At 38.5% G+C, this 72,089-nt stretch overlaps 1 long non-coding RNA gene across 2 annotated transcripts; it reads right to left on the bottom strand.

Annotated features, from left to right (window-relative positions):
• Positions 1-17,457: 17,457 nt before the first annotated feature.
• LOC117672397 (uncharacterized) lies at positions 17,458-40,071 on the bottom strand. Of its 2 annotated transcripts, none has more exons than XR_004593228.3 (5): positions 39,960-40,071; positions 36,249-36,421; positions 35,748-35,807; positions 35,274-35,377; positions 17,458-17,531 (listed from the first exon to the last, which is right to left on the bottom strand). It is a non-coding gene; the product is annotated as an uncharacterized LOC117672397 (long non-coding RNA). The 2 variants fall into 2 exon arrangements; XR_004593227.3 differs by lacking the exon at positions 17,458-17,531 and adding an exon at positions 34,287-34,601.
• Between the last annotated feature and the right edge of the window lie 32,018 nt (positions 40,072-72,089).

The following is a 72,089-nucleotide window of genomic DNA, read 5'->3' as shown; positions in this document are numbered from 1 at the left end:
GGCGAAGCAAACATAAATTTAGACATATCCGAGCCTAACTATAACAACTTTCCCAAAACAGCTAACTCAAGCCCGGGTTCGCGAGAATACTTAGCTGACAAGCCCTGGTTCCAGCGCCGCCCCAGCGAGTCGCCACTCCCAACCGGGGATAACCACGCCCCGGACAAAATCCAGGAGGTTCCATTGGCGGAGCCGGGAGAGACAGAAAGTCCCTCCGACCAGCTCGACGCCCCACCAAACACTGAACTGCGCAGGTCAACTAGGATGAGAACTCGCCCTGGGCACCTGCGAGATTTTGTGTGTACTTATGTAAATTTTTGAATGTCAGTGCCTTCTGGGAAGGGAGGGGTGTTATGTATTGATACTTTTGAGCGGGAGTTTCAAACCTGCCTACGTTTCTGATTGGCTGACAGTCCCTCCAGGATTGTATATAAGGAGGACTGCAGCCTCTGAGTTTTTGCTGAAGTCTCACTGTAAATTAAAGAGCTGTTGTCACTTGCTTGGTTGTGCCTCTCGTTATTCCCGAACCACTTCACTAACCTTTTCTGGACCGAGTGCCTCCCCCCCGCATGCACCTCTTACGCATGTGTGTGTGGCTGCCCTGCATATGTGCCCCTGCACATGCACGGAAGAGACCCAAAGACCAGCTGGCTGGCGGGAGGAGTGTGCACATGCGCAATGGAGCTGAACTGGAGCAATGGCTCGCCTGCCATAGATTTGCCATATATTTGCATGGGTGGCAAACTCATGGCATCACGTTGCCTGATGTTTTTTCTATTCACAGTGCTGGGGTGGGCGTGGCCTGCATTTGACGCATTTGGCACAGGGGCCGCCAGGTTGACACCCTGCTGTATAGTATAACTATTAGTATTACAGCATTTCCTCTTCATTATTACTATACTACATAGTATTACTAGCAATGTTTTCTCCTTACAAACCCTAAACTATTTGCACCAATAGAAAAATGGTCATGCAATCTGTGAATTAAATAATACAAATGTAAATTTTGTTAAGAATAGAATTTCCCCCAGAATCTAATAATTTTTAATCTGTGCTCTGGGTTGTCTACATGATTGGGGTGATGGCCTTGGTTAGAAACAGAATTTACAGTCACTTTTCCCTAATGGGTTCATGTAATGCTCAGGCATTCTGTGATTATAGCTACATTAACAAAGCATTAAAATTGAATTGTAAAATTAAATGAACAATGTTCCAAATTGACCACTATATCCCTATTCCCTTCAATATATCATCTAGATTTTAGATATGTTTATAATGCATGATTCTGCCTATTTTTCACTCTATTCTGAATATACTATAGACCAAGACTGCATCAATGAAAACAATGAACTGTGACGATTATTATGCATTTTCTATTCTAGCCTCATGGTGGCACAGTAGGCTAAGAAATCATTTTATGTTATCCATTCTTGAATGGAATATCATATAAGTCACATGAGGAGATAGATAGTAGGAAGTATTAGATTGGCAGTTCCTTTGTCTGCATCCAGTTTTTCTGTTTTATTTAGAATATTTTAAATTTCCTGACATTATAGAAAACATTGGAGGAATTTAGAAATCTGTTATTGCAACAATTGGAAAAGCAGCATCAAATAGAAAAAAAAATTGACACAATTGTTTTAATGTTCATATTCCAAGCTTTTTATGTGGAAAAAGATATCTTTTTTGTTACAAATGCCGCCTGTTTTAGAAGAAAAGTCTAGTATGATTGTCCCCATGTCAGAGTGAGAGATGAAACCAGCAGTATAGTGTGGAAATTATATGGGGTGATGAGCAGATATGATATATGTGACGCTGCATTGTTCTCAGATGCTATTATTCTCATATGGCAGATTTCACAGAGTTTTATCTGACAGACTTAAAGATAACTATACCACACGATATAGCTTATTGTTAACATCTCTACATTTTACTCTATGTTCTTGAGCTGAGTAGGTAGCTGCACAGTTGCAGAGTTACAATCACTCCAAATTATGTCCTTGTATTATGCTCCTTGCATTTCAGATGAAAGTCAAGTCCAGTGGATGGTAGTTTATAGCAATCCTCTAATACAAGCTTTAAGAACTGACAGCCGTTCAGTCTTCATGGGTGAAATGCAGCAACACTTGCATATTGTTTAAAAGTCAAAGATAAATATCATTTATCTTTAACTACATATGTCTCAATGTGTACATGTATTCCAAGCAATCACGTGTTAGGATCTTTAAACAAAGCCACTCTGTGTTCATGGATATAATTGGGACACTCAGGTGGGAAAGAGTCTAAGCACAATAAGCCAAAGGTTGAGTACTCAATTTATGTGATTTATTATAAAAACAGAAGCATGTTTCAGGAACTGACATTTGGCGGAATCTGCAAATCTTAATGGTTAAATCTAATAAAAGGAAAATAGAAGAAGAAAAGTAAAGAAGAGTCACACCGAAGGATGGAGGAGGAGAATGGACACTGGCCAAAGAGATATGAGGAAGAAGATAACAAGATACAAATGTGAGTAGCCAAATTAGTTGTATTATGGATGTACAGGCAGTTATTGAAAGGCCAAAAAATATGTGCAGACCAAGAGTAAGAAAAAATTGGAATGCTGCTCTTATTAATTGCCAAGTGAACTGGGGGAGGCACTATTTATGCTATTTGCGGGGAATATGGAGGATGGGGGAGACAAAATATGTGATGCAAACAAATTCAGCCCCTCATTATGTGGAATGCAAGCATGCAAGAGAAGGTTGGGTTGTGATGCCATGACGCATGTTTCATCATCTTGACTCACTGTGGATATCTATATATATATATATGAAGGTGGCCCACTTGGGAGGGTTGTTCTTTGGGTCCAGCGAACCAGGATTGCTCCATGACAGTTACTGAAGGTCTGATCTTCCAGCCCTCTTAAAGAAATATTTCCTAAAGAAAATATTCTGCAGATGGATCTAAGCTGTGTGTTTTAGAGCAGGGTCCCCAACCCCCAGGCCATGGCCTATTTGCAACCGGATTGCACGGGCACTGGGCCAGTGTGCATGCATGTGCAGCTCAACTCGTACGAGCGGTAGGCCGGCGCCCACATGTATGCGTGTGCAGCTCAACTAGTTGAACTGCATGTGCAGGCACGCGTGTATTAGCCTGCCGCTTGGTGAGTTGAGCTGCACGCATGTGCGTGCTGGCCTGCTATTCAGGCTGCCCAGTCCCCCTCTCCCCCCACCACCCAGCCAAACCACCAAGCCACAAAGGTTGGGAACTGTTGTCTTAGAGTGCTCTTCAGATTTATAAAGCAAAAACATTGTTCTTCTTAAAATCTCTAATTAATACATCTCTAGCATAATTAATAAATTTAATGTATACCAAACAGGAAAAGGTGAAAAAAGATGTGAGCTTTTTTGTGGAACAAGGAGAAATAAAATTTAAGGATAAACTGAGAAACTCACTTTTACCGGTTAAAACTTTGGTTTGGGAAAAGGATTTTTCTTTTAAAAAAGAGGAAATGGTAAATCATACAGATAAATGTATGCTTATCCCCCCACCCCCTTTATAGGCAATTAATTAAATATTTTCTAAGTTTCATGGATGGCTAAAACTCTTACCACCATTTACCAATGTTTTTCTAGAGTTTTAAATAAAGTGCTGTCTCTCACTTTAGGAGCAGAGGGAACGTAATCACTGGCTATACCTGGATGAACTTGAATGCATTAGAAACCAACCATATAACTACAAATTTTAGAGAGTGGAAACCACTCTCACGTTGCATGCAAATGAAGATGTATTTCAATATCACCATTTTGTACCATGTTGGGATTGGCAAGACTGATCTCTCAAGGCTGTCAGCTTAATGGACTAATGGAGGAAGGGATGTCCATTAAAGCTGAATATCCATTAACTATTGAATGGAATTTTTTGAGCCCCAAAATATACTCATAGATGAGAAAAAATGGAATTAAAACTGCAGCTGAAACGCATGGGGCAGCCTAGGCCATGGCTGTTCTAGGATTAATGCTGTGTTCAAAGGTGATTTTGTCAATTCTGCTCTGGCTCATTGGAAACCGCAATATGCTGCCATTTTCCTTTGAACAGCTGTGGTTTGCACCTTCCAATCACTGAGAATGTTTACCTTATGCTGCGCAATGGCCCTGTGCTGAAACCCATCCATTATCCTCTTTTGTCTTTCCCCTTCAGAGGTTCAGCATCTGAACTTGCCACTTCCTGTATCCCTTTTGTTAGAATTTATCTTAAAAAAAATTCTATCCTCAATCAGCCTCAGTTCTGGTCAAAGCTATTGGGAAAAGTGACTGGATGCGAAATTGCCAAAATGTTATCATATCTTCTTCATAAACAACGGGCCTTTAGAAATCACAGAAAAATAGAGGCTAGGAAGGTCTGAGGGAGATTTCAGTGCTTTTGTTGACATTGTTTATAGCTGACCTTCACACACATAGCTTCCCTCCATAGAAACACTCTGGATATTTTTGCTACCACCAGACAAATGCACACAAAAACCTGCACTGAAAATTATGGTTTGGAGCAAGGTGTATGCTAGCAATTTACTTCATTTCTTTTTTATGCATTGAGGGGATCAGATAGGATTTTTTTCTTTTATTGGTTAGCTAGAGAGGGAACAAAGGAGTACCGCTGGTTGATAGCATTTTCTGGATTTCAAGTTTATCAGAAACTCAGGTGTTTTCAAACTTCTTTGAGGAAGATGGGGAGAGCTGTAAACTGTAATAGTGTGGAGTTGTCTAAGAACTGTTATTATTTACTTTCCTGTCTTATAGTTTGACTAAGCCATGGCTTGGTTTATTATAGCCTCTGTTGGAGAAAGTGGAGTTTTCAAAGCCGAGATGGTAGAAAAATGAAGAGCTGAGGACATTTCTGTCTCTGTTCTAGTCAGTTTATTCTACCCTGAATGCACACAATGCACAGAACGCTTAGGATAGGTTTGGGCCGAAAGTATTTTCATATTGCCTCAAAATAAAACCATGGTTCTAATAATTGTTACAATATACTGATTGAAGTTCAGGTTTGTAGATGGTAATGCAACAAACTGAGATTTTGAAAAAAGAAAGGTTAAAAACAATTACTTATTTTTGTCTCAGCTTTTGTCAGTCAGTTGCAGCTAGTCAGAAATTCCCAAATGTGTGAGTGGAAACTTGAATGGGCTGATTAGGTAGATATGTGTGTTTGTGAGTGGATGTGCGCATGCGGGCATGCACACACACACAGAGCAGTGGTGGTGCAGTGGTTAGAATGCAGTATTGCAGACTAATTCTGTCGATCCCGATTGGCTCAAGGTTGATTCAGCCATCCATCCTCCTGCGGTTTGTAAAATGAGGACTCAGATTGTTGGGGGCAATATGCTGACTCTGTAAACCACTTAGAAAAGGCTGTAAAGCACTGTGAAGCAGTGTATAAGTCCAAGTGCTATTGATATTGTGATGTGATATGTATATGTACAGGTAGTCCTCAACTTACAACCACAATTGAGCCCAAAATTTATGTTGTTAAGTGAGAAATTTGTTAAGTGAGTTTTGCCTCATTTTATGACTTTACTTTCCACATTTGTTAAATGAGTCACTGCAGTTGTTAAATTAGTAATATGGTTGTTAAGTGGATCTGGTTTCCCCATAGACTTTGCTTGTCAAACGGTCACAAAAGGAGATCACATGACTCCGGGACACTACAACTGTCAAAAAAGTGATTCAGTTGTCAAGCATCCAAATATAAATCATGTGATGTGTTAAGGAATTCGCAGAGCAACCCTCGAGTAGCAAGGGTGTGCACATGAAAGTGATTGAGAGTAGCTATGAATTAAACACAGCCAACACACAGATACACTAAGTTGTGTTTACTTTCAGGAAATAGTAAGGCACAGTCCAATAAACAGTCTAGGTCATACACATATAAAGCAGTAGATAGTAAAACAATAGTCCAGGGATAATCCAATAACAAAGTCTTCTTACCAGTCGTTGTAGTCATACACAATAAACAGTTCTTCTGGATTTGCAAACAGTAGCAAACAGAGATATCCGAGAGCAAAACAGCAAAAAGCAGTAAAGAGTAGTAAAGAGAAACAAACCAGGTTTCTAGCTTCCTCTTAAGGACATTGGCTATAGAGCTAACCAATCAGGACACAGTATGATGCAATACAGCAGTCTTAAAGCTATATTGAGGATTTATATATTGCCAACCCAACAAGTTAGGTAAAATCATTTCCTAACAGGATGCTACAATGGTCATAAGTGTGAAAAATGGTCATAAGTCAACTATTACAAGTAGAGGACTACCTGTATATGTATACATATATGTTGGGTAGACTAGGTGTCTTGATAGAAAAACGCTTAATCTCTCTCCTGGCTCAAGCTGATGAAGGGAAGAGAACTTGTGGCTCAGAGGTTAATACAACTGCCTAATATGTAGGCAGCCCAAGTTCAAATCCGAGTAAGGGTATGGCTAGCTGATGAGAGCTAAATAGCTTGAAATAGATCTCCCAAAAATTTATACCAAATTTTATAAATTTGGTATAAAAATGGTTTGTCGTGAATGCGACTGCTTGAGGACTCCTGGATTGGAGCTGAAAGGTGAAAGGGAAGTAGTATGCTCCCTCATGTGGGGTAGACCAGGTGTCTTGATAGAAAAATACATATACATATACATATACATATACATATACATATACATATATATATATATATGTGTGTATAGTTAATATTTCGGGTTTCTTCCCGTGTAATTGTGGATATATCCCTAAAAGGGTAGAAGCGACGTTTCGGCAGAATCCCATCTGCCATCATCAGGCTTATGCCAGTAGTCATTTTGCACTAACTGACGTTGGAATTTCAAATCTGGTACTGGTATTCTGGGATGGCTCCACCTTTTCATTCTGATTGGTTGGGAGTCCCAGTATGTGTTTATTGGCTTGGCTTCGGGTGTATGGTCGGTTTTTCTCCACTAGGTGGCAGGGCTTTATCTTTGTGGCTGGTTTGAATATGATTTGGTTGGGAATTTTTTGTGCAATGTTTGGTCCATGTTCCACATACGGTGTCAAGATTCGTCTATCTATGAGAGCAGGTTTCCAAATAGTAGGCAGACGTGAAGTGTCATCCCGTTTATTCATGTCGCTTCTACCCTTTTAGGGATATATCCACAATTACACGGGAAGAAACCCGAAATATTAACTATACACACATACATACCCGTGAAAACTTACATAAACATATATATATATATACACATATACATATACATATACATATACATATACATATATACATACATACACACACACACACACACACACACACACACACACACACACACACACACATATATATATATATATATATATATATATATATATATATATATATTTATGTAGGTCTTTGGTTATTCGGGTTTTCTCCCGCGTAAAATTGGAGGTTTCTTGCCAACGTTTCGACGAAGTCTCATTCGTCATCTTCAGGCTGGTGTATTCGGTTTCGTGCTTCTAGGAGCAATGTGTGTGATCGCAGCTGTTTCTTCCTTTTAACTGCCAGTAGGGGTGTGAACTGATTGGGTGGGAGCTTGGCTGTGTTCTGATTGGGTGGAGGTGTGTTCTGATTGGTTGGGGATTTGGCTGTGCTCTGATTGGATAAGGGGTTGGCTGTGCTTTGATTGGCTGGGTGTGTGTTCTGTTTAGGTGGGGGCTTGGTTGTGCTCGGGTTAGTCTGAGTAGCGGGGATTTGAGCTGGTGAGCTGTGTTGCTGTTGTTTGGCTTCGTGTTCGTGGCCGTGCTACCTCTTCATGGCGGGTGTCAGTCTGCTTCATGTATGGATTGGAGGGGTTTAAAGGGGCTAATGATGCAGCTGTGGTCTGGCTTCTGGTCCGCAGTCGTGCCTCATCCTCAGTGTGGGTTTGAGTCTGCTTTCTGCGTGGATGTGTGGTGGTTACATCCTGTGTGGCTCTCGTAAGTGTGGGTCTGGTGTCATTCTTTGTGTTAGGGACTCGTTTGTCAATAAGGGCGGGTTTCCAAATGGCTGGTAGGCGGGAGGTATCATCTCATTTATTCATGCTGTGTGGACGTTTTTCTATCTCGATGGCTTCTCTGATTATCCTGTTGTTAAAGTGTTCAGTTTTGGCGATAGTACTGGTCTTTTTAAAGTCAATATCATGTCCTGTGGCTTTGAGGTGTTGGACCAGGGAAGAAGTTGGTTCCTCTTTTTTGACTGAGTTCTTGTGTTCTTCAATGCGTGCACTTATTCTTCTGTTGGTTTGTCCGATGTATGTGGTGGGGCAGGCGGTGCATGGGATTTCATATACTCCTTGATTTTCTAACTCAATTTTGTCTTTGGGGTTTCTTAGGATGGTGGATATTTTTCGGTTTGTGCAGAATGTTGTCTTGATGTTGAATTTGTGGAGGATCTTGCTGATTTTGTCTGTGGTGCCTTTTATGTATGGGAGGAGGGCTTTGCCATTTTCGTGTTCTCTGTCTTGGATTTTAGTGGGGGTTTCTTTTTGGATTAGGTTGGTAATCTTATTTCTTTGGAATCCATTGGCTATTAGTACGTTAGTGAGAGTGTGTAGTTCGGTTTTTAGGTGTTGTTCGTCAGCTAAGCATTTTGTTCTGGAGATGAGTGTTTTGGCTACGGAGTTGATCTGTGCTGGGTTGTGGTGTGAGAGTGCGTGCAGATAGCGGTTTGTGTGTGTTTTCTTCTGGTAGATGGTGTGTCCTAGGGAGCCATTGGATTTCCTGTAGACTAAGACATCCAGGAAGGGAAGTTGGTTGTTCGCTTCTGTTTCCATGGTAAACTGTATTTTGGGGTGTAGGCTGTTGAGATGTGTGAGGAAGTTGTCCAGTTTTTCTTTCCCATGTGGCCAGATTATGAAGGTGTCGTCTACGTATCTGAGCCAGAGTTTGGGTTTGTGATGAGATTTTTCTAGAGCTTGGGTTTCAAAGTGTTCCATGTAGAGGTTAGCAATGACAGGTGAGAGGGGTGATCCCATGGATGCTCCTTCTATTTGTTTGTATTTTTGTCCATTATAGATGAAGTATGTGTTGGATAGGCAGTGGTTGGTCAGATCTAGAATGTGCTTGGTGGGTGTTATATTTGTTTTGGATAGCTGTCAGGGCTTCTTTGATTGGCACTTGGGTGAAGCTCGAAGCTCACGAGTAGGTCACTGGGCTGTAAGTTTTGTTTCTTTATGATCTCTATGAACTGGAATGAGTTTTTACATATGAGTTGATGGATTCTGCATAGGGCTGTAGTTGTTTGGCGAAAAATTTGGCTAGGTTTTGTAGAGGTGACCCTATGGAGCTGACTATAGGTCTAAGTGGGGTTCCTTCTTTGTTATCTTGGGGAGACCATAGAGCTTAGGGCATCTGGATGATTTCTCTCTGGGAATGATTCTTTGCTGGATCTCTTCGCTGATGGGGGAGGCTTTTATTTTGGATCTAGTGGTTTTGAAGAACACAAGAACTCAGTCAAAAAAGAGGAACCAACTTCTTCCCTGGTCCAACACCTCAAAGCCACAGGACATGATATTGACTTTAAAAAGACCAGAACTATCGCCAAAACCGAACACTTTAACAACAGAATAATCAGAGAAGCCATCGAGATAGAAAAATGTCCACACAGCATGAATAAACGAGATGATACCTCCCGCCTACCAGCCATTTGGAAACCCGCCCTTATTGACAAACGAGTCCCTAACACAAAGAATGACACCAGACCCACACTCACGAGAGCCACACAGGATGTAACCACCACAAATCCATGCAGAAAGCAGACTCAAACCCACACTGAGGATGAGGCACGACCGTGGACCAGAAGCCAGACCACAGCTGCATCGTTAACCCCTTTAAACCCCTCCAATCCATACATGAAGGAGACTGACACCCACCATGAAGAGGTAGCACGGCCACGAACACAAAGCCAAACAACAGCAACACAGCTCACCAACTCAAATCCCCCTGCTACTCAGACTAACCCGAGCACAACCAAGCCCCCACCTAAACAGAACACACACCCAGCCAATCAGAGCACAGCCAACCCCCCATCCAATCAGAGCACAGCCAAACCCCCAACCAGTCAGAACACACCTCCACCCAATCAGAACACAGCCAAGCTCCCACCCAATCAGTTCACACCCCCACTGGCAGTTAAAAGGAAGAAACAGCTGCGATCACACACATTGCTCCTAGAAGCACGAAGCCGAATACACCAGCCTGAAGATGACGAATGAGACTTCATCAAAACGTTGCCAAAAAACCTCCAATTTTACGCGGGAGAAAACCCGAATAACCAAAGACCTACATACAAACACCCGTGAAAACCTCAGAAAACACACACACACACACACACACACGTGTGTGTGTGTGTGTGTGTGTGTATTGACATGCAGGCAGGGAGATGAGTTGGAGATGACGGCTGATTAGGTAGATATATGTGTATATAAGCAGATGAGTAGGCTGAGAAAATAGGTGAACATATGCTTTGGAAAGCAATCAGGAAAGGAACTACATTAGTGGGGTGAGTCTAACCCTGTGAGCCAGTTGGCCTTAGCAGGCTGGTTGGCTAAGCAAGCAGGGAAACAGCATGAAGTCAAGTGATTTGGGAAGTACTGTGGGAAGAGTGAGCAAGTCGGCAAGAGAGAGTGCCAAGAGACAGGCTTCAGGGAGGTCCTCAAGGCACGTTGTCCAACCCCTCCCACTCAGACTGCTGCTGAATGCAGTACCTTCAAGAAGAATAGCTTTGCGCTTCTCCCAAGTCTAATGTGCTTCTTGCCCACTCAAAGGTTAGTCCTGTGGTGCTAACCAGACAGGCTGATGCTTGCCCACATTAATTGAAGTCTGTTGTAAGCCAAAAGTTTAATTCCCAGTGTCTACACTTCAAAAGAACTAAGAGATATCCTACATGAGGCATACTATATCTGATAATCACAGAAAGACACATTTAATTTGCCATCAACAGAATACAGATATATTGTGTTGTAACAGCTTTAACAGTGCATCCTATACACACATTGAACTGCTCAATAGCCCAAATCGCCACACATTCAATTGCAATGTAGCATGAAATGGAAATCTCAAATAAAACAGGACGGGGGGAAAGTATTATTCTGCTTTTAGTTTTGCCTATTCTTAGCGCTGTCTCGCTCTCTTTGTTTTGCTTATATAAAAATATTCCAGATATTTCTGGTTTTGTTTTGATATCGTTTTACTTTTGTAAAAGAGCAAAATCCCTGACTAAAGAAAAATCACAAGCCCCCTTTGTTAAAAATTTATTTTATTGCAGAGAAGCAGTCACGACAAAGATAATTTATACTTTGGGTGGAGCCCATGGAAGGAAAAGCTAATGTTGAACCAAAATGTAGGGAGCCAAAAACATTTTGCTTCTCCACTCTATAAGAATTTGATTCATGAGCCATGCAAGATGATTGATAAGTTAGCTGCTGCGTCTATAAAGTGTTCCTTTAACTGAAAGCTATTTCATTTGTGCTTGCAAGCTCAACTGTGGGTACATCCCAAAAGAACAATGAATGCATTCTTGTCATACTAAAATCTAAGAAAACCCATGATTAATTTTTTTTGGCTTTCGCATGAAGCTAAGACAGTACCTATGTATATTTAATGGGGAGCAAGTCCCATGGAACTCTGTGTAAACATAAACAAACATGAATTGGATCTGGCTGCAGTCCTAGAAATACTTAGGAATAAATGGGATATTCCTTTGAGAAACATTTTAAAGATCATTTTGTAATCTTATGTTCATGCATAGTAGAATAGGATTGCAGAAGAACGTATGCTTTGAAAATGAATTTTGTTCCATCATTTTATTCAAATGTGCTGTGAAACATGGGAGCACCTTCTTCCTTGGAAGTTGGGATTAAGTACCACCAAATATTCTGATGAGGATTTACTAGTTTCTACCAATTCATTTGGCATTGCTTATATGGGGCAGTTTTTTGGTGCATGCAATTTCATTTCATATCATTTTTTTAAAAGTGCTGGAAGCATGATCACACAATGACTACCAAAGAAATGGGATGAATTGTAAAATAATAGAAATATTACTACCCTTCTTTGACTCATATACCATAAAAAAAAGAATATCCATAAGCAACTTAATGGAAAGATTTCTTTTTCCATTTGCATGAAAAGAGAATGTTCCACTTCTGAAAAATGCAGGATTGATAATGAAATAATTAAACATTTTCCTCCATTCATCTACCAGCTGTAGAGACTTCAGAATGTTCTTTATAAAAAGAACTTAATTTTTAACCTAAGGCCAAGTCTTCTTTTCTCATTAAGCAGGAACAAGATGATAATTTCTTTTCCAGAATTCTTTTCCAGAATTCAATTTCTTTTAACTAATGGCCATTCCTGCATCAATAGTTACAGAAGATCTTCTGCCCTGTGCCATTTGATCCCTCCTCTTCCATTTTCCCAGTGGTACTAGAACCATTGTTCACCTTCCAATTCAGCAGCTACTGATAGTCTTTGACCTTTGACCAGTCACGAGTGATTATTGGAAGTTCTAATGGATCTACCTGGAGGTAATTATGACCTGGATTCAAAGTTCTTACAGCCACTTTTGAATTTGCTGACTGTCACATTATTATTATTTTTCATTCAAACGTGGATTTGGTAAACAAATCAATCACCATATGATATTCCAGGATATATATTGCTTGAAAAAGGTCTGTCTCTCCCTCTCTCTCCCCCCCTCTCTCTTTCTCTCTCTCCTCCCCCTCCCTCCCCCCTCCCTCTCCAATAGCTTCAAGGCTGGTGGCTCTGATGACATGTATAGAACAGGATTCTACAATGAACTACTATATCATCAACAATTTCTAGAAAGTTCAGCTTTCTCTTTTTTAAAAAATTATAATATTCATGCTTTGCACTTTCATGGCAAAAATTTTTCAGAGGCATCTTCTGGCCACATACATTCCCATAATTCCAGTTGCAATCTTCTAGTATCTACTAATTTTTGGTAGTGCCATTTTAGGATATTTGGAGAGAGGGCCAGTTGATGTGTCAAAGAATGACATTCATTCATTCATTCATTCATTCATTCATTCATTCATTCATTCATTCATTCATTCATTCATTCATTTACACACACACACACACACACACACACAAAGTCATAGGACAGGAAGGGACCTCAGAGATCGTCCAACTCCCTGCTCAAGGCAGAAGGTCTTATACCATATCAGTCAAATGGTTGTCCGGTCTATTTTGTAAAACTCTAGTGATAGAGCACCCACAACCTCAGGAGTCAATCTATTCTATTGATTAATTGATCTCACTGTCAGAAAATATTTCCTTCTAGATTGGATCTCTCTTTAACAAGCTTCCACTCATTACTTCTTGTCCTGCCCTCTGGTGTTTTGGAGAATAAGTCAATCCCCTCTTCTCTCTGACAGCTCTCAAGTACTAGAAGACAGTTATCATGTCCTCTCTGAAACCTTCTCTTCAAGGCTAGACATACCTAGTTTCCTCAACCTTCATCATACAAGTTAGCCTCCAGACTCTTTTTCATCTTTCTTGCTCTTCACTGCACACTTTCTAGGGTCTCAGCAACTTTTTGGGTGATGGTGATGTCCAGAATTGAACATAATATCTGAAGTGTGGCTTCACTGGTGGAGTATAAAGTGGCATTATCACTGTGTTCTTCATGCTAGCAGCCCTCTGTTGATGCAGCCCGGGACTGCATTAGCATTTTTGGCAGCTGCAGCACATTGCTGACTCATATTTAAGCGGTGGTCTACCAGGACACCTAATCTCTCTCACAATTATTACTGTTGAGTCAAGTACCACCCACTTGGTACCTATCCATTTGGATTTTCCTGCCTAAGTGTAGGACCTTACTTTTTTCATCACTGAACTGCAGCTTGTTAACTAGGGTACATTGCTCAAGTCCTTCTGAATCTATCTTCCAAGTGTTAGCAAGTCCCCCCAGCGTGGTATGAGGTGTACCTCAGTATATGTTTCCCTCCATTGACACACTATATACTTGGTGCAGTTGGTCAGCCAATTCTGGTCATGGTACTGTCTATCTCACATTTTTCTATCTTATCAAGAAGTAGACTGTGATCTACTTTGTCAAATGCCTTACTGATGTCCAGGTACACTATGTCTATAGCATTTCACTGTTCCACTAATTTAATCACTTTCACAGATGCCTGACTTATCTGCAGGACTGCCTTTCACTGATTGTTTCGCCTGTTTCAGATGCCTCAATAGGATTGACTATTTTAGATCCCTTCCTTGAAGTAATGTCAAGTGATGAGATCTAGGAAGTGCACCTTTTCCATTCTGGGAATTACCTGTGGAATGCCTTTCCTTTGGAATGATCCCAGCATGCAGTTGTCCCTGATGGCATTTAGAAAGCCATTAAAAACTCAGGTGTGGCAGTTAGTACTGTGCAAGCGGTGGGCGAGTACACTAAGTTTCATTTGCACATGCATAGGAGCTACCGGTAGGTTGTGCTCACAAAATCATCCCTTCCCCCACTCTGCTGCCGCCACCACTGCTGCTGGTTCGTGGAGCTGGAAATGTTGGGGATTTCTGCTTTATTATATAAAGCTGTCCTTTACAATAATTTAATTATTTTCTGGATTTTGTTCTTGAATTTTCCCTTGTCACTGGGAATAGTGAATATTGAGGGTTCCTGATTGTCTATTAATTGTTGTACTGTATTTTGATTCTATCTGAAGTTTTGTTTTATATTGATGTACACTGGTAAGAGTCATAGTTGCATGCATATGGAAGATATATATATGTATATGTATATGTATATGTATATGTATATGTATATGTATATGTATATGTATATGTATATGTATATGTATATGTATATGTATATGTATATGTATATGTATATGTATATTTATACCAAGGTGTCTCGGTAAAACACTTAATCTTTCCCCTGGCTCAGGCTGATGAAGGGAGGACAACCTGTGGCTCAGTGGTTAATACAACTGCCTAACATTCAGGCAGCCCAGGTTTGAATCCAAGTAAGGGTAAGGCTGGCTGATGAGAGCTAAGAAGCTTGAAATAGATCTATACAGTCTCCCTTTATTTCTTTATCAGTAAAAAATATATTTGGTATATATATATATATATATTCTTACTTTTTATATATATTATATATATATATACTATATATATAAAATAAATTAATATTAAAGGCAATATCGAAGCAGGGATACAATTCATTTAAACAAGAAAAGTTCAAATTATAAATCTTTGAAAGTAAAAATAAACAGAAGTGTCTTTATAAAAGTACAGCTTCTGCCTCTGATGATAGTTATATTGGAAGGATATAATGATGGCAAGGTAAGCTATACAGGAAAGCTAACACTGATTTTTAGGAACTATCCTGCTGCCAAGTGCATTGTGGGAGAAAGAAGAGCCGAACCTGAGAGTGGAGTAAAATGGGGATCAGCTTAGAACTGTTAAGTAGCCACAAGTGAACTAAGTCCAATTGCTCCTTGAGTGAGGTTCTTATCTAACCAGATGTCTACTGTTAGTTGAGAAGATTCCTGTGCATAGGCTTTAGCAATAAATCAGTTTAATTGAACCTTCAAGTGTGGACCTGGTCTTTCAGGGCTGACATTAATTATGTAATGGACTTCAACTCACCAAGTCTTAGCCAGCTTGACTATGCTGGCTGGACTCCTAGGTGGAATAGCTGTATCATATTATCTGTGTTTAGATTTGCGCCTCAGTAGTGTTCACAACAAATAAAATTAAGCACAAACTCAGATAGGAGAACAGAAAATATTGAATTTTGACAGTAATATCTCAATTTTTCCCCATAGTGAATTCTAAAATAAATCGCTAGTTGTGAGAAGCATCTAATGTTCCATCTGGTTTTGAATTTTTCAGCACCCTGCCTGCTGTAAAATTCAGGTGATGTTGAGAACAAATAAGAGTTAAGTATGCATTATTAAAATTATTACTATGTAGAAGTACTAAAAGGGATGGCACAGTGGTTCAGCGGTTAAGGTGCTAGGCTTGTCAGCAGGAAAGCTGGCAGCCAAGTTCAAGACCCGAGTGCCACATGACAGGGTGAGCTCCCATCCATGCTCCAGCTCTTGCCAACCTAGTAGTTTGAAAGCATGCAAATGCAAATAGATAAATAGGTGCCACTTGGGTGGGAAGTTAAAAGTGCTCCATGACATCGTGCTGACCACATGACCATGGAAATGTCTTCAGAGAGCGCTGGCTCAATGGCATTGAAACAGAGATGAGCACCGCCCCTATAGTCAGCCACAACTAGCGGAGTAAAACCCACAGAAACTCTTTTATCTTTTAAAAATAAGTACTAATAAGTACTAAAAAAGCATATATATATATATATATATATATATATATATATATATATATATATATATATATATATATATACACACATACACACACACACACACATATATACATATACAGAAGTAGCATAAAAGCATTTATAGCATTTTATACAGTTTTGGCCCCAGTTATTATTCCTCTAAGGGATGTGGTGGCTCAGTGGCTAAGATGCTGAGCTTGTTGATCGAAATGTCGGCAGTTCAGCGGTTCGAATCCCTAGTGCCGCGTAATGGGGTGAGCTCCTGTTACTTGTCCCAGCTTCTGCCAACCTAGCAGTTCGAAAGCACGTAAAAAATGCAAGTAGAAAAATAGGGACCACCTTTGGTGGGAAGGTAACAGCGTTCCGTGCGCCTCTGGCATTTAGTCATGCCGGCCACATGACCATGGAGACATCTTCGGACAGTGCTGGCTTTTCGGTTTTGAAACGGAGATAAGCACCGCCCCCTAGAGTTGGGAATGACTAGCACATATGTGCGAGGGGAACCTTTACCTTTATCTTTACCATTCCTCTAGTTCTGTTACCAAATAGTTAGAAATTATAAATTAGTAAAGACTGAGTATTGCTGATATTTATTTTCAAAGCCTATTAGTCAGATTTATAAGAGATGTTCTCATCTAGAAGAATGCAGAAAGTTCTGTGAGAGTAAAATGAATGGTCATTTTAGTCTGTCTCTTTTAATTAATTTGTAATTAATTCTGATTTTAGGATGAGGGGAATGCATTCATGTTCCAACACAATTATGGCAATATTTAATGAGAAGTATAATTCAAACAAGGACTGTTATATTTGAGGAGAATAAAATAAAATAAATCCTTTTGATGTGGGAAATCAAATAATTCAAATCTATTCTACAAAGGCCAGTGTCAGATGTAATATACTAAATAATATTTACTGTATAGTCGCGTCTTATGTTAGATGACCAAAAAGAATCCACTTATTATATTGCAATGTAAATATTTTTATATACAACATATCCATTCTCTTCCATTCATCCCTTAGGCATTGCACATAAATGACAGCAAAGAGCATGACCATCGGTTAATTTTCATAAAAAAACTTGAATTCGCTGATATTCACCCAACTTAAAAACAGGACAGTGAATATAAAATGTGCAGTCAAAACATGCATGAAGTATTTCTCCTAATGACCTCCACAGACATTCCTTCCACGCTGAATCTGAAAAACAGAAAGGAATGTTGTGGAAAATGCATATTTCAGTGTCAGGAACTAAAGAGAAATACAGGTGATACATGCACAATGGGGGCTGAAGGGGGAGGGGGGAAGGGAAGGGCAGGAAGAAATGGAGAGAGCCACACCAATCTGCTTTGAGGAGAGAAACTGTCTTATAATTCCTTCCATTTCAGTTTTACATCCGCGCCTTCCCTTTAACCAAATTAATTTCTTCATGCTATTGCCACGAAATAATGTCACGCTGAAATCCAGGCAGTTCTTCCTTATCAGTCAACAGCTGTCCCCAGACAGAGCATTTTAATTTTGAATGGGGGCAAAGGGAGTGGGTAGGAATGAAGTGGCAATACATTTTCATTGACAGCCAGGCAGAGGAGAGCCTCCATTCTGTAATAACTTTTAGAGGGTTTGATTTGTTTGTTTATAGATGTTCCTATTCTGTCTTATAAAATTATCTTTTTGGAGGCTTGGTATAAAAAGGGATGTGGCTGGCCTCTCTGATCATGTAAAGCTCATTATTTCTCCAGGCCCTTTGTCCTTACAGAGTTGTTCCTTGTTTGCTGGATTCCTGTTGTCCAAGCAGCAGGAATGCAGTTGTAACCAGACTGGGGGAGCTGAGCTTCCCTGCTATTTTCCTCTTTAATTGCCTTTATTATGTTTGTCCCTCAAACTAGAGAACTGTGAGGATGGACTCCAGCTAGAAATTCTGTAACCGTCGTATTTAAATAAAAACTGCATTTACAACATGCAATCATAAACCTCTTTCTCTCTTAGCATCTCACCAGAACTGATTTTTAGTTACAGGTTATCATTCAGAATAAACAGGATTATTCAAAGAATAGCCCTGAAATTACCTCTGGAAAAGACCTTAGTGTAGATTAATGTAAATGGAGTTGGTGTTGCAAAAAGAAATATTCACACATGCATCCAAAATTGCTGTTGTAGAAATTCCACTTTTTAAATCAGAATATGGATTCAGTGATTACTTGATTAATCCCAGGAAGTTAGATCATTGTAATATCTTTCTTATTGGCCACATTTGAATACATGCCCTTAAATAAGTATGATTAAATATTAAAGAATTTAATATTATGCAGAATTTCAAAAGAAAGAAAGAATTATCATATTTTTGACATATTATGACAAGACTCTGTAATATTGTAGAAGGTGGAAAGAAAGAGAAGATGATAATCTCCAGCAAAGTAGATGCTCAATTGCATTGGAGATGGGTGCACCCATTGGAAGACTTAAGGAGCCAAATTGGAAAGAGATAATTCCAGAAAAGGTTTGGGTATATAATTGCTAAAAGTTGATTCAGATTTGATGGCATTTGAATAATCAATCAGGCAGAGATTGCAAAAAACATTAAAACAGGCAACTTGGAAACTAGTTCTTGTTTCATCAGTAACCGTTGTTATTGTTATTATTGGAAATAGTAGTTTTGTGTTCAGAAAACTGATACTATAACATAAATATAGCAAAAGATACAGTATTCAACCCAAAGTATGCATCATAGATTGCAGGCAGAATGAATGCCAGTTTTCTGATACCATTAGGATAGCATAGAATTAAAGAAGTAATGCATATATATTCCATACATTGAACTTTAGCAGTGGCTTTTTAAGCTAAATAAATTTGAAAGAATTAGAAGAAAACCCCCCCACAAAATATTGTATTTAAGAAAGTCTATTCCTGGGCCATGGACCGGTAACGGTCCATTGCCCGATGGGAACCGAGCAGTGTAAGTGTGCAGGCGAGTGTGCAAAGCTTTATTTGTGCATGCACGGGATTAGATTGTGTGCGCAAAATGATCCCCTCCCTCCCTGCCACCTCTGCTGGTTTGTGGAGTCAAAAAGTTTGGGGACCACTATTTTATATAATAAAGAAATTTAATATCATTTTAACGCAGCAGGATTAGCAGCAGACAGGCAACAAACTGAGAACAAAAATGCAGTGGCGTTCATTGTACAAATTTGCCATTGCATGTTTGTATTCAGAGATCTCATGCATGCCTGAGAGATATAGCTTGTGTGTAATGATATTACATACATTATTCTTTGCTTTGCATAGTTACCTATTAAAGTATGTCCAACTTGCTCTCCTTCTCTCATAACTGAATGTAGTGGCAACTATATAGATCTCAATGTAGATTATCTCTAGTTCTGTCATGGTTAGATTAACCTTTTGCAGATGTCATAATATGCTTTATAGGATAATGCAATGGCTTTGGTCAAAGAGGTGTGTTCAATTTTTGAAGGGAAGAAATGGACAGAAAGATTCATTTGGTTCCCATATCCCTTCTATCTCTTCACGTAGGAGTATCCGGGCTGGGAGTGGGGAGTCAAAAAAGTCAAGATGGTGGCTGCACCATGCAATCAAAACTCTACCCTTTTAAAATATGTGTCACGTGTGCAGTGCATGCAAAAAGAGATGTGGTTTTAATCACATTGTTGAAGCAGCTATTTGGACTTTTTTTAAAAAATTGTCTTCAGCCATGAGTTTGGGAACAATTTGTAGGAAAATGGTGTATATATTAAATGTGTCCATCAGCAAAAAATCTGTAAAATTTCAGAAGGACAGGTGCAAGGATTAGTTCATGATAATAAACAATATAAGGCTTTTTAACGTTCTATTTAAGTGGCATCAAAATCACAGAAAGTGCAATAAGCAATTGGATGTACAATAAACAGCAGCAGAGAAAGAACTATTTGAGAATCTATTTCATTTTCTAGGCTAATATGCTAAGTTATATTTTCCTATGTTTTGCCGATTCAACCAGCTTTTCTTTATTTTCTCTCTTTCCTATATATATTGCACTATAAATTATTTGTTTGTTGCAACTGGAGAAACAGCTATATAAGATTTAGTATAAATAGCAAGGAATCATTCCTGCAGTCAATTCTATAATTGTATACATGGACTCCTATATCTGGAATTGTAATTGTATACTTTTCCAGGTATATACCCTCAAAATGGTGATGATCTTCATGTGGTCTTTGGATAAATTTCAAAAAGCTTTCTACAATCAGTCCAGCCATTCAGACTGAAGAGAAAAAAATGAGGAAGAAAAAAGATCACCCCTTTTGGCTTTATCGTTTTATTACCTGAACTTCCACTCATTCATTAGACCCCTTTCAGACAATGCTCAGGAATAATAATTATTTGTCACTACAGAATAAAGAATTCTGGGAATTGAAGGTGCAAAACATTTGGACAACATCAGGCTAGGGAAGACTGTAGATAATATTATAGTAGGTAATACTACAGTTCTAACAATTCTCCAGCAGGTGACAGCAGCCTCAAATATTTCAGTGGTCTCACTATCATTTTCTAACCCTCTTCTTCCTTGATCTGGCAAGAAATGCACACTAGAGGCATAACACTTTTAAGCCTCAGGTACAAAACCAGCTGCAAATGAGCCCCCAAAGCCTCTAACTAAAAATTGGAGGAGGGACTGTACCTGGAAGAAAAGCAGGCTATCAGGGAAATAAAGAAAAATAGTATCACAGAGGAAAGTCGGATTTTGAAGAAAATGGAAGCTCAGTGCACAAACTCTACTCTTTAGAGCCCAGCTGTAGTTAAAGTAATTAATTTGAATGCGATTTATTTAATATTCAGTTCATAAATATTCCTTGAACACCCAAGAGCTAATGTGTGTAACTGTAAAGACATAAAGTTGCCTCTCCTTTCATCATCTATAGCAATTTAAAATCTTCAGTGCCTTTCAAATATCACAATTTATTCATTTACAGATGACTCCTGAGTAATTTACTGAGATTCAGTGTGACTCAGATTCACTCTAGATTTGGAGCAAATGCCATGAGGAATCTTGTTCTAATTTAGGGTGACCTCAGCAGTTTTAGTAGTTTTGCAGAAGAGGAAACTAAGGTGATAAATTACACCCTGCTGACATTCCTCTTTTGCATAACTCTTGAAGTTATAGGACTTTTCTGATTTTTTTTTCAGATGGTATTCAGGATAGTCTTCATCTTTACCAGATTTGATTTTTTATAGGTTTAGAAATGCTTGGCCCTTTTGTAATCACTGGAATTTAAAGAAGGGAGGCAGGTAAAGAGAGAGTGTTTGGTGTAGTGGTTAAGGCAGCAAGTTAGAAACTGGGGCACAGGTGTCAAACTCGGGGTGTCACGGTGGTGTCATGACATACCAAGACTTCCCCCCCTTTGCTAAACTGGGGGTGGGCAGCACATGACACATCTGGCCCGCGGGCCACGAGTTTGACAGCCCTGAACTGGAGGAACCATAAATCAACCGTGACTTGAAGCCACCCTCCCGCCCCCTTGCAACCCCATACAGGTGAAGGTCACAAGAGATTTGCCTAAAATCACAAAGTAAGACCATAGGAAAAGTGAGGTTTGGACAGCACATTTGGTGGGGGGGAAAAGAAAAGCTCTACAGTTTTATCTCAAAAATGTCTGTTGCTAAGATCCTTCAGCCTCCACCAGCCCAGTTGTAACAAAAAAGGAGCTTTGAGATTTTGGTATAATTTTAGGCTTAAAGATATTGCAGATTATTGTAAAATGGTAGGGTTTCCTGTAAGAAATCTGTGATAAGAAATCCTACTTAATCAGGATGGCTGGTATCAAGGAAAGATATTTATCTGCATTACTTAAAGGGCCAATCCAAATTTCACACTCACTCACTTTTCAAACAGTTGAGTGTGCTGGGAGACAGGGCTTGGGTGTGATACATATGTTCCCCTTTTTCATCAGATAAGACATCAGTGAGAATGTCTCTCTTAACAGGAACAGAGTGTTCTCTTCCCTGGCTTATATTTTGGATGTTCACAGTCCAGGTTACTCTTCCAAAATTACTTAGTGGATCGTTCCACCTTCTTTCCAACTTAGATTTGAGTGACAATAGAGTTAGCCTTTCCCCCACACACAAAACATTATATGAAAGAGCTTACGTTTTCTCCAGTGACAAAGGATAGGATTTATATTTATTCAGGCTGTTGAGATGATGCAATTTGCAAAATACTCTAGAGGGCACTGTTGAATTTTATTAAAAGATAGTAGCTTATTATAGGGTGAATACTAATTAAGGTTACATTTTTAGGGAGGTAAAAATTTATGTCTTTCATTTGCATGCTTAACTATTTTGACATTGAGTTCAAACTACATGAAATTCGTGAGCTGCCTATAATTACATTTTTTAAAATGCCTTTTAAGCCCTACCTTTTTACTTTCTCTTTATGAATGCTATATATCGTCCTTTTTTTCCCCCTCTTCATTTTTTAAAAAATGAACATTTATTTTTCATTCTGTTTCATGCTGTTTTAACCAACTGGTCATATTTTGTATTTTAATTGTTGATTGTAAATTGCCTGAAGATCAGTAGTAATGGAAAGCAATATATAAATGTATCAAATATGTAAATAAATAAATAAGATTCAAAACTCCAGGAGCTTCCCCTCCTGCTGTTTAATGATAGATGTAGGTCCCTTTGATTCTAATAAACACACATGGAAGAGAAACACATTATCTTTGCCAGGCGTGATCCAGAGTGAAAGAATCCACCTTTCCCTGACATGGCAATGAGATTTTTTTTTTTTTAAAAAAATATCCCATTGAATTCTTTCTCCAGGCCTACATATGCATGCACCCATGTCTTTGATGTCACTGCAACCATTTCATTTTTATAACTGACATCGTGGTCTATCTTAGTCTGAGCACGCTTCAGGCATCCCTGTGCCATAATTGTGCTTTGAGTCTATTTCTTAGAAATTGCCATTTTTGCTCTCGACCAAAAATGTACCTTACTTAGATAATTTAAAAATTCACAGTGATTTTATTGCATGGAAAGAAGTCAGCAACAGCAACATTTCACCACTGGTGTGTTATGTCTAGGTAGCTTTATTATGCATTCTGCATCTGAACAATTGCTCACCGTTCTGCTATTATTGCTCCCTCTGAAATTCAGTCAACAGCCGGCAATACCAAAAAGAAGAAAAATATGTACACTTATCTTCAGGCCATTAAAATCTTACAGCTGTGTTTACTTTCTTCCCTGTGCAAGGAATGAGTAAAAGGGTTTCAGAAAACGAGCTTTATTTGGGGCTGGATAAGAATGGGAAAATGGGAGAATAGAGGAGGATATAAATCTCCGTTTCTAGTGGTTGTTTCAGAATGGTAATATCTCATCTAATTTTAGCTTCACTTTTGAAAGGGCAGAGATTCCGGCACCCCAATACATAATGGGTAGAGACCCATGGGTACATTTCAGCAATCTAATCATTCCAGGTAATTTGCTGAATGGATGATTGCATTAAGGCACTGTGGTCTAGAGACTTCAATTCATTTCCTCCCCCACTCAGAGTCACAAGTGAACTGGAATGAGATTCATGCTTTAATCTTAGATTTTCAGCCACCATTTACGCTAATGTTTTTAACCCTGCAGTTCAAAGGAAAATGTATGCATTTTATTGGCTTAGATTCATTTCCTTCATAAAGGCAGATGCTCGCATCTAGGCCGTGGGTAGAAAGTGGGCAGGAAAGCCAATCAAGGTATATCTTGGAATTAATGACAGCTTCAGGCCTCATTATCTGGCTGGGTATGTATGTGTCTGTCTGTCTTTTTGCAAAAGCCATCCTGATGTATTTCATAACAGGTAGAGGCATCCATGTAGCAAAATTCTATAAACGTATTTACAATTAAAATAGCATCATAGAACTGCTTTTTCTATTTCAAGTATTTATATCTAGGAACGTTAAAAAGGGACTCAGCTAAATTTTTATTTGTGTATGCAGGTCCCTCAGTTGAGAGTCTATCACATTCTTTTTGACACTTTACAAACCTAGTTTGTAAGGTTAATGCCTGTATCAGGGTGGGTTCTACTTACCTTACTACCGGTTCGCAACAGAATTGCACTTCTGCGCATGCGCAGATCGCTGATGATGACATCCGGGGCTATGGGCGGGGCCTCCTACTGGTTTTACTACCGGTTCTTGTGAACCGGTCCGAACTGGGGGCAACCCACCACTGGCCTGCATGCTTGTCATTTGTCAAGTGCAACTTTAAGCCAAAAGTCACCTGTAAGAGTCATATCGGAAAGATACTAATATTTTTATCATTTTCATACCCCCATACTTTTCATATGTTAATGGGATAGCCACTGGATAGCTAATCCAGACAGAGAAATCAAGGGAATCATACTTTAGAACAGCTCTCTGATGGGACAGATTACTATGGAATCTGATTTAGTGAAGCATTCAGATATTTGGTATTTTGGAATAGCAGAACTTGGTAATAATCACGTCTTATTGGGTTTCTAATGTTTTCATGTTGAATATTTTAATTGCTGGAGAACATTGACTGTTGGTCTGTGTAGTGTTTGGTTGACCTCATTCACTTAAGAGTCATCACTAATCAATTACTGGGTATATGTGTATGAACTTGGCTTATTCCCTCAGTTCAGTCAGGCTGGGGCTCAGTAGGTAAGACAAACACATATAGATATATGAAAGTTAATGAATTCTGGATCAGATTGCAATGGTAAAGGCTAAGGTGTTTTACTGCACTCCATGTCTTCTGACTATATATGGGAAAAGAGGCATGATCAAGATTAGAAAAAGTTACAATGAAATGGAAACACCTGGTTTATAAAATGAAGGAGTTGTTATTTGTATAAATAATAGAAATTTCTTAATTTATCAGAGCATCAGATAGAAAGATAGATAAATAGATAGATAGAGAGGTAGATTGATAGATAGACAGACAGACAGACGGACAGACACATACCTACACATACACATATACACACACACACAGTATTGTAGACGGTTGAGTTTCATTAATTGGAACACTGTCTTTCTACTAAGATTGCCTTTCTTTCATTACAAAATGAGCAAGCAAAGACCTTTAAAACATAAGTGTCTGAATCAGCACCACTGGTGCCATGGAATTTGCTATTATTTTAATGGTGGTAGCAGGGAAGGATCTCATATCTATGAAAGTTGTAGCTCAAGGTAAAGTCTTGCTAATGGAAGTTCTCAGTCATATAAAATCCCCTTCTGAGTACACCACGTTCATAGCAGAAATGGTTAAAATGTTAAGATGGCAGTTGTGAACCTATGATTGAAGCCCCACTTCTTTTTAACTTGTGTTGCACATGGAACACATGTAAAAAAGAGGAGGTGGGCTTTGATCACACAGTTGTGGAAGCCATCTTGACTGTTTTGACATCTCTTGAGGAAATTGCTGAATGAGCTTTCCTCATTTCCCTGGTCAGCACAGGATCTCTGATCAGTACAAAGCAAACATTTTAGGCAGAAGAGTAATTTTAGGATAAAACGATGCATTTATACCAACTGAACATTAAAAGCTGGTGAAATTGGTACATATAAAAGTATAGAAGTGGACGTCAATATTTAAAGAAGAATAATGCTGAATAGCTGCAAATACTAGTTCTTTAAGAAGGAAAGTCGAACATACAGTTTCCTTTGTGATTTTATATTTGGACTTTAAAAAAAAACTATAGGTAGAAGCAAAATGCTTTGCTATGAATAATTCTCTTGAAGACGACCTTAGCTGTATTTCTGCAGGGAAATGGTATCTTTCTCTTTTACAATCTGATAGCTGAGAATAAATAGATGGGGAACAATATGACAATTTTATGAAGAGAAGACAAAATGCAAAGTTTGCTGCACATTTCCATCCTGAGGAAGTCAGTCCACATGCGATCTGGGGGGAAAGCTAGCCAATTTTCCCTTGAGTGCCCCTGAGCTGGAAGTACTGAAGAAAAATCTGTTTCCAATTGCCTGATCCTAAGACTTGCTATTTCAGCATAAGAAGATTTAGGAAGCAAAAGCAGCAATTCAGCTTGCAACCCTACATGTTAGCCTTTTCCAAAGTGGGACTTTTTAGATGTGTTGAACCTGCAGCTCCCCAAATTCCAAAGCAATGCAAGAAAACACCAATCTGAGAAAGGCTGTTATAGAGATTTATGAATAGTGAACTCCAGTGAAATAAGTGGAATTTCCTTTTGAATAAATAGAAGCTTACGAGACGTGCCTTCACAAAAGAATACAATGGATTGGGACTTGAGGTATAATCTCCTCCTGTTGTATGTCTGCATGTGCAACTATAGTCTAAAGGACTGAAAAGAGGCAAAATAACAAGTATGGTGTCAATACTATTTAGAAATACAAAATCATCCTCCTTGTCCCAGTCAAACACTTTTGCCAGTTCCCTTTGCCATTTTTCCCAACTTGGTGTCCTTGATAGTCTGCCTCTCTCTTTTTGCTGCCATATTTAGTCCCTTGTTGCCCTGTACTTTTGATTTCTCTGCCTGATAACCAGGATTGTCTCTCTTCTTTCTTAATTTACTGGACTATTGGCGAGAGACAATATTTACTTGAAATGCAGGATGAAAATGCAGTAAATAAATAATGAATAGCGGATTATGGACTTGAATCAGATCAATGTTTGATCTCTCTCCCCTGCCTGCCACAGCGATGATCTCCAAGTTCTCCAACAGAGATGTTTTCCGTTCTTGTAACTTAAGATGGGAGGAACTGACTCTGAATTCTTATGCATGCAAAACACACACTACCCCTCTGTAACTTTTCCCCTTGAGCCTCTTTTCAGAGCTTTATTCTGAAGAATTATGCATACAGAGACACAAGACACGAGAATGGTATAAAGGCAGCCATCTCTCATTTCTATGTGGTTTTACAATTATATACATGCAACAGAGCTCCTTTTGGCCCTTTTCCATTTTTCTGGGAAAAAGAAGTTCATTATGGATTTTTTTGTTGAATGTACAAGGCTGAAAAATATGAATGCTATTTCCCTGTGGTTATCAGTGATCAGCAGGAGCCTGAAATATCCTAATCTCACTGACTCAAAATGGATCAGAAAGCCATGTTTATTCATAATGACTAAATCATCTGTACAATGGGTTGGTGGATTGTAAACACTTAGGAATGCAAGTTGGGCAAATATACTAAGTAGATGTTTGGGACTTTAAAAGCTCAGATAGTTTATTTAATAAGGTTAGGCCATTGATCTGTTTTGGCGCATTCAGTAATTCTATTTTATTGCTTGCTGATTGAAGCAAAACAGAAACTGTATTTTAAATCCCAGTTTAGAAAAGGAAACTTTCTGCATTAGATGTCTTTGCTCTGTTTGTTTTACCGAAGTTTTATTTTCAAACCTACCTATGTTTTATGAACTCTGATTACATTATTGACTTATGTTCCCCTGTTGCTATATTGTAGCAGATCCACAAGACATTAGGCTAAGAGTAGGGAATTTGAGAACCTTCCAAATTCTTAGATTACAACCCTATGTTGTCTGAGGTTTTACATTGTTGAAGTTCAACAATATCTCTTGCACCCAATATCTTCCAAAAACTCTTGTACTGAGAACTTGACAAAAAGCCATATAGCCTGAACGTCTAGGCATCGCTGCGTAAGGATTTTGTTTCAGTTTGGAATCAATTTGGATCCATGTGATCAAATGAGATCAACTGGTTTTGAGCGCTGAATCTGATTTTTATTGACTACAGTGGTTTGATACTGGAACAAAGCTAGCCTTTTTTTTGGTAATGCTGTAATTCTGCTGAATATTCCAAGGGTCTGCTTTCCACTGAAGGGAACTCTTGACTTATCCCACTCAAGGACTCAAAGCAATAGTTGCTTTTGTCCCATCCATCTCAAAGCTACAGCCTCCTGTTCTTGGCACCTATTGGTAGGCAATTTTTATTACTTATCTCCCCCTGTCTTCTGTTTCAGCAACAATTGAAACATGCAACAGAGATTATAAATATTGGAAATAGTGCCTGGTTGTAAAATTCATGGCATGCTATTTTTGACCGTTACAGCTTGCAACTGATTTTTAAATGCAGGAGGAATGGTAACTTTTAAAACTTTCTTTCATAACAACCACTTGGGATTTTGTTGTTTCCAAATGTCTAAACAAAGGCACATAAACTCACAACAACTAGGTTGGTAGGGTGGCCAGCAATTTGTTTCCCTTTTATAAGGAGTGGAGGAAGAGCCTTCCCATTATTTCTTTCAGAAAAAGCAATATTTTTCTTTGCATTAGAGCTTTGTCAGGAACTCCCTGCTTGTTCTTCAGCCCATAGTGAGAGTCTTATTATACATTAATGCTAATGATTGCCTTCTCCTGCCTCTTAGCTTCTGAACTGAACCATTACAGAGGCTCTGCCATCTGCCATGGAGATTTCTTTTGTTTATATATGCCTTCTTTAGAGCTTCTCTTCCATCATTTCTGCTCCTCCAAATCCACCCAGCATAGTTGCCATGATGACATTGGGAAAGGTACCTGAATGGTACAGTATAAGGAGAGCACTGTTATATGAGTGCCACCCTAATCCTATTTGCAATTTAGTGAAGGTGTGATACCATGGAAACAAAGATTTTTCAATATAAGTTTTACATATCTGTTTGTCATTGTAAATAACTCCCACACATGGCCTTGGGAAAGTCCCCCTCTCCCAAATTAATTAACAACTATACAAAGGTGGCCATTTATCTACGGAAGGAAAATGATTCATGTTATTTTTATGGGTGCAGGTAAAAAGATATCTATTGATTTACAATTGGAAGCCCTGAAATGATTTTCTTAGCTGTTGAGCAACAGGAAGACCAAAAATAAGGGCAGTAATTAGCAGAATTTAAGCTGAAAAATCCAGACTGATTAAAAAAAAAATAGGTAAGCATTTGCACATCAGCATAATTTTTAAAAATATGAAAATGATATGGCAGTCAACCAACTTCAATTTGAACAGCATTGTGAAAGCTTAGCAAACACAAAGTTTTGGAAACCCCTAGTCTCTGCTAAAGTCTCTGTGCCAAATTCTTGCTCTGACCTTTGTTGGTATTCTCTGCTCCAGCTTTTTCCAATAAGAGTTGCTCAGAGCTGAAAACCACATTAGGATGGTATTAGATGCAGTGGGCTACAAATAGGGAACACACAGATTGATACTACCACAACTCATCGGAGCTTGTTGTCTCCCTTTCCCCCTCTCCCTCCCCCTTTGCTCTTTGTGATCTTTCTTCAGCATAAATTGCCAATTCATTTTCTTTTGGATATAATATAATTCTGTAAGAACATTAAAACACTTTTGAATATCTGACAAGAAATATGATTCAGTCTTAGTGCTTTTCTAACATACAGTCATTTTTCCTAGATAGGTGACATTCTACTGCTGAATTTCATTTACACAAAGACTATGATATTAGGAAACAATTTAGTGTAATCACTTGTTTCATTGCAAGGAAGAATCCAAACATTATTCTCTGGAATGAATTTTTCAAGCAGTGTTGTATATAATAATGATGGTTGCCTAGATGTTGTTGCCAAGATTTCTTTTGACCTTTTTCACTCTCACTTCTACAGATACTTGAACAAGGTAGCTTGTCACCAAGGTATTAAATTTGAAAATACCCATGTTTACTTATAGCACTTACATATCTGTAGCAGCTGCTTTCCCTGAATTATGTCTTAGCATTGGAAACAACCTCTACTACCTGCCCTTATTCTAGATGATAGCTCTTGGAACTACTTTGTTTATGAGTTTTGTCAGGGGAAAAAAGTTAGTCTCAAATTGAAAATAAAATGATGACACACACATTATCTGTAAAGGACAAAAAAAATCAATGGTAGCTGAATCTGCCCTTGAGGGGAAAAAGAAATCAGCATTCAAAATAAAACAAAAATTTTAACTATCATTCAAAAAGGTACACTATGAGGATGCAAGAGCCATGATGGTGTAGGGGTTAGAATGTAGTATTGCAGGCTAACTCTGCTCACATTGCCAGGAGTCTGATTCCTTCAATCCTGACCGGCTCAAGGTTGACTCAGCCTTCTATCCTTTTGAGGTCGGTAAAATGAGGACCCAGATTGTTGGGGGCAATATGCTGACTCTGTAAACTGCTTAGACTGGTCTGTAAAGCACTGTGAAAGGTTATGTAAGTCTAAGTGCTATTGGTATTGCTATTTGGAATTCTTTAGGAATAAGATGAGAAAATAGGAAAAGGATCTTCTGATTAGACCAGATGTTACAACCATGAAATCTGCAGTCACTGCTCAGTCTCTAGATGACATTTGTCCATGTCAAGCTACACCAGCATTCAGATATAAAGAATATGAATTTACTCCCCTCCAACCACTAGGTAATAACACCATTTAGTTTAACTGACTTTTTACTTAGCATGTCACCTAAAATTACGCTCCAGCTTCCCATGAACCAGCATGGTTACATTCACATGCAAATGTAGTGTAATATAGAGAACTCATATTTTATTCCCAAATGAAAAAATAAAACATGCATCCTGCTGCATGTCAGCAGGCAACTCTCTATTGGGCCTAGTGGATAAAATGAGCATTTATGCTATTTTAGGAATACAAAAGCCAGAGCTATGCCTGGATATAAATACCCAGGGTCTTTAATCATCGAAGTACAGCAACTGACATTATTAACAAGTTGAACTGTGAAGAACAGCCGGAGCTTCCCTACAAACTGCAGGCCTAAAGAATAAAAATGGAATTCTACTAAGACGTTTCCTCGTTCTGAAAATCAACCACTTCTAACACAATTTTCTATTCTGTTCTTTGATAGATTGCATGTTTTGCACTGGGTTATACCAGCCATCAACTCAGATTTAAGCCAATCTGCATGAAGGCAGTTTATTGTTCACTTTGGAAACACCTTTTCCCATTTTCTTCATCTCCCGATACTTTCGTAGAGACTTATAGCAATATTATTTTAAACAGGATTATTTTAACAGGATTATAAAAACCAGCTGCCCTTTTGTTTTCTCTTGATGGTTAATCTTTTATTCATATAGTATTTATAGAGTACATTTATAGACTACATAGAATAATAATGTGGGTGCACAATTATAATAAAGGAGATGTTAGAGCCCAGCCTATAAAACTCCGACAGCAAAGAAAACCATTTATATCCAGAATGAGGGGAAAAATATTTTTATTTTATGCAGAGTAAGTCATATATTTATTAAAGTTATTTATTAAATGCTTTTGCTTTGTATTTTTTATTTACTTTGGGGCATAAATGGAAACCATAGCTCTACTTACATCAAAACCTGTGGTTTGAGGTTGAGGAAAATATTTTTCATATGATGTTTCCCTATTTTCCTATTTCTCCTTAAAAAAAAAAAAGAAACAGTGTATTGTGTGTAGTAAGGAATAAATTCTGTGGCTGATAATGGGCTCCATGTCCACTGACTCATGAAAAGCTACCATTACTGCATTTTATTTTGGCAGTGATTGGATTCTGCAAGACTTAATTTGTAAGCAATGGATGACACAGCTTGCCCCAGCTCTGCTAACCTGGTTGTCAAATGTATCACGAACCCTTAGGGTTTGTACATGTAACTTCTGACATAATTAGTCAAAAACATCATTATTAAAATGATCCTAACTTCTTTTATTGCCTTATGATGATTCTTTGCCATTTTCAGTTGCTGTGCGATTAAAATTTAATTAAGCATCACTGCCCTCAAGTGGTGCATGATATGAACAACAGTGCCAAAGCTGAAGGGTTTGGTGATGAACAAGGAAGAAAAGGCAGGATTTCTGCAAAATATAAACAACTCTGAAGGGGGAAGATGATTGCATGGCATCTCAGCTGGACAACAATCCACTCTTATTTTACAGGACATTTCTATTTGAATGAAAAGGGGTCTTAAAATCTAAACATCTCATTTTCAGGATGCTTGTTTATTTTGTATCCTGTTGTAATCAGTAACAGGTTCCAGACTATAAGTCAAACACAAAGGCAGACAAACATAAAAGAGACAACTCATAAAACATAACCAGAAGAACAATCAATCAATGATAACCATAAACTATGCCAAACTTCATCGTATCTTCTAAATCCTCTTTGGAAAAGTTCAGTTTGAATCAATTTCTGGAATTTTAGTGCTAGTTTGATGAGAGACCTTCATAAAAGAAAAGCCATTGTAGAAAGGATCAGTTTTGGAGCCCCAGTTTTCCTCACTTGCTGAAAAGGGAGAACCACTAGCAACTTTTCTCAGATGGAACATTCCAGATTGGATGATCACATTTGGAATCGTGGAAGTACTATGAACCAGGCCACATAGGACGATATAGAGCAAAGATAGCAATTTGATTAGTACCCAGAAACATACTGGGAACCTATACGAAGTCTCCAATGCAGGTGCTGTCTGATCTCATTTTGCACTAACAAGCAGCCTCATGTATAGCACATTACACAAGTCTATTTCTGTGGTGATCAGGGCTTGAGTTATACTGGTACAGTATACACTTCCAGATAAGACTTAAACATGCATCAGTATGGGTCTACTATCTGCTCATCTAGCAGTAACCATGATCCCAGAAAAAAAAACCCAAGTTGCAAGCTTCTCCTTCAAAGAATGCCACTCCATTCAGAATTAAAACTAGAGTTGATAGTGTTCCCCAAAATTGAAATTCTGATTGAAAGGAGCAGTGTGCGTTATGCTAAGCAAAAGGGAATGAAGGGGTGTAAAAGACCCCCTTTATTTAGGAATAAGCTCCATTAAACTTAGACTTCCTTAGACATATAGCATATAGATTTATATATCCTATTTGGGCTTAGATAACAAACTAATGCAGCGCAATCAATTGACAATTGCTCTTGCATTATGAAGCCCTGAATTCAAAATTTGGTGATTTGGGCCCATTGCTCTGTCCAAGTATAAATTAACATAGAAGGTTGCCATGAAGATGAAATGAAAATCACTCTAGTCTATTATCAGTATTATGTTTAACTTGGCATTTTCTATATTAAATCAGGTTATGTTAGTGTCCTTTTTCTTTGTTCCTTTAAGATTATGTTTTGTCCTGGGTTATACTTTGAGCAATTCTGTCCCAAATCTACATAAGTCTTAACCAGGGGTGAAATCCAGCAGGTTCTGACAGGTTCTGGAGAACCGGTAGCGGAAAGTTTGAGTAGTTCGGAGAACCAGCAAATACCACCTCTGGCGGGGTGGGGTGGGGAGTGGGGTGGGAATGGAGATTTTGCAGTATCCTTCCCCTGGAGTGAGGTGGGAATGGAGATTTTGCAGTATCCTTCCCCTGGAGTGAGGTGGGAATGGAGATTTTGCAGTATCCTTCCCCTGCCACACCCACAAGCCATGCCCACCAAGCCACACCATGCCCACCAAGTCACGCCCATAGAACCAGTAGTAAAAAATTTGGATTTCACCACTAGTCTCAACCACTTGATTTCTATACTGTGCAGTTATAATAGTCTTTAAAAAATGGTGTTTACATTCTTATGATTGCATGTTTCAAACATTGCCTTCATATCTGAGTATAAATAACGTGCCGTCTCAACTTAGATGAGCCATTGGCTCTCTGACAGGTATCAGCCTAGGTTGTTACATATCACTAAGTGAAGCTGTATGTGTATAGGGGCTTTTCAAGACCTGTGAAGCTTTCAGCTACACAGTTATACAGATATAACCTATGCATTGTGAATCTCTCTTCTGTCTTCTTTGTCTCCACAATAGTAACAATGATCTTCAGAGAAAAGAATTACTAGTTTTATGGTGCTGCTATTGATAATTCAGATATTCTCTGTCAAAAACGAATGTGTAGGTTTTGCGATTATTTACCGTTCATGCCTATTCTGTTTATCTGTCAATGAAGTATACAGAATTTTCTATGTTCCCTCATCCAATTATCTGAAATGTATAGAGTCAGTAATGTCATTCTGTCAGATACATATAAAGTCCAATCTTTTAACCAATATCTCTTGCTCTGTGCAAATCTTCAGTGAAGTAGATTCCCCCCCCCCCGGCAGATCTACAAAAATCCTTTGATAGATTAGGTGCTAGATGTTCTTCTTCACATACAGAAACATCATTTTCAAGTATTCTTGAATTGTATACAATGGAACAGAATCATCCCTATTATTTCCACTCTTGACTGTACTTGCTGTCCTACTCTGTGATCTGCTGTTGATCATTGTTAATTTGTGAACAGCACTTACACATTCACTAGTTGTGAGTATCTGATCTGGATTCACCCATTAAAGGACTTCTAAAAAAATCATAAAAAAAGAAATACAGTATTGGTAAATAGTGTTCCATTGCTAGCTTGTATTTTTTTCAATAAACCCTTCATGTTGTTATTAGAAGTTTAAGCTGCACAGACAACATTCAGCCCCCACCCCATCTTTTAAAGCTCATATCTGTAGTATGTTACTATTCTTCTAATCAGTATTAAAAATAGAGGACTGGTTTAGTTTTTTTCTCTACAATAGAAGACTGGAAATATATTTGTTTATTTACAAATTCAGAAGATAGAAACAGTCTGGTGGGGAAAAGAAAACCAGGCTCTTAAAATAGGTAACACAACTTCTGATCACATTACAAAAGCAAATCCTGTTGATTTGCATTCCAAGGCACTTCCAATCTGGCTCAAACAACCTCTCTATTTTCCTTCCTCTCAGTTTAAATTTGTCCCTGCCACTTGACGAAGAGAGTCACCTTTCAAAAGTCGAGAAGAGAGATTTTTAGCCCTCAAGGACCATGAATGCCCTTGTTTCAGATCCCTGATCCATTAGTTGCCATGTGACTGATCTAATCATCTAATCAAGACAGCCAAACTCTTGACAGTATTATATTATTTGATACTCTTCAGAAATAATAAAATACTGCATTTTTCTCCACTACCTGAGCTGGACCAGTTCAGATTAGAGAACTCACATACCTGCTCTTCCCTGCAAAGGCATTCCATCCGCGTAGGATATTCTGTGACAGAAAGATGAAATCTAGCAGTGCCATTTCTCTTGTATTTGTCTTGTAGACCAGCTGCTGATTCATGACAGAATTTTGGGAGCCGTACATTAATACAGTACATTACATTTGTACAACAATACATTACTCTAATACTTTGGCATTTAAATGCATTCTTGATAAATAGATAATTAGTAGTTACACTTTTTCTTTCCTCAAGTAACTATACAGAGCTTTTGCTTTAATTTGTAATGGAGATTTTATCTCTCTCCCCATCCCCCCCCTTAATGCAGATAGGATCTTTTTCTATCGGTAATGGAAATTGGCAAGAAAAGCTTTATTCATTGGGCTTAGAAACTCAACAAGGAAGAAAAGATAGTGCTTAATTTCCTACTGCTTCATCACTACTGTATTAGTGTCATACTGCAGATGGGCTCCACTTGCTTACTTTTTAGCAGAACTGGACTCATATCTGAAAATTGTGACATTAAAGAAGAACATGATCCATCTGAAAGAAAAAAACAGGCTATACATACATAGAAGCATGCATAATTATAAAGCTGACCTTGCCTGATACAAAAACCTAAACAGGTTGGCTGTGATGTACTTTTGAACAGTGGATTATCTGGAAGTCAAGAGATACAAACTTGACTGAAAAGTTAAAACAATCTTGGAAAAAGGCAGTAGTAAACTACTTTCACATTATCCAAAAAAACATCATGGATGTCTCCATGTAGTTCATTGGGACTTGATTTAAGATTTGAGATTTAGAATTATTTATTTTTTTTCCTTTCAGGAGATCCAGAAACCTCTGTTCATAACTTTTGTTTTAACAATGTATAAAATACAAGGAAAAATAAATTTCGATTTAGAATTACGTTACGACAGCTCAGTGTCATGCTGTCAGAGCATATTATGGTGGAAAAGGGCATAGCCACAGCTGACTCACCCCAGTTGACTTGTATAACCAATTCATTCTGGGACAACTGCAGTGGGTCTTGCTTTAGGTTTGAATCATGGCTTGGCCGATGGAGCACACACCTTGGCTGATGGGCCACTGGGACTCATGGGCACTGGGACTCATCCCAGCCTTGAGGATTTCTAACTTGAGAAGGTTGAAACCTAAAACAAGACAAAGCCCACTGTAATTCCTTTGGGGCAAGTGGTCCCAGAGCGAGTTGGCCGTGGGGGTTCAGCCGGGGCAAGTTGTCACATTCCGGGTGGAAAAGTCCTATCAAGACATGCCAAGGAAGCATACCAGATACAAATCATAATTAAGGGCAGTTTCAAAACATGCCTTGTATCCCTTTGGCTTCAGCTCAGAACCTGACTGGACAATCAATGAGCTAAATCAAAATATTTCTTATTTTGCTCTAGTTTATAGGACCAAAATAAAGTTGGGGTTTTCCTTTGACTTGAGGGGCTTTACAGATTGTGTGGGTGGTCTGTTTTCACATTAGTGGCAGCTCTTCCCTTATCCTGTCTTCTGGATTCAAACTAGCTCTGGCTCTTCAACCCATTTCAGTATATATTGTTCATGAAGCATGTATTTTCCCACATGTATTGTGTAGCACTAAACTTCCGACTCCTCAATCTTACCATCATAGAAAGATGCAGCCATGATAATTTATTAAGAAAATTGCCAATGTCCTATCATTTTAATTTCACAATCCACAGATACTTTTAAATAAAATAGTATTTATTATTTTATTTATTTATTAAAACAAACTTATATAACTGTCCAATGCACCCATAGGTTACTCTGGATGGCTTAAAATAGTATGGTGGCAAGCCATGAAGCTGCTGAAATAGATCAGTATTTACATTAATACACTTCATATTGACCTTCCTAAATATAGTTTTTCGATTAACAACTGTTCAAATATTTCTGCAAATTTATTTTATTTCTTTTTTTCCATATGGAGTGAGGGAAAGAGGAAGGAGGGAGGGAAGAAGGAAGGTTAGAATGAAAACAAGAAAACTTCTTTATTGTAAGATACTGAACCTCATACAACCTTTAACTTTTTTCTAAATAAACAAAACTTTCTTACAAGAAGTATTTTTAAATTAAAAAATCAGTTTCTACTCAGCTGTATATTCTTAGACTTTTTAATATTATTCTGCCATAAACAATAGCAAAATTTGTATGCTTATTATCTCTATTGGTTAAAACGAATTGTCCTGCTTTTGAGCATCTGAAAGTTTGGACTATTTTTCAACTTCATTTCAAGCAGTGTTTTGGTTCACCGTTTTGCGTAATCATTTTGTGCAAGCATTTTTTCCTAATTTTTTAGTCTATACTTTTCATTAATAAGCATATTTTTCTTATTTTTAAAATCAAAGATGTGCATTACAAAAGTTGAAGACATAACTGCATTTCAGCTCGTGCTTTAATTCAAAAGGTATGAAATTAATCTGTTAGCATTAACACTCAAATCAGCAGATTACTCTTCATTCCTAAATCCACCCCGTGTGCATTTTAAATTGCTGTTGTATAAACCTTTCAATTTCTACCATCTCTTGTTTCAGCAAACCACATATATTCAGATAGCCCAGTTTCTATTTGACTAGGATATTTTTTGCCTTTTAAAATCCCTTAGGATGCTATGATAACAAGGCCCTTTTTGAGATTTTTCTTCTTTTTGCTAACCTTGTCAATGTGACAGTGAGAACCCTCATACCTTCTCAATGTCAGTCTGCCTTTTTAGTGACAATTAAAGAACTTCAGCTGAAGTGATTTCAGGAAGACTAGTTTGTGGCATGCCAAAAAGCATGATTGGAACATTGTACTCTTACTTTACCTGGACAGAAAAAGCTCTCCATTGTATAGGGGAAAGATTCCTTTTCACAATTTTTCTCTCTGTTTCAGAACTGAAGCCTACAGATAGTGTGCTGCACCGAGGGCAGGACTAGGTAAGTCATATGGTTAGTATCTATAATAATATAGTCTTTTGGCTATCTTTTCTTACCAAACAAAGCTTACCAATTATCTTCAGCTTTTTTGAATGGGGTTTTCTTCCACTCCCATCCAATGTAATTTAAAAGGGCACCATAAACAAGAATTACACATCTACATATATTAATTAGCTGTGCAGCTTCTTTTCACTTTTTTTCTCACTGTTCATTTATTTAAATTTGGTGTGGTTAGAAAAGGAAGTGGAGTTTAGAGAATGGACAGAATACTTAAACAAGCGATATTAGATTCCCCCTCCTGCTTTACATTCCTCAGTTGCACACAAGAAGATCTATAAAACCACAAAATGAAGGAGAGGCCACAAAGAAGTATAGAACAGAGTAAAGGATGTGTGTGTTTGCACATTGGCTTAGTTAAATGATGAAATGTGCTATCACGGGCTTTAATAATACCTTGCCATTTTAAAAGTTATGAGAGGCTGGCAAGATCATGGAGAATAAGGTTATGGACTCTAGCCTGCAACTGAATATTGGTTAAGACTAGATAGACCTTGAGTTTGGCACAGTTTCTTATATACCTTGTTAATTAATAGGCTATTAGATGTAAAAAATATGCTTGCATGACTTGATAATAGGATTTTGAATATGATCTCACTCATGTTTTATTAAGTATAATATTAGAAATATATTGGATTTCATGAATGCAGCATTAGACTTTAGGAATCAAGATTCACAGACCAGATGCTGTTTGCTTCTGTTTTTTCATCCTTTAAGGATCATCAGTAGAAGCTCTATAAGGGTATCAGAATTTACCTTCTATAACCTAGATAATAAAAGGAAACATTAAAATGCAGCACTATAGGAGACAGTTGTGATTCCCAAGAGAAAATTTAAATTAAGGCATTGCTCCCTGCACAACGTAGGTGGAAATAAGCAAGCAACAGAATATATTTAGCCGTATTTGTTTTAGAAAAGCAGACCACACACAAGAATTCCCAATTGGCTGTTCATGAAGAAGGCTGAAAAGCAAAGCAAAACAAAATAGAAAAGGAATATACACAATAAATTTTACTTTGTGAAAAATAAGAAAGTGCATCTAAACATGAAAGAGGATTGATATTTGTCAAGCAACTGTGAGGAACAATTGGTCTTTCAGTGTTTGCTAGGGGAATAAGCAATGAAGGGGGAAAAAGTGTTTTTCTTTACCACATTTATTTTCAAGGGATCATAAGAAAAGGAGAAGTACCAGGTGACTGGATTTAATTTGAACTTCAAAAAGATGGGAAAAAAATGATTTCAACAATTACATCTCTAGCAGTCTGAATTCTGTTCTTTGTAAAATAATGGGCAAGGCACGAAGGGAATTGTCAGCAGGGAATAAGTTTGTAATATGTGATACCAGGTTTTATATAGTTGGATTCTAAAGAGATCTGGATCTTTTCTCAAGGCTGGCTGATGAAGCCCAAATATCACCACAAACTGTGCTTTTGTGATGTTGGATAGCTACAACCCTACATCTTTATTGGAGCTTTCAGTAGACCAGATACTCTGGACTGAGAAATTAAATTGTTTTTGGATCGTCAACATACTTTTCTCTTTTTTAGAGACTCTTCCTGTTAGTCTGTCTAAGGTTTTAAGGAAGAGAATTCTGAGGTCACCAAAAATGGGACTACTCTCGAGGCTGATGAGACCATTATTCCATCATACATTTATCCTGAGGATTTCTCTGGAGTGAAAACATGCTTACCTGTTTAAGGAGTCCTTGTGTCCATAGGATAAATATGCCAAACTTGCTTTTAAATCTAAATCTGAAAAGAGTCGGGATTGATCTCTAAATATTAAGTCAGGGGTAGGCAACTGTGGCCCTTTTACAACCTGTCGATTTCAACTCCCAGAATTCCTGAGACAGCCAAGCTGGCTCAGGAATTCTGGGACTTGAAGTCCACAGGTTGTAAAAGGGCCACAGTTGCCCACCCCTGCATTAAGTCGCTAAGGGTCAATCTATATAAGGAATGTTTTCCCCTCATATATAGTTCCCTTAATCCTTTGGTTTGCCAAAATTCTTATACAGCTGTCCCTGATAAATGAGGTTAGGTGGATGGCTAGAAAGGAAAGGGTTTGTGAGTACAGAACACTTTCTCTTATGACCTCACAGTGACTTTTTAAATTTTATATGAAAACATTTAACAACATGCAATCACATTAACCAATCAGGATACAGGTGGCAGAGCTCAGAGCAAAAGAGATAGAGAGGAGGGGGGGGGGGTCATCAAAACACCTTGATTGCTTCCTAAAGGTCAACCATCTTAAACTCTTCCCAGATACAGAACTAAGATGTATCCTGATCTCTTCCCTAGGGCCTGCCTAGTCAGAGTTCCTTTGAAGGTATCTGCCTGTCCCACCAGTTGGATACAGTGGGTGTACTCCAGGTCCCTTCTCTTAAATGTCATCTGGTAGGACCATGGAAACATGCCTTTTCTGTAGCTCCTACGATTTATGGGTCGTAGCCTCTTAGATTAGAAAAGACACAAAAACTTGGCTCTTCTCCCAAGCATTGAGCTAGGATGGGGGTGAACTCACTAAATGTGGAGCTGACTGGATTTGATGGCATCATGATGGAAAGTACAGTATTTTGCTTGTAAGGTGTAAAATTATTGGGGGTTTTTTAGTAGTTATTGGTTGTTTTTGTGAGTTGGCTAGGATTATTGTGTATGAGATGGTAGCCATGTAAATTCATGAATGAATGAACGAATGAATGAATGATTTTATTACAGCCTTCTCCAACTTGGGAATTGTGTCCAATATACTTGGTACATTAGGAAGATTACTTTATCATTTTTTTGTGAATTAAAACAATAAGTGAACATATGAAAAATATTATGAACTGAGGACAAATATACTTGTTTGTAATCAGTGATTTCTTTTTTTTTTTAAATGTTGGAGCTATTGAAACCCCACTCCAATTGATCAGTGAACTTATCTTTTAACAGTTTAATCCAATACATAGTTATAAACATGACATAAAGATGATGCATTTGCTTAGCCCCACTTCAGGTGTACCATATTCCAGCCTAGTCAAATTAAATAAAACAATGTTATCATTATCAGAAAGAGAACGTGTTTTTAATCATAGGGTAGGCTTTGTCCCAGAGATATTTCTGTCATTTCAGGACAACAGCATTAGAAATAATCAATTTCACTCAACGGTAACATCAAAAATAAACTGTAGTTTCTATGGGGAAGTTACATTTTCTCATATTGCCGTGTTTATTTCAAGCAGGACAAGGAAACTGTGGTCTTGTGTGTTTGCATTCTATGGATAGTTAATGGGAATAGATGATAAGCCAAATTGTAAACCAAAATCATTAGGCCACATCTTGAGGTTCCCAGTCACTAACAGAAGGGATAATATTGAACCTGAGGTTCAATAGTTTCTCATGGACACAATTTTCCAATCACAAGAAAAGAAATTGGAAACTGCATATCAGGAATACAAATTATTGTTCCTATCAAGTAGAAGATTCTAATTCTAGAAGGCTCTGTTCTATTGCAATAAAAAGAAAAAAATTCTTTTTCAATTTACATCTGTTTTAAAAGACATAACATTCTCTCTCTATGGTAATCAATTACTGTTTCCATGTAGGGATTAATTTCCTGCTTACCTTTTCCCCCCAAACATAGCAAAGTGAGGTTGTAAAAAGTACTACTCTACAATGCAATCTATAGAATAGAAATATAAAGAATATTAATCCCACAATTTTGTGAAGGCACAGTAGAGCAGCTTTCCTTAGTCAAAGGCCATGTAGGTTGGGAATTCAGGGACTTCCAACACATGTTAAGGCCACCAGGTTGTAGACTATTGTTCTGAAAAGAAGCTGGCATTGTTGGTGACAGAAAGAGTATGTGATTAAGTGATTCCACTTAAGTAAGTGAGTAAGTGATTCCAAAAGTGGAATAGAAATTCACAAAGTGTTCCCTAAAGATATTGGTAAACGCAAATGTGCATAGTCCTGTTCGTTCTTTGAAAGCAAAGACAAAGAACTTATGAAAATAAAAAGGCAGGCTATTATAAAGCACCGACTGTATCATTGATTCTGAAGCTGAAAAATCCTCAGTATAATTTTAAAAAATGTATAGTAAGGAGCAGCTAATTTAAAAATAATTCAAAACACATGTATATGTGTGTGATAAATAACTGGCTTGTGTGAAATATGGAAAATATGTGCAATTGTATGGAAATAACACTCATAACTCATGAGATTAAAAAAAGCCAAAACAATATCATAGAGCCAGAAAAAAAAACCCCTTACAAAGGGGAATAAAGAAATGGTACCAGTTATAGTTAAATGAGATGTAATATTTATTTTATATGAATAAAAATATTGTTTAAAAGATAGGTAATCAGTGCAGTATCCGCACTAAGGCAACATTCATGAGAATCAAGTGAAGTGGGTCAGAGAAGTGCTGCCTTTGTAAAGAAGAGTCAGAATTACTTCTCTCTAGCAGAAGGAGATAAGCTATAAACACTTCTACCACCTCTCAAACAGCCATTCCTTCTTTTCTATTTTGCCGCATGGTAATTTAATCATCCTTCAAAATAGTTCTCCACTTTTTTATTCTCATGCTTGTCTCAAATAACTCAGCCATTATCTCTCAAACAGTAACATTCAAATGTAGGTATATTTACTTGTTTAGCATCCTTGAAAATCAGGGGAGATATGTGGTGGTACTCCATCCATAAGAATAAACAGTATTTGTTAAATCTCTCCTCTGCTTTCCCAAGATCTAATTCTTGTTCTGGATAGAGTTGGTTTCTTATCACCTATTAATTTTTGTTGCTGTTTGTACCATATTGGTTTGTTATTGTTTACATGTTGATTATATGCCATCCAGAGTCACAATTGTTTGAGCTGGGCAGTCATGTATATGTCTTAAATGCAGAAATAAACCAATGAACAAAACATTTAGTTACACATATCCTTACCAAGTTCATTCTGTCAAAGGCAGAGGAGATCATTACATTATCAATAATTTTACATGATAAGCACTCTTATAGGTTGTGTATATTGCAGTTGCCAGTGGCCATGCCTGTCTTAGGTTTGGATCCTAGCCAACTTTCCTACATTTTGTATTCTATAAAAGCCTGAGGTATTTTGGCAGAATTAAGCCTTTTTATGTCACAGATGTATCATAAATTGGAGACTTAGTTGTCATAATTGAAGGTTTCAACTCTGGAGAGATTCAAGCCAACCTAGGAACAGAATTAATTATTGCCTGAGGAAAGAATCACCTGCCATATCAAGATCAAGATTCTTAGGAAAGGCACATTCTAGAGCCTTATCAGCTTTCTGTAGATTGTTATTGCATTCCGAATTCCAATCTTGTTAATGTGTTTTACTTTGCTCTGATTTGAATATTCTGCTTGAGGGCTTTTACATATTTATCTTTTGTAAATTTCCTACTTTGTGGAATTTACATGCCTCTCGCATTCTTCTGTTCAGAATAAAATACCCCTGTTTCCCAATTAATCACCTACAAAACCATGTTTACATCATGTAGAAAGCCTCTCTAGCTAATATTTTGGAAGATGCTAGAGTGAAAATGAAAATTCTCTTAGAAAGAAGATATACTGTACCACAGCTGATGAACTTAAATCAAAATTTTTACTAAAATGAATAAAAAAGACTGGCTGATATGTATCATTTAACCTCTTAAGAAGTAATTCTTGACCACTTGAAGAATTTTACTAACAATGAAGTAAAAACATCTTATATTTGTCACCTGGCTAGAGAAACTGTGCCAATTACAAAACAAAATCAAGGCAGGGCTATTTTAATTCCTCATTCTCAGGATTTTCTTCTTTCCCCAACAGTTTGCTCATTTCTTCTCCATTTCCAAGCCAGGTCTACAAATTGTGAAAGAGTTCTTTAAAACATGTATTGATAATTCTCTCTTTTATTACCAAACAATAGAACAAGTTACCAGTAATGGTCTAGAGTTGAGGGTTCTCCAACCTTGGCAACTTTAAGACTTGTGGACTTCAACTCCCAGAATTCCTCAGCCAGCAAAGCTAAGGTTGGAGACCCTGCTTTAGATCATAGAGGTGGGAAGAAGAAATGAAAATCCTCTTCCTTTTCTCCTGTTTCCAATCCATATCACCATTAATATCATGTACGTACAGTAAGGAGGAATCCTGAGCTTTGTAGGTTCTGATATAGGTAGCCCATTGGTTCTTTAGATATAACAGCTTTCTGGAATGGGCATCTAAAATGTCATTTTGAAGCTCTTGGGAGGCTGACAAGGAGAAAAAAAGAATTCCTGGTGTTTTATTAGTTCAGGTGAATTGAGTACATAATAATATGCCTCTGAATTAAATGGCTCTGTGGATAACTTCAGAATATTACAACAGATCAGTAAATTCATATTTAACAGTTTCCCTGAGAAATCATTTTTAGAATCCTTTGCTAAAAGAGAAGTTAGAGGAAAACATAGTGCCTATTTTCTAAAATGGGAAAATATTGTATGTTATGATCGCTATTAAAATAAATTTGTTTGAACTTTATCAGTGTTCATGCTCAAACATTATTAAAAGTAATGGATTTAAGAGTATTAAAAACATTGTAACATAAAATATATTTTGCATGCTCAGGTAAAATAGGTGTCATTCTTACTAATTTTTTGATGCTAACTCAGGAAAATAGAAACTTAAGTTCTCATCCACTGAAAAGAACTTTATGAGAAATTAAGCTCCTTAGCAAAACAGAATGAATTTCACCCAAAACTTTTAAATAAAAACACCTCCCCCAATATGTGAGTATTAAAAAGAGGAGAAGGGCAGACTTAATTTTAGGGAAATGTACAAGAGGAAATACCATAAGATCTTAGAGCTACATTTTGATCACTCTTTCTGACATTCATCTTGAATTAGTTAGGAGCTGTCAGCAGTTTCATCTGAAAGCTGTATTTTTAAAAATTCAATTTCTTTCAAAAGGATTTTTCAGAAAAAGGAAATACTTTGTGTTATTTTATACTGGTCTACGAACATAATAAAGATTTGAGTTGGTTTATTTGAACATAGATATAGTTCCTTCTTTCAGACACACTTCTGAAGGCATGATATTATATATTATTAAAGATTGGAATCTGTTGAATATATCAGAGTGAATTAAATGTTTATTTAAGATAAGCATATTCAGTATTTATATTTTGCAAGCCTGAGTGACTCTTTAATTGAGGAGAGACAAATGAAAGAGACCTTAGTGCCAGAATAGCTGCCTGGGCAACTTCCTGGAACCTACATTCCTTAACCTAACCTACATTTTCTAACCTGCTCAGTAAACCTGGAATGTTCAATTTTCCACAAAGACATTAGAGCAGGGCTGGGCAACTATTGCCCCTTTACGATCTGTGGACTTCAATTCCCAGAATTCCTGAGCCAGTAGAATTCTGAGAATTGAAGTCCACAGGTTGTAAAGGGGCCGTAGTTGCCCAGCTCTGGTTTAGAGGTTGAAATCTTCTGTGTGCACCTCAAAGAGTGAAAATCTGATCTGAGTAATGATTAGTGAAACTATTTTATAACCATAACAAAAAGGACATTTATTTACAATATATTCATTATTGTGATGGCAAAATCTAGTACCCGATTAACTACTACTCACCAGGATGCATGTCTAAGAACAAGAGTTCTTTGAGTATGCCTCAGAAGAAAGGCAGAAGGAAATGACCTCAGATTAGTAATCATGACAGAGTAATAGATAAGGAGATACTGAGTAAATCCTTAATAGCTATCTAACCTCTTATATTCAACAGTATGTTAGCACATTTGCATTTCCCATTAAAGGAACATGCTAGATCTGATGAACAATGCCGACCAGAATCCATAAGGATATGAGCCATGCTCTGCTAGTCCATCTAGTCTAGCAGTCTATTGTTATAGTGGCCAACCAACTGCAGAAGTAAACCTACTAGTTTCCCAGCAGATGGCCTTTAAAGGCAATCACACTTCCACCATTGTAATAATCACTAATCCCCATGACTTCTAAGAATTGGTCTAATTCTTAGTCTAATAATGAGATAGAAGCTCTGTGTCACATAAACCTTGATCATATTATTGTGGTGTCCATCTTGGCTTTTTTGATCACACTGGGCAGACACCTTGAACGACCTAATCAGCCACTTCCTCCAAACATATTATGTGCCTCCTCTTTCCTCATACCATTTCTTTATGTTAGAGAAATTTCTAAAGAAAAACAGATGTGCCTTTTAAAGGCCTTTATGAAAATCTGTTTCAGCAAATGACGTAGAGTAACCTTTACGATGATTTTAGTTGTGTTTTATTAGATTTATATGCCACCTTTCTTTTTGGAAACACTCTTAAGTATGGTCCAGATCTGGTTTGTAAAAATCCAGGATTCCCTAGAGATGATAATAAAGAAAACTGTATGCTGACATCTGCTGGTTGTCCAGTTTGAAGCTAGTTGGATAGCCTTACATTGTAATACTGTTCCAATAAGAGGAAAAACAAAATACCAATGGCTCTGCAATGAAGTTCTCCTTCATGTCTGCTCACCAAAGGAGGTAATGTGTAATTCTATAAGGAACAGAACTTTCTTTGTGATGGATCTCATTTATGGAATTCCTTCCTCAAAGAGCCTCAACTGGCATCTATTTTGGTACCTGTTGAAGATCTTTTCATTTTTCTAGGACTTTTAATTGGCTTTGGATTTTAATCCATATTGTTTTACATTTTGAATAACCACCTTAATGCTGTATGGCTGCTTTCATTTTGCATTTTATATGAATTTTATTGTATAGGTTTTTATTTGAATTATACTGCTTTAGTATATTTTATTGTAAACCACCCAGAAAACTTTGGTTATTGGTGGTTTAAAAATTAAAACAAGTAAGCAAATAAATAAATAAATATAATTTGTATCTATTTATTCCATTGAAATTTATCATCTCTCATTAAAACATGAAGAAACTGTCATCATAGTACTAATAGGTTTATATAGATTATAAGGGAGTTATAATAAAGTTAGTCAAAAGTAGGATTCAAAATAAGGTTTCCTTTCAGGGAAGCTTGATTTGTGGTGACTTCATAGATGTATTTCTCACTTACAGAGAACTGTAAGAAAGTGTAAGAAATTATCTTTTAGGATATTTGGCTTTCCATCCAGCTTGCAACTATATAATTGGTGGTGTCTCAGCTATTTATTTATTGGTCTAACCTTAGTTTTGTCAGAACAGTTAGTACTGCTATTTATCTGGGCTTTATATATTTATGTCACAATTATTTTGAGCCAAACCTGCTTTGCAATATTTGGAGAAACATGATTTTTGTTGAATTGTTGTGCCTATACAGTGGTACTTGGTACTCAGCATTAGTTGGTTCTGGAAGGCGCAATGAGTACCAAAAACAATGAGTACCAAACAAAATTTTCCCCAAAGGAATAATCTAGTGAGTCATAAGACAACTGACAAGTACTAGCTTGTGCATTGAGTACCAAACAAATGATGAGCACCGGGATACAATTTTTGCATCGAAATGTGTTGAGTATCAAATTCGATGATTTTCAAAGCAGTTGAGTACCAAGATACTACTCTATTATATTAGGAATGCATGGAGATATTTTACAGCTTTTCCTATCTTATAAAATGAACCTTCCACAGGTTACAGTTTATATGAAGATACAAACTCAAACAGAATTACAGTGAAAAAAGTTGCATACATGGCAGTGATTAGCATATGTTTACACATTGCCTTTGCTAGAGCTCCACAGAGAGATTTTATGAGAAACAGCCGATTAAGTGCTAAGTGTAATTAATCAACCAGAATGGCGAAGCATAGAAGATGACAGTTAGAGTGAAGCAACCAAATCAGCCATGAGATGATGTTATAAATTAACATACGCAGTAATCTTTCATTTATCTTTGGTATTATTAGTCCACCTCACAGAGAGAATTAAAAAGTCAAACATACCAAGATTTTCCAGTATTAAATTAAGAAATAATAGGCAAGCTGTCTCTTATTTAAGAATTCTTAAACATTTTAAAAAGAACCCAAGTGTTTTTGTGAAAATCTCTAATCCACAAAAGTGTTATATATGACAATATTTCTACTCTATGTATGTACTATTACTTAATGGTAAATACCATAGTTTATATGTATTTGAACTCAACAGCATTTGGAAACTTTTCTGGTCTTTATCAAAATGAGCACAAACACGCTCCAACATTTAAACGCTTCCAATAAACCCAATAGAGTCTTATTTTTGCCAATACATCTGTGGTCTTATTCAACTATTCGAATTGTGAAAATGGAAATTATGTTGGGTTTTGATTGCTTATGAAGTAAAAAGCAGTAATAGCTATGTTCTCCAAAGGGAAAAATAAAAATCTAGAGAAAGGATGATTTCAATACTTTGATCAAAGTTTTATAATAGTTGTATTTTTGAGGATTTAGAAAACCTATTAATAGACAATTTAACAATTTTGCCTGATGAAGAGTGTAAGAAAACAGGTCTAAGCTATATGCATTAAATTTACGACCTATTTGTAATTCCTTTTAAATATATCTAAGCAAGTTATCATGAATTAAGTTTTAAATAATTTGCAAATGGTACCATACCATATTTATGTACTTATTTCACTGGTTCTCAACCTTTTCTTCACTACAGACCCCCTTTAAAATACCTTTTGTGGCCACAGTCCATGGCTACACCCTCCCAAAATTTAAACCATAACCTGTCTTCAAGCCTTCACAGACTCCCTGTGACAACATTGACATCCCCCAAAGGTCCATGGACCACAGGTGGAGAACCATTGACTGATTTATTTATAGCCATCTTTCTTTCAAAAATTCAAGCTAAATCCCACAGATTTTTTCATCATTTTATGTGAGAAAGATTGAGCTAAAAATCCAAAATCTCTCAGTGAATTATCTTTAAAAATATTTTTATTAAATGTTATACCACACAGATAAAATTAATACAATCTACATAGGGGTGGGTTCTAATTTTTTTTACTATTGGTTCTGTGGGCGTGGCTTATTTTGTGGGCATGGCTTGATGGTCATGTCACAATTATTTAGGATTTAGCAGAGGTACTGGTCTACCAGGCTTTTAACTGCTTGCAGAGCTGTACCGATCTACCCATTTATTTTTGCAGGCACTGATCTACTCATGTATTTTTGCAGGCACCAGTCTACTCATTTGTTTCTTTTAACACTCATCAGCTGTAGGGTGGCCCTTTGAAGCCCGACGGCAAGAGTTTAAACAGTTTTTTTCTCTCTAGCCATCAGCTGAGACTCAGGAAGCAGCAATAGATTGGGGGTGGGGCCAATAAAAGATAAGAATAATGCGGGGGAGGGTGCAGGGGGTGGGGGGCGCAGAGGGGGGTGGGGGGGCAGAACTGGTTTGGTGACATCATATCGTTACCGCTACCAGCTCGGGAGAACCAGGCCGAATCGGGAGGAACCCACCACTGCTACATAGTATAAAAATATATTCTTCTGTTTGTGTGTCTTTTTGTGATTCATTTTCATCAAATATTATATACAAAAATTGCTCAACAATCATATGGTTTATCAGTCTTACATTCCAGGACTTACAAATTGGGTGCATCACAAGAAATTAATTTTTTCTTACTAGCTGACAAATCCTGAGTATTCATCTATCTGTGATTCCTATTATTTATATTTCATTGGACTAGATCCACATTAAGTCATGCTTTGAGTAGACTCAGCAAAATCAGTGGAGACTTAAATTAATAATATCCCCTTTCTCCCTCTCTCCGTGGACTCATTCCTCCTTATTTCCCTGAGAGATTAATTGTTTATAAGGTGCTTCCTGATTTTTATAACAGTCCTTTCCATATTTCTTTCCCAAAGAAAAAAAAATGTCACTTATGCCAACCAAAGGAGAATTTCAGGAATTAAATCATGTAAAAACCAGTGCTTTTTTCCCTTAGTTTATTTTAGCTGTGCTTTTAAAACAAAAAAATGTATAATATTCAATCTTTTTATTTACAATAGAGGCATTACCCACATTTTTCATGGACATAGCTCTAAGTCTTCATCAAATGAAATTTAGGAAGAGAATGCTAAAACATACTGACTTTCAGTCAAAAAAGCAATTATGTCGTTCCTTAAGAAGCATGAGTTAATAAATTGCACAGTATGGCATATAAGAACACAAATAGTTAAAAGAAAACCCATAACATGGAACTCCTAACTATATTAGGAACAAAGAACTATTCCTCATTTTAATTTTTGGTTGGTTTTGATAAGATCCGTAGTCTGACATCCATCTTAGAAAACCACACTCAAAAGCACAGAGACAAAGTGAATTCAATTCCCATTTTATTTTATAAAAGTTTTAAACTAGTACTTGGAGAGAACATAATATATTGACAAAATTCAGTTTCCTTTCCTTTTTTTTAGGACTATGCAGATACACCCTTTTTCTTTTACTGCAGCTTTTGAAACAGTGGCAGATAGTCTGTAGCGTCTCTAAAGTTGCCTCTGGCTGTACTTTACTCAAATAAAAGTATCTGTTATAGAAGTTACCTGTTCTGAAGTGTGTCAGTTGAAGAGTAGAGTTTAGGATGTTTGCACAAACAGCAGATAAGCTCACTCTTATATTTACTGTCCCTAAGATTCCCTTTATTCTCTTCCAGTCTCCACATGGGACACTGAAGAGTTGACTGAATAATACAAATTCAAGAGAATAGAGGATTTCTGTATCAGCATAGCATTTAGATAGTTGAGGCAGAGACAGGAGAAAACCTTTTCTTACTTTAGTGAAATCAGATTATCTGAAGTCTGAATTACAGAGGTTACAAAAAAGAGAGAAAGAGAGAGAGTCCCCCCCCCTTCATTTGAGTTCTGAATGCACCCATTTCAGAATGATGGGTAACAAGGTACAGGCCTAGAGATGCTTATCTTCCACTTTCTATTTTTTTTCAATTCACAAATCCTGGAAAACAGTCTTTGACATCTGGTATCCTGGTATTGGACCAGTTCTGTTAATCTTGGTCTACTGAGACCAAGGTCCATGTTTGTAACAATACTAATGTAGGGATTGCAGGTTATGAAGATGGGACAGCAACTAGAAAATGATCCTGCAGGGACGTCTGGTGAAGTTTCATGGCAAAATAGTCATTTCGGAAGGAGCAGAGACAACATTGTGATGAGATTGGTGACCAGACAGTAACCAAGCCTCTCCAGTAAAAGGAGAGATCATGAGATCACCCATTTGCACTTTGGACAACTGATCCTTGTGAGTGAACTGCAGGAACTGAGGTGCCTGCAGTTAGCATTTGAGCAGAGCAGCTGAGAGTCAGAAGGATTCCCAGCAAGCTCACAGCCACAATGTAGATATAGGGGCATAAAGTTCTGCTTAGTCTCATCTCTTAATCACTTTTATAAATTGCTCCTTATCTGCTTTTTAACTATTAAAAGTTCAAAACAACAGCATTTTCTTTAATAAAATTATTATAAAGAAGAGAAAGAAAATTACCCTACAGAACAGTACAAGTACACCAGAGGTGGGTTTCAGCAGGTTTTGATCAGTTCTGGAGAACCGGTAGCAGAAATTTTGAATGGTTCGGAGAACCAGTAGTAAAAATTCTGACTGGCCCCACCCCAATCTATTCTCTGCCTCCTGAGTCCCAGCTGATAAAGGAGGAAATGGGGATTTTGCAGTATCCTTCCCCTGGAGTGGGGAGGGATTGGAGATTTTGCAGTATCCTTCCCCTGGAGTGGGGTGGGAATGGAGATTTTACAGTATCCTTCCCCTGCCATGCCAACCACGCCACACCGACCAAGCCACGCCACGCCCACCAAACTATGCCACACCCACCAAGCCACACCCACAGAACCGGTAGTAAAAAAAATTTGAAACCCACTACTGAAGTACACTGTTGGAGTGACAAAGAAAGTGGAGATTTAGAAGCAATTTTATTTCAATAAAAAAAAAAACCTTTTGTTTTATAAAATGCCATTAGTCATTGCAAGTTCCATTTGAATCACTGCTAGGGTGAGGCAGACTAATGTAGAGCAAGGATTGAGCAATCCACATCAATAAAAAAAGTGCCTATGCAAACACAACCACATGTAAAGTCCTACACAAGGCCTCTTTCCATATACTTAGAGCATGAGTTACCACATACTATATAAAGAAAATCTGAATACACCCTTTTTCAGAAACACAAAATGTGCCATGGTTGCTGAGAAGAAAAACATAAAGATAATATTTGATTAAATTTTGGAAGGCCGAATGAAATTGAACAGGATTTCCTAAGTCAGAGAGTGGGATATCATGATTCTGCTGAATCCTTTATCCCATCTGAATGTTTTCAGTTTTTTTATTTCAATAGCCTAGCCTAAATTTAGTCTAGTCTAGTCTAGTCTAGTCTAGTCTAGTCTAGTCTAGTCTAGTCTAGTCTAGTCTAGTCTAGTTCAGGTTATTCATATCAAAAATTGTTGCTTATTCTTGCCAAGTAATTTAAATGAATCTATTGGAGAATTTGGAAACGGTTTTAACTATTGAGTGGAAAATTAATTGCAAGTTAGAGATTAGGAGGAAACTGAACAAAGACCGCTTACAATCTTTTAACCAGGACCTTTATCCCAATTCGTTCCTTTTCTCAATTAAATAAAACCTTCACAATTATTACACATCTCTAACTTTTGTAGAAATAGTATCAATGTGCCTGTGTCTGTTTTCCCCTCATCCTTCCAGGACTAACTAACATTGCGGTAACTATCTATTTATTTCATCACATGATTGTTTTAGTGTTATTTGAAGCACTATTTTGGAGCCAGACATAATCGTATTATATAGTTCTCCACCTTATTAACTGACAGAGAACCATTCCCATTAGACAATTGATCCTGGGTAGATGAAGCCATTAAAAACAGCACTAATTAGCTGAAGATAGGAGACAGAAATGCAGGCTGTATCCCTTCCTTTCATGCTCCGGGAAGTTCATGTTCCAGACAAATAATAATTGATATGTAGTCTTCTGTAATTGTGGATGTTAACAGCCATCAGCATAATGACAAGCTGACAATCCTCGTCTAGCCTATTGTATGTTTTGTTCTGATTTTGTGGGTAATATTTCTGGTTCAAACTTGTATTTCATAGAATTCATTGTCATATTCAGAGTTTAGCAGATTCCCTTAATTCCTGAGTTACATGCTATATTTGTCCAGGTGTCAGCTGTGTCTGGGAAAATTAGAGGCCTGTAATTATCAAGTGGATGAATTAGAATAGATGAACCAAATAGAGTTCTCTAAGCAGAAACAAAAGCTATTAGCCTTAAATTCTCACCTCAGTGTATAGGGTTAGCATATGAGACAGCTTTAAAAAAGAGTTTGAAGTAATACAATATTATTTCCATTTCCATTTCCATTTCCCTGTACCTGTATCTGTCTATTCTAGAAAAATAAACTCGCTACAATAAGGAAGAAGTCTTTGTGATTGCAGAATTTTTACAAGCACAAAATTATAAAGCATTTCATTAGGCACTGTCATTCTGTGAATCCTATTTAGCAACGCTGGTAGATTTTGATATGAGGAAGTTCTCTATGACAGCCCCCATAATCACATCTCTAGGGAGAATCTATACTCCATATTTAGCCATAATTACCTTCTGCTTTTCTATTGTTTGTATTCCAAAGAACACTGTAGTTAAATGCTTTATGATAAAGCAGAGACATCCAAAACAAATAAATTAACATGCTTATAATTGAATGTATGGGACATGATTAACGCTCTATGCATTGTTACCTAAGAGTAGATTCCAACAGAATTCCATGATAACTGAATCACATCCTGATTCATGCTTTGTTTTGTTTGGGTTTATGTGATATATGAACAGAGCTATTGTGCTTTATAAATCATGTGTTAGATAAACCAAGATCTTGTACTTTTTATGACTGCATAGATCAATTGAAAAATACATGGAATTTAAAGAAAAAAATATTTAAATTAGACTTCAATTAGAATTGTAAATATATACTGTGAAGAGGAAAGGAGAAGGTGCCAATGTCCCCTTTGCCAAGGTTGTTAGAAACACTATCATAATTTTGGAGGCTACCTGGAAATGGTCTGGATTTGTAATTTGTCAGGTCAGAAGCTGGCAGGTGAGACACATGTGAATTATGTGGGGGTGGGATGAAGCTTTTGGGATTGCAGGATTCTGGTCAAACTAACTAGAGGTGTTCTGCCCCAGCTCTGGATTTCTGAGGATATTGACACACACCAACGGTCCGTATCAAATTTATTAAGTAGCAAGAATAAACAAGACCGGCAAAGGTTGGCAACCAGCCCAGAAAACAAGATATGATAAACCAAAATACTCTGATAATAAATACGAGTTGTTTCCAGCAAGAAAGCACTAGCTGTGTGCGACTTAAATAGGCTAAGGGAGTGGCCAATTATCCTCAAGCCCTACTCTCGAGTAGACCTCCTCCTCCTGAGTAGTCACTCCTGCCTTTTGGCAGCCCTGCGTGCTCAAGCATTGAGGAGAGGCTCCTCCACTTTGCTCTCTCCACTTGAAGGAACCTCTGGAGGTTCTGAAGGCTCTGGCTGAGTCTCTGCCTCTGGCACCACATCCTCTTCAGCCTCTTCGCTGTCCGACGCGAGCGCTGGCTGTGCAGGCTGCTGGCGTGACACCACACCAAGAGGATCCTCTTCGTCGGGATCAGCCACGATCCGCGCAGGCTGCTGGTGGGCAACAACAAGAGGAGACATTGGAAGAGCTTATTGTCATTGCCGTTTATGTATCCGTGCTAAAGGATAAATGGTAGTTTCTTGTTAACAGAGGAACAAGTAGTAGCAGGAATAGCTGTCCTTTCCCATGATAAGAGAAGAAGGATACAGTCTTGCTGCAGAGGGCCTAGTGAGACAATGGCCTGGGCATTTGACCGACATGGTAGTAGTAGCAGGACCGAATGGACTAGGATTTGAGATTGGGGATAGGAGAAACAGGTCCAAATTAGTTTTAGTTCATTGACTTCTGTGACTTTCACAGGATTGTAAGATTCCTTTGAATGGTTTGCCTTAGGCATCTTCAGGATTCAATTAGTTTCAGTTGGGGATTTTTCTAGAAATTAAAAGTTAAGAATAGAATTCTTCCAAACAACATTTGGAACATTTGTACACTGAGAGTCATCTACATTAGAGTGTTTTTGGTGGATATTTAAGTTGTACCATTATAAGTACTCTGTTGAATTTATTATTATTCATTTCTTGGATGCTCTGAATAATTGCCCAGAATCTCTGAGACCTAGGTAAATATAAAGTTAATAAATTATTTTTATTATTACAACATATATGGTAAATGGTGCAGTATCCAAATGAAATAAATAATCAATCAATCTGGCAAATGTTTCCCTATGTATTTGGTCAATCTCTAGAAAGTTTAGATGCCTAGCACACTAAATGTGATCTTGTACTTCTCCACATTGATTGCATTAATGAATGTCATAAGGTTGGACTATTGTACCCATTCCCTTGTTTGGGATGAATGGGCAGGATGATCCACTAGGCAGGCTACAGTGATATCCTTCATAAATATTTTGCTGACAAACATACAAATATTGATTTGGGTTTGGACAGAACCCAGCATGGCACATTGTCTTGCACGGTTATCATATTAAATGTTGATATAAATTTCAATGAAGTGAAGAGGATTTTCTGCATTATGGGTTTTATGCCAGTATGGTTTCTATGGACAAGTAGAGAAGATGAACATGGATGGATATGAAATGCTTCTTTGGGAAAGGGTTTTGCATTTGCTCCCTTGGAAGATGGAATAGTCTCCCTTTTGAGGAGATCATCTAACCCAGAGGTGTCAAACTGGTGGCCTGTTGATGCCCATCCCAGCTCAGTGAAGGAAAAACCATTGCAAAATGTCACATGATGACGCTGCGAGTTTGACACCCGTGATCTAACCATATAGCAATAGCAATTGCACTTAGACTTATATACCACTTCATAGTGCTTTACAGCACTCTTTAAGTGGTTTACAGAGTCAGCATATTGCCCGAAGCAATCTGGGTCCTCATTTTATCGACCTCGGAAGGATTGAAAGCTGAATCAACCTTGAGCCAGTCAAGATCGAACTCCTGACAGTGGGCAGAGTTACCCTGCAATACTGCATTCTAATTACTAAGTCACCATGGCTCTTTTATATAGATAACCATACAATCAAGCCATATACAACAGCATTAGTCTAGTCTCCAATCTCTTCAGTCTTGGAAATAATAGCACATCATTATCTAGATTTCTTTCTGTCTAAGTCTGGGCATGGGACTGAAACAGCACTGGTAACAGAGGCAGGACTTGGATAGGGAGCATATGACCAGGTTTTGCTTGATCTTTCAGTGCATTTCATTCTGTTCATCACAGTAGCTTTCTGAACATCCATAAAAGTTGGAAGTGGGCGGTATTACAGAGATTCCAACTTTTACTTGAGAAGAAGGTTATTTTTCTTGTACTGGGAAAGAGATTGAACTATTGGTTTTTCCTTTATGTAGCACTCAACTTTATGTAGTCTCACACATGCTCTTTATCACTTATATCAAACTCATATGCAATTTCGGGGTGTGTATAATCAACCCCAAATTCTGCTACAGTTAAAACCATGATATGTTGTCTGCATACTATGGGGATTGAATAGGGAGGAACAAACTACAACTAAATCATGACAAAAGATACTCCTTGTCTAAAAATAATTCTGATTTTATGTTGGCTCCCATACTTACTCAGGAAACTTATTCTCCCAGAAACAGCAGATCTGCAATTCGGGGGTATCTTGGTATCACTTCTGCCTGGATTAGCAGATGGAGATTATAACCAAACAAGTCTATGTGCTGCTTCAGCTAATGCATTAGCTGGAGTTCTATTTGAAGTAGGAGACTCTGGCAACAATAACTCAAACCTTCATTCCCTTGAATTGGCCTATGCAATGTACTTTACATGGAGCTACCATGGCAATTAAATCCTTTGGAAACCTTTGGAAAAACTCAACTGTTTCATTGCTTATATGCTTAATTGCCTACTTGTACACATAGACTAAAGGAGGAGATGTTCCGCGTTCTTCCTCTTCAAAATTTTAGGACAAAGGTAACTCTTTTCAATTGTTACCCCTATTCTTTAGAATAACTTTCCTCCAGAGCTACAGCTGGCTCCTCTCTTGCTGCTTTTAGAGATGCAGTAAAAAAACAACTTTTTTCCACAGCTTTAGAATTGATTATCTTGTCATGTATATAAAGAAAGGCTGATAGATATTGAATGCTTTTACTAGGGCCATGATGGCGAACCCATGGCACGTGTGCCACAGGTGGCATGTGTGGCACACGAGGTGCCACAGGTGGCATGTGGAGCCATAACAGTGGGCACGCGAGCTCAGCTCCAGCGCACATGTGCGTGCCGGCCGGCCAGCCAATTTTTGGCCTTCTGGGCCCACCAGAAATAGTGAAACAGTCCATTTCCAGACTCCAGAGGGCCTCCGGAGGAGGGGGGCGGGGGGAAGGCCGTTTTTGCCCTCCCCAGGCTCCTAGAAAGCCTCTGGAGTCGGGGGAGGGTGAAAAATGGGCCTACTGGTCCACTGTGCCATCACGTGCCAAAAGCGGGGGACTGTGGATGGATCATGCATGCATGGGCGGGGGCATGGCGCATAAAATTATGGGTGTGGGCACACACACATGCGACCCCCCATGCGACTTCCCCTTTTGGCACGTGATGGCAAAAAGGTTAGCCATCACTGTACTATTTATTTATTTATTTATTATTTATTTATTTATTAATTTTATTTCTATACCGCCCTCTCCCGAAGGACTCAGGGCGGTGTACAGCCTAATTAAAAACACAAGGACAGACAATATTTAAAAATAATTAAAATTATTAAATAGTAGGCCCAATTTATAAAACCCCGAATTTAAAAACCCAATTTAAAACCAATTAAAATCTTTATATTGATAGCCCAGCCTGGCGGAACAACATGGTTTTGAGGGCACAGTGAAACACATGGAGATCAGAGATTTTGCGAATTTCTGGGGGGAGTTCATTCCAAAGGGCAGGGGCTCCCACAGAGAAGGGCCTCCCCCTGGGTGTCGCCAGCCGACATAATTTGGCCGATGGCACCCTGAGGAGACCCTCTCTGTGGGAGCAGACTGGCCGGTGGGAGGCTACTGGTGGCAGAAGACGGTCTCGAAGGTACCCGGGTCCAATGCCATGGAGCGCTTTAAAGGTGGTAACCAACACCTTGAATCGCACCCGGAAGACCACGGAGCCAGTGCAGCTCCACAGGAGGGGTGTCACGTGGGCACAACGAGTTGCACCCATAACCACCCGCGCATTCTGGACCAGCTGGAGCCTCCGGGTGCTTTTCAAAGGGAGCCCCATGGAGACAGCATTGCAGTAGTCCAGTCGGGAGGTGACAAGGGCGTGAGTGACTGTGCGCAAGGCGTCACGGTCCAGAAAGGGCCACAACTGGTGGATCAGGCGAACCTGATAAAAAGCCCCCCTGGCCACGGCCATCATATGTTCTTCTAAAGACAGCCATGCGTCCAGGAGGACGCCCAGATTGCGGGCCCTCTCTGTGGGGGGTAAAGACTCACCCCCAATAGTCAGCGATGGTACCAGCTGACTATATCGCGGCGCCGGAAACCACAGCCACTCGGTCTTGGAGGGGTTGAGTCTGAGCCTATTTCTCCCCATCCAGACCCGCACGGCCTCCAGGCAGCGAGACATCACATCAAGGGCATCGTTGGGGTGGTCTGGGGTGGAGATGTACAGCTGAGTATCATCAGTGTACAGATGGACTCTCACCCCAAAACCACGGATGATCTCACCCAGCGGCTTCACATAAATGTTGAACAGAAGGGGCGAGAGGACCGACCCATGTGGCACTCCCCATGCAAGGCGCCTCGAAGTCGACCTCTGCCCCCCGGTCAACACGAACTGCGAGCGGTCGGAGAAGAAGGAGGAGAACCACCGCAAAATGGTGCCCCCTATTCCTAACCCCCTCAACCGCTGCAGCATGATACCATGGTCGATGGTATCAAAAGCCGCTGAGAGATCTAACAGGACCAGGACAGAGGAGCAGCCCCTGTCCCAAGCCCTCCAGAGATCATCCACCAACGCGACCAATGACGTTTCTGTGCTGTACCCCTGCCTGAAGCCCGACTGGTACGGGTCCAGATAGATAGCTTCATCCAGGTGCCCGGACAGTTGTCATGCCACCACACTCTCAACAACCTTCACCACAAAACGAAGGTTGGAGACCGGACGGTACTTGGCTAATTCAGCCGCGTCCAGGGAAGGCTTCTTGAGGAGGGGTCTCACCACCGCCTCTTTCAAGGCAGCGGGAAAGGCACCCTCGCTCAGAGAAGCACTTATAATCCCCTGGAGCCAGCCTCGGGTAACCTCCTGGGAAGCCAGTACCAACCAGGGGGGACACAGGTCCAATAAACATGTGGCGGCACTAATCCTACCCAGAACTCTGTCCACATCCTCGGGAGCCACAGGATCAAACTCCTCCCAGATAATGTTCTCAAGACCTGCCCTCGTCTCCCCCCTGGACTCACCCAGTCAGAGTCCAAGCCTTCCCGAATCCGCGCGACTTTATCATGCAGGAATTGCACAAAATCCTCAGCTCGACCCCGCACTCCCCCCTGAAGAAGGGAGTGGGTCACCCTAAACAAAGTGGCTGGGCGGTTCTCTGCAGATGCGATAAGAGCGGAAAAATAGTTAGATTTCGCCACTTTTATCGCCACTAGGTAGATCTTGATATAAGACCTCACCAGTGTCCGGTTGGAATCGGATTGACTAGTCCTCCAAATGCTCTCTAGGCGTCTTTTCCGACGCTTCATCTCTCTCAGCTCCTCAGAGAACCAAGGAGCCAATTGTGGTTGGCATCGGGTCAGAGGCCGCAAAGGCACGACACGGTCCAAAGCCCCAGTGGCCGCCCTCTCCCAGGCAGCCACCAGGTCTTCAGTTGAGTCGTGTGCCAAGGTCTCAGGAAATGGCCCAAGCTCCATCAGGAACCTTTCGGGATCCATCAGGCGCCTGGGATGGAACCATTTAACCGGTTCCGTCTCCCTGCGGTGGGGGGAAACGGCAGGAAAATCCAAGTGAAGAAGAGAATGATCTGTCCATGACAAGGGTTTAATGTCTAAGTCCCCTCTACCAAGATCATTCATCCACTGACCAGAGACAAAAATCAAGTCCAGAGTGTGTCCCCCTGTGTGAGTAGGGCCTTGAACTAATTGGGTCAGATCCATGGCCGCCATGGAAGCCATGAACTCCCGAGCCACTTCTGACGCCTCACCTGCAGATGGCAGGTTGAAATCCCCCATGACAATAAGTCTGGGGGTATCAACTGCCACCCCGGTAATAACATCGAGCAGCTCGGGCAGGGTCGCCGCCACGTGGCAGGGAGCCAGGTATGTAGTCAGCAAAGCCATCTGCCTCCCATGGCCCCACTTCACGAGGAGGGACTCACATCCGGCTATCTGAGGAACAGTGGTCTCCCTCAGACTAAGACTTTCCCGAATAATTGCCGCCACTCCCCCACCCCTCCCCTGAGCCCTTGGCTGGTGAAATGCACAGAAACCTGGTGGGCACATTTCAATGAGGGGAACCCCGCCCTCGTGGCCCAGCCAGGTCTCTGTAATACCTGCCAGGTCTGCACCCCCGTCCAAAATAAGATCACAAATGAGGGGGGCTTTGTTAACAACTGACCTGGCATTACAAAGCATCAGCCACGGACCCAGGGCCTGAGGCTCTGTGCAATCCAGGACCCGAGTCGCGCATTGGGGGTGGAGTGTGCAATCGCTCGTAGACAGCGTATGCACACCCCCGGAACATGATGTGGTCCCCTGCGCCCGTCATATCTGCCCCTCCCACTCACTATTTCAGTTACACTGCCCTTCCCTACACCTCGTTGTTCCCCAGACCAATTTTCTTCCGTGATCCCTCTGCTGCGCCCAAGCGACCCATCATCCCGCCCAGTGGCTATATGAACCCCCCCCAGGTCCATCTCTACAACCCCTCCCCTCCTCCCGGGTCCCCTTAAAATTTTCCTTAAAAAACCCGATAAAAAACCCCTCAACCCCCTCTTCGCTGCATGCCATCTCTCGGGGTTCCAAAGCCCGTCATCAAGATAGGCCTTCGATAACGTGGAGGAACTAGGGGGTCTTGGTATACTTTATTAGTCTGTAGTTAAAGATACTGTTTGTGATTGTTATGCTGTGATTATATATTGGAAATTGTCTGGAATTGGCAATATGCAGAATTTTTAATCAATCAGTAATGTCATTTAAACTGCTTCTATAAAGTAGTGATACTGCCAAAGAAAAGGGAAGAAGTATCCAACCTTTAATTATCTTTATTTTCTATATGGTGATACATCGAAAATAGTAAGCTCGACAGTCTTGTAATTATCACCTTATTTTAAAATGTGGGATAAAAATCTAATAATAATAATAAGTCAATTATTAGGGTAAGTAGAGTACACTAATCTAAGCATGGTAGCAGATTATATTCTCATTCCTGTTCTGAAAAGTTTCCTATGCATAGGAAAATTTCCTATGCATCTCTTCTTCAACTGCACCCATGATAATGAAATTAATATGACTAGGATATTTGTGTGCATATTTTATTGTATCAGGAGTCTATTTTGATTTTCGTGAGAATGTTGAGAAAGCAAATAAGTAACTTGCAAGATCAGCAGAATTGACCATGTTGGCTGGGGAATTCTGGGAATTGAAGTCCACACATCTTAAAGTTGCTGAGGTTGAGAAACACTATATTAGATATTAAGCAGAATTCAGAAAGTGTAATCTACAGAACAACAACATAACATGCCTGGTCATTTGATACCTAGAAGAATCCCTTTGAAACATATGACTGCATCAGCATAAAGATATTACCTGCATTTCTTCAAAAATAAATCAGGAACTGCAAAAAAAGCTGACAAGAAAATAAAATAAAGCACAGGATTTTTTTTCCTGCATTCATTGTAGAAAGATCTGACTCTAAGTATCAAATCTGGGAGAGTCATCAGTCTCCTAAAATTATGATGAAAAAAAAAATAACAGTGGGAGGAAGTTGAAAAATTGTGTAAAATAATGGCTGGGGATGGAGCCAAACTCAAAATGAAAGGTCAGAGGCCAGAACCAATTACTCACTTGACTCTTCCCTCAGTGAGCATATATATACAAGAACAATGATACTGAAGATCTGAACATAAAACTCTAAAACTACCCAACAGAGAAAGACATGGCTTTTGGAAAGGAGGCTGATTACTATTACTATTTTGCGGAAGAGATTCCCAAGGCTGATTGTGATTTGGACACGGCAGCAATGGCAAAGGGCTCTTGTTGTTTCAACTTTTCTATTGTTAAATTATTTTTTCAGAATAATTGTAAATCAGCTAGAGCCGTGATGGCGAACCTATGGCATGTGTGCTCGAAGTGGCACGCAGAGCCATGTCACCTGGCATGTGTGGTGTCACCTGTTCCTCTTCTGGGTTTTTGGCACGCATGCACACATGACAATCAGCTGGCCTTTGTGTGTGCGGCAATGCCAGAAAACTGGAAGAGATGGGCTTTTGTTTTCTGGTGTGAGCATGCGCGCCGGTCATCTGATCAGTGCGTGCACATGCATGGCAGTAACCAGAAGACTTGCTGGCTGGAAGGACCTTATCAGAAGGACTTGCTGACCAGAAGTACCTTATCCAGCACGCGCATGCCCCCTGGGCAGCTCCTCTTCCTGGTCGCGGCCCTTACGAGCACACACGAAGTGCTCCCTTTTGGGCACCGAGTGCCGAAAAGGTTTGCCATCACTGAGCTAGAGAGTAAACAGAGAATCCTTACTTACCTTCTACCCATCCATGTTCTAAATCACTGGGATCAAAGTCTCCTCGATAGACTATTTAGCAATGGAAAAAGCAACCCAGTGGGATATAGTGTTATGGGAAGGTGGGATTATTTGTAGGAAAAGGAATATTCCATATTTGGACAGGTGTAGGATAATTCTGTTTCATTTATGCCATGTTACAGGAAATATTCATTATCAGCAAGAAAACAGCATGCACAGATACTCTGAGTGATGGTCCATTGAAGAATCATCAGATTAATATAACATGTATAAAGGCCAAGGCACAAGGACATTATGATTCAAAGAAATCAGAGATAATTGGAATCTATTCTAAAGTATGTCCAAACCTCATAGCTATTAATGAAACAAGAAATTTAATGTCCAATATCAGCAACCAGCAAACTTTTCAAACTAATGAGGTTAAATTTTTATAATGCTTCTCTATTTATAAAAGTAACAGGGAGAAGTTCATTGAAACAAAGGAAAGAAGATTGCTTTAAAGTATTTTCAGACCATCTCTTTATATGACCAAGGCTGCAATTCTATGTCCATGGGTGTCTGATGTTTTATATCACTGTTCCTGAAAGATTGCTCTTGCAGGATGGATTCAACTTTAATCCACTCTTTTCTGGCTTCCATGGAAACCTCTGCAGGCCGTACCTCACTGATAACAGAGTTCCCATTTTAATAGGGGTAAAAGAAGCATTTCCTAGAAAGTCAAAAAGAGGATTGGGGCTCCTGCAGTTGCAAATAATCTCATTCCTCTGGCACAGTAATAAAAGGATAGCAAACTAAAGCAGTTCTGAAGTTGCCCTATATTGATTGAAATCAACAGGGATGGAGCTTGAAAGAAGATAAGAAAAAAATCACCAGGAAAACTATGCAGGAGAAATGGATGGATGGGTGGATGGATGGATGGATGTGCAAACAAGCTTGACTTGTATGAATCTGAAGTGACTTTGGTTATGGTTAATCTTCTCTTGGTTATGACCCAGTCCTTCAGCAATGATGGGATTGTCTTACACATTTAGTCTCACTTAGTGGATTTAGATTCCAGCTTTAATAGCTAAAATTAATACAGAGCTGTAGAGATGGGTTATCCTTCCAAAAAAAGGAGGGAATGGCTATCCATTAATCTTATTGAAGCTAACATTGCTGTAACAGTAAAATAATCACCTGAATAGAGAACCTTGATCCCATGTAAGCCATTCTGGTCTACTATAGAAATATGATAAAAAGAAGCGTGAGACACTATGGAACAATTCCATATCTTTTGCAAAAAGTTTAGTAATAAGGAAAACATGTGTTGTTATCAAAGCACATACATAAATTACAATCAATTTCTTTTGGACATGATTGTACATTCTTCATGAATGTCTAGGAAGTTATGCATTAAAAATAAAGATTCTCTTGATGTCCGCTTGTCAATATAGTTTTCTTGGCAGCAATATTGAAGTGGATTGTCATTGCCTTCTGCCAAGATTTTTTTTAAAATGTTGCTGTCTAATTAACAGCCCCAATAAATTATTTCCTGGTGATCTCCCATCTCAGGACTATCAGATATGACCCTACTTAGCTTTTTCTAAGATTGGGCCAGGATTGGTTGCCAAAGCAAACTAGATACGCCTTGTAATTTATTAACTTATGAAACTTTAAAGAATTCTGTTAACTTATACCTATCCAGAAATTCAGGATTGTATCATTGGCTAAATGATCAAATAATCCTGGCTTTAATGCTACACTTTAATAGCCATGGATATATATGTTAATTTATATTATATTATATATAATATAAATTAACCTCTAACAAAAAGCTAATGAGCACAGGTAGTTCTTGATTTATGATCACAGTTGTTACTAGAATTTCCATTGCTAAGCCATGCAGTTAAGTGAGTCATGTTGACTTTTATGACTTTTTTTGGCAATGATTGTTAAGCAAGTCACATGATTGTTAAGCGAATCTGGCTCTTCCCATTGACTTTGCTGCTAGAAAGCTCCTGACAGGTTGTAAATGGCAATCACATTCCCTTAGCATGCTACAATCATAATTAATACATATCAGTTACCAAGTGCTTGAATTTTGACCGTGTGACCACTGCAGTGGTCATAAGTGCAATATTGGTGGTAAGTCACTTTTTTCAGCACCATCATAACTTTGAACTGTCGTTAACTGAATGGTCGCAAGTAGAGAACTACTTGCATAATCCTTCCCCATGGTGAGTCTCATATACAAGGGGATTCCCTTAGGGTTCCCCTTTATGAAGTATGCATACAGGAAATTTGGGAAGCTGTAATATTGAACCATAATATTGATCTATCAGGGTCACAGTTTTCCACACTGATAGGTACCAGCTTCCAAGGTCACAGATTGGTCTTTCTTGTGATGTTATATATGTAAATCATAAGAGAGTGAGGGGAAAATCCCACTCCTGCATTCCTCCCTGACTTTCCTTGCAGTTAAATCAGCTCTGGAAGGCTGAAGAGAAGTATCTACAAGTATCTATCTTGTCACACTTGCATGAATTTCTAAATAAACCCATGAAGCCAATGGGAGAGAAGAGGTCTTATGGATACCCATAGTGAGTGTTTTGTGGATACCCATGGTACAGAACTATTGTTCCCCCAAAAGAAAGATTGGACCCCAATTCAGTGTGTGATGTAATAATATATGCTCACCACATTGTGCCACAAATTTTATGTCAGTGGACTTCTTGCACAATAGTTTTATTTCCACTCCCCACATCTATTCCAGTCCAGAGAGTTTTTCAAGATTTTGGAAGACACCAGGCTAGAGAATGAAGCAAGGATGTAGAATTTATCTATGACTAATGCTAGTTTCACTGGCAGAATGACATTATTGGATAGAAGCCATTTAAATGTCAAACAGGATTTTCTAAAAAAAATTCCTTTAAACGGAAATCAAGAGACAGCATGAAAGAGTGGACACTAAAAGAAAAAGAAAAGTCAAGAATTTTCTTTTCCCTTGGGTGTCCACTTTTGCATGCTGTCTCTCAGCTTCCATTTATAGGAGTTTCTTTCTCTTACTTGTCATTCAAATGCACTCTCTAAGAGAAAGAATAAATGCCATGAAAACTAGCAAGATGACATAATGAATGAGTTACCGTAAATGCCTCCAGCATAAAACAATTATGTACCTGCTATTGTCAAAAACATTCAGCGTATTCTTTTGTTGAAAGGGAAGCAGCTATAAATTATTCACAGGGGCACTGAAAGAAGTTCTTTTTTCTTTTTGGTTGCTACCAATTAATTCTTTCCTGAGTATCCCTAGATATTTAGTTAAGGACAGAAAATTTACATGCAGAGTTTTGATTTTTTCATGAGGTTACCTAAATGAACATTCTTGTTTCTGGTTGTTTCTCTCTTTCTCCCTTTCTTTTTCTTTCTCTCAGAAAAAGCATTTATTATATGAAGTACCAAGTTTGCAAAAGTGAACTGCGATCTGTTATATGACTCATTTAGACTTTGCTTGGAAACAGCAAAGCAACACCAGGAAAGAAAACCAATATGTCAAATGTCTTGAATGCAGATTAAGGCTTACTATGGATGCATTAAAACCAGCAGGACAACATTCTGATGGCTGTACTTGAAAGGTGACCAATTCTAGAACGATACCTCTAAGGTATTTTGAGATTTATATTAGTTTTGATTTCTAGAAACAACAAAAAAAGAAAGATTAGAATGAATTGATCATGAGATAGAATTTTGTTAATCTTAGAGTCATGGTGGTGCAGTGGTTAGAATGCAGTATTGCAGGCTAATTCTGTTGATTGTCAGGAGTTCAATTCTGACTGGCTCAAGGTTGACTCAGCTTTCCATCCTTCTGAAGACAGTGGATCTAGATTGTTGGGGGCAATATGCTGATTCTGTAAACCACTTAGAGAGGGCTATAAAACACTATGAAGCAGTATATAAGTCTAGGTGCTATTGCTATTGCTATTAAACACAGCATACTTCCAAATAGCCCAAGTATTTTCATTTTACGCAGGGCCTTTTCCCATTATAAGATGACTTTGTATAAAAAAGAACACCACTTGGGGGTGGGGGCAAAAGCTCTACTAAGCAGGTATATACAAAAGTATGAAGGCTATTACTTAACGCATTGTAAGCTGCTTCCGGAGCATCTCCGGAGAAGGGCGGCATATAAATTGAACAAATAAATAAATGAATGAATGAATGAATGAATGAATGAATGAATGAATGAATGAGGACATTAGCAATAGCACTTAGAGTTAAATACCGCTTCATAGTGCTTTACAGCCCTCTCTAAGCGGTTTACAGAGTCAGCATATTGCCCCCAACAATCTGGGTCCTCATTTTACCCACCTCGGAAGAATGGAAAGCTGAATCAACCTTGAGCCTGGTAAGATTCAATCTGCCAAACTGCTGGCATCTGGTAATCAGCAGAAGTAGCCTGCAGTACTGCACTCTAACCACTGTGCCACCACGGCTCATTAGGATGTGTATTGTCCACCCATCCTTGGAATGGACAGAAAACTATATCAGCATTAAATTTGTTGCTCCTATAAATTTGTTTATCCTATCCCTTGAGTCTCATGACATTATAATTATGTGGGTTTTTTCCCCAAGGATCTGTAAGAACTAAGCCTAACAGATTTTGAATGCTTTGGTGCTGTCCTAGAATGATGTGACATGTTAAAGAGCAAAATGCTTCTTTAATACTGATAAAGCTAAGGACAACTCAAGATTGTCTCATGCCTGGCCTGGGTCAATGTTCACTGAGACATGACATATGTCTCAACATGTTTTCAAGATATATTTGTGCTGTAAAAATGGGAATCAGTTTTCCTATCAACTGATAGAAAAATAGAATGCAAAAGTCAAAATGGGCCAGCATTTTGCATCCAATCTTCATTCATAGCTCATTGCATCTATTTTCATGGCAAAGCAAAAGGGGAAAAACATCCACTCTGTGGAATTTTGCTCAAAAGCGCTTCAGAAAAAAACAGCAATAGGTCTGTGATTCCTAAAAAGGGGAGACCTGAGGAACTGGGAAACAGGAGGAGGAGGAAAATTTCACAAATTTCCACAATTTCAAATCCACAGGAATGTTGCCATATTGTATTTGCAGAATTTCTTCTGAAACAGTTGCAGATTATCAACAAGGAAGTAGAAATGCTAAGACCAAATGAATTCTGGGGATGTAGGGTCTGACATCATCCCCAAATTTATAAAATACTTGAATGTGGAAAGGTCCTTAGAGAAAGAGACTCTTTCAGATGGCCACACATTTTCTTTTTGTTATATTTCTCCTCCTGGCTTTTCCTCATGGTTTCTTCTAATAGATTGTTTCTGAATTGGAATAAAAAATTCCAATTCATAGAGTGGCCAAATGAAAGGAGGTGAAAAAAAAAGGGAAGGAAAAAGAATTTTCTTCCACCAAAATTTTTTTGGTGAACCTAATGGTTTTGGTCATCTTCTGCCTTTTGGTGGTTCTGCAAGCTATAGTTAAATACATCACAGCAATGTGATAAGAGGAGACTGCCCTTTCCCTGGACTGGATGGGCCAAGTGTCGCAATTATCTTCAGCAATAAGTCACTTTTGGGGATTAAATAATTTTAGAAAGCACCACCCCTGTTTTCCTTTTGGCTTCTGTTTTGGTGTAACATTGACATTTTCCTGTCAATGTTTTGATCCTAACATGGGAACAGGAGGAATAAAATTCCTGTGGCAAGAAGATGCAAGAATGGCCTTTCAGGAACCTTGACATATATTGTGGTACTCGAATTTGTAATTTCTTCTATTAGTCCTTTTGCCTGTACCAACATGGCTATCAGTTTCAGTGAGTAACTGCATGGAGGTTGTGCATTGAAACTGATTAGGAGGAAATATATTTTTTTCCTAACAAAGTTTTTGTAGGGTGGGATGAAGTGGGGTTGGGAGGCAGAGGGCTATAATCTTTATTGAGAAATAATTGCACTCATTTGATTCATTTCACATAGGAAAGCCACTCCACTTATTTGATCATTCAGGTAGTACATTTCAATAGTTTGGAATCTTATTTTTAAATATATAAATGATTTTACTCTTTCCTGGCAAAAGAAGCAGCTAGATCTGCTTCTTCCCATCATGAAAGATGGAATATTTTCTATGTTTGTTTCCAGAGCACAGTTAACTCTCAGTTTATTTGAATAAGTGAATTCCAGTGGAATTCAAGAATCCCATGCCTAAATGTAATTATTCATATAATTGATGAGCTTGGTGTATAAAAGAATGACAGTTTTAAGCTAAGACATTTGCTTAAAATATTTCTGGAAATTGACTTAATTATCGGGTATCAAAGCCAATGACCACAAACAATGGAAAAGTGAACACTTCATCATCATAAATTACTTAGAAAAGCCTGTTTTATATTAATCTATGGCTACTTAGCAAAATGAGAAAACAAACTAAAATTCTCATAGAAGAAAACCACTTCCTTTCTGAGTCTCAAGTGTAAGGGTTGGGTTGCAAAAATGCTTTGTTGTCAATTAAGCATATTTTTCATTCCTTCATTAGTGCAAAAAATCTATTTTAGGAAAAGTTTCTAACAGCATTCTGTTATAACATTTAGGCTTACATTGGCTCTCAAACTCTCCATTAGGAAAAAGAAAACAGAAAAAGGAAAAAAGGGGGAAAGGAAAAAAATGTCTTCCTTGAGACATGTGTGTGTGACTTCTGTAACTGATAAATGTAATTAATAGTGCACATTGGTAGAAAGTCAAGATGCAATAATTGATTTCTTCTTTTACTGTGCTAAAGATCAAGGGAACATATCCTTCATCCTCCATTATGCACGCACAGCAACAACAGAATAGATCCTTTGGGAGAGTTTGAATATCCAGTGCTTTGCTGCCCACAAGATCCTTATTATAAAAGGTGTTGTAAGCCAGCCAAGATAGAGCAAAAGCTGCTCCTAGAATTACTGAAACATGCTTAGCTGTTATTCTTCATTATACAAGGAAGGATGTGGAGGAAAAACCATCACCCCAATAAATGAAATGATTGATACCTAGCGGTTAGGGAGAGAATAGTTGGTGCAATGTGAGGAACAGTATAGATTTCCTAGATTGGAGATACTAGATTATATAAATAGTGGAAGCATACTTGGGATAAAGTGAATTTTGGTTGCACTTGAGCCATGCTGCCCCAAATACCTCAGAACTGACTGATTTTGCTTTTTCTGTTATCAAGGAACATTTGATGTAAAACAGCTATGATTAAGGCTGCTAAACTATCAACTCTTTTCCATCTTACTTAAAAGCATTGTCTGAAAGCCTTCATTGACCAAAACCATGATGTGTCAAGAAGGTCAATATTGATAAACCCATCTTCCATTTGGAAGACTTCAATTTGGAATGTAAAGCAAGTGAAACATTAATCAATGCAATGATAGTTATTTTTTAATGATATAATGTGTGTTAGTGACACTAAGGACTATTCTGCACTGCAACTTAACTCTCTTTTATTCCAGGACAAATTTGGTTTAGAAATCAGGCCAATTTAAAATATCCTTTTATGGATTTCAACCTCTTCCTCCACTTTGGCCTAGAGGTCCAGATTGCTGTAAACAGGGACCCCAATTGTTTTATTTCCCTGCTTCTTTTCCCTTCCCACCATGCAGGGAAAGTAAGCATTTTGAGAACTGATATAAAAAAAAAGAGGGGAAAAAAGGCAACAATTTTACAGTTTTTGTTATGGGCTAGAAATGGAAACTTGGCAGAAAGCTTGCTGATTTTGTCCAATTAAAAAGCAAAGGCATTGTTCTCATTTCACAATTTAACTGTTGACTGCTTTAAAAAATGGATAGTATTTTACTGTTTTGCTATTAAAATTGTGGTGAATGAGCTGTGGTGGCGCAGTGGTTAAAATGCAGTACTACTTCTGCTGATTGCCAGCTGCCAGCAATTTGGCAGTTCGAATCTCACCAGGCTCAAGGTTGACTCAGCATCCCATCCTTCCAAGGTTGGTAAATTAACGAGATCCCAGATTGTTGGGGGCAATATGCTAACACTATAAACTGCTTAGAGAGGGCTGTAAAGCGGTATATAAGGCTAAGTTCTATTGCTATTAACTATCTTCTCACAAAAGCCCAAAACTTTCATTTAGTCAACCCAAAGGCCATTAAAGACAGGGCTGCATATTCATCAAGTATCACAATTGATGAAGAATCAGAAAACCTGGTTGAAGATCGCCTTTTCAGCAGGCTAGCGATGGGATGAGGATGATTTCATTCATCCCTAACTTTAGCAAAACGGGAAAGCTATGCAGGAAAGTGAACGCAGATATAATTCTAAATCAAAAGCTATATTGTGCTTGTGTTCTTGTTTATGTTGTATTATTAATTAAAATTATTAAACTACCCATTTCACCCAAGGTGACACTGGGCAGTGTACAACAATAGATAAAAAGTGAAAATGTAAAAAGAGCAAGTACAAATATAAAAAAGACCACAATGTATGATAAAATTGAGTGAACATCATTGCACTGTAATCCAGTTTTGCAGCTACTAATTTGTAATAAATCTAATCCATCAGATGATGTAAGGCAATATGTATCTTCTATAGAGCAGAGGTAATGAACGCTAAACAGCTGAGCTAATGGTTAATTATTTCCATTGCCCCAATGTCATCAGGAGCCTTGCTTAATGTGAGATTTATCTAAGAAAATAGAATTTACCAGAAGCAGAAATACCTATGAAAATCATTTTATAAAGTCTCTTTCTTTCCTCCATTGTGTCATGTCCATTATGTCATGAACATAAGAAGGTATTTAGGAGTTATTCAGAAGTGTGGATTGTTCACACATGCATGTCTGCACACAAACAAATACAAACATACAAACATGTAAACCTATAATACACACATACAATATCTCTATAAACTAATTTTCTTTTTAAAGAACAATAGTATTTTAGTTCATCTGCAGTGAGATTATGATATGCAAAGTGATGGAAAAATTT

The sequence above is a fragment of the Pantherophis guttatus genome, chromosome 3 (genome assembly GCF_059756535.1).
Source record: "Pantherophis guttatus breed Tessera chromosome 3, ASM5975653v1, whole genome shotgun sequence".
Taxonomy (NCBI): Eukaryota; Metazoa; Chordata; class Lepidosauria; order Squamata; family Colubridae; genus Pantherophis; species Pantherophis guttatus.
Note: the sequence above shows the minus strand (reverse complement) of the source record. Positions and strands in the feature narration are given on the sequence as shown.